The 72,089-nt window shown below is 44.8% G+C and overlaps 1 protein-coding gene across 1 annotated transcript; it reads left to right on the plus strand.

Annotated features, from left to right (window-relative positions):
• The first annotated feature begins 3,146 nt into the window (after nt 1-3,146).
• Nucleotides 3,147-27,839, plus strand: CKB (creatine kinase B). Its single transcript, XM_077467598.1, has 8 exons — nt 3,147-3,273; nt 7,356-7,560; nt 15,203-15,357; nt 18,995-19,127; nt 21,897-22,068; nt 25,098-25,221; nt 25,988-26,177; nt 27,456-27,839. Exons 2-8 carry the CDS (start codon nt 7,368-7,370, stop codon nt 27,632-27,634), a joined length of 1,146 nt encoding a protein of 381 aa, XP_077323724.1. The 5' UTR covers nt 3,147-3,273; nt 7,356-7,367; the 3' UTR covers nt 27,635-27,839.
• Nucleotides 27,840-72,089: the final 44,250 nt, after the last annotated feature.

The following is a 72,089-nucleotide window of genomic DNA, read 5'->3' on the forward strand; positions in this document are numbered from 1 at the left end:
TTAAATGCCACGAAATCGTGTGTATTGTTGCTGACCATGTCCATCCCTTTATAACTACAGTGCCCCCATCTTCTGATGGCTCCTTCCAGCAGGATAATGCCCCATGTCACAAAGCTCCAATCATCTCACCACTGGTTTCTTGAACATGACAATGAGGTCACTGTCCTCCAATGGCCTCCACACTCACCAGATCTCCATCCAATAGAGCACCTTTGGGATGTGGTGGAATGGGAGATTAGCATCATGGATGCGCAGCCAACAAATCTGCAGCAACTGTGTGATGCTATCATGTGTCACTATGGAGCAACATCTCTGAGGAATGTTTCCAACATCTTGTTGAACCTATGCCAAGAAGAATTAAAGCGGAGCTCCCCCCAAAAGGGGAAGCCCCACTTGTTCACACCCCTCCCCCCACCAATTTGGTATTTTTTTTGGGGGGGGGGGAGGGGATACCTGTCAAAACCAGGTACCCACTCCCACTTCCGGGTAAGATCGCCTCACAACGACCACGGCGATCTATGGCCCCCTCCTCCTTCCCCCTTGCTGCCTTCTGGGAAACACACCAGCCCCAGAAGACGGCGGGACCAGAAAGCACAGTGCGACTCGCGCATGCGCAGTAGGAAGCAGGCTGTGAAGCCGGAAGGCTTAACTTGCTGTTCCCCTTAGTGAAGATGCCGACACCTGCACCTGGGGCTGATGGACGGATCAGCTTCGGGTGCTGACATTGCGGGCTCCCTGGACAGGTAAGTGTCTTTCTATTAAAAGTTAGCAGTTACAGTATGTGTAGCTGCTGATTTTTTTTTTTTTTTTTTACAAGCTGGAACTCGGTGGCGGCTGGTGCTATATATATATATAATTTTTTTTTTTTTTTGGGGGGTGGGGGAATGGAAAACAATACCCCCCCCCACGTCGGTCAGATGGATCCCCTGCACCCCCCCCCCTCCATTGGTTGGTCACCAGCCTCGCACTTGCCCCATCTAGGTCACGGGCAGCGCTTCCCCTGGGCGGTGGCTTCACCTGGCTTCTCCTCCTCCTCCAATACGATCGCTTCTCCTCTCAGCCAATCGGGTCTCAGGACCCGCTTCCTGATTGGCTGGGAGAAGAATCAGGAAGACAATAGCGAATATTAATTTGCTATTGTCACTTAACTGGGTGGGCTCAGGGCACAACGCTTTGCGCCCCGAGCCCACCCTTTTTTGAACCCAATTAGAAACTCGGGCTATAATCACATGCATCTAACAAAAAATAAATAAAATAAAATAAAAACCCCATTTAAATCCATGCATCCGCCCTGCATGTAGATTAGGGACGGGGGCATGGATTGGGGGGGGGGGGGGGGGCTACTGCTGGAACTCCTCTAAGACAGTTCTGAAGGCAAAAGGGGGTCCAACCCGGTACTGGCAAGGTGTACCTAATAAAGTGGCCGGTGAGTGTATTTCCACACCTCCCAACTTTTTGAGATGGGAATGAGGGACACCTATCAGCAAAAGTATACAGGCACAGGACACACCCCCTGCCACACCCCCTTAAAGGGGTATTGTACAAAATAATCAAGATTGGTTAAACCCACAAGGGCTTTTTTTTACCACTTCTATTCATTTATATTGGCTTCTGGAATTTACAAATATAGCAATTTAGAAATCAGATGAAAGGTTTAGCACTGGAGAACACTTTTTGATTGATAAAAAGTGCATTTTATATAAAACTATATAGATCAGACCAAAATGAGGGACAAATGCGGAGGAATGAGGGACAGAGGGACATCGCTCCAAATCAGGGACAGTCCCTCGGAATCAGGGACAGTTGGGCGCTATGGTGTTTCAATGACTTCGTCCCGTTATTTTGGGCTGGAGTTCTGCTTTAACTGCTTGCAGACCAGCCGCCGCAGTTTTACTGCGTAAGGTTGGCTCCGCTGCGCAAAATCGCGTTATTGTACGTGATCTTGCGAGGCTTGTATAGCAGGCACGTGCGCGTGTGCCCGCTAAGAGCTCCGTGAGTCCGACCGCAGTTCCCGCGGACTTGATATCCGCGGGGATACCCACAATCATCTCACGGAGAGGAAGAAGGAGGAAATTCTGATGTAAACAAGCATTTCCCTGTTCTGCCTAGTGACAAGGACACTGATCGGCTCTTCCTGTGAACGGGAGCGGTGATCAGTGTCACACACAGCCCCTTCCCCCCCACAGTTAGAATCACTCCCCAGGACACACTTAACCCCTACAGCACCACCTAGTGGTTAACCCCTTCACTGCCAGTCACATTTACACAGTAATCAGTGCATTTTTAATCGCACTGATCGCTGTATAAATGCGAATGGCCCCAGAATAGCGCCAAAAGTGTCCGACGTGTCCGCCATAATGTCGCAGTCCCCATAATAATCGCTGATCGCCGCCATTACTAGTAAAACAAAAATTTTTTAATAAAAATGCCATAAAACTATCCCCTATTCTGTAAACGCTATCACTTTTGTGCAACACAAATAAATAAACGCTTATTGCGATTTTTTTCTTCTTTTTTTTTTTACCAAAAATATGTAGAATACGTATCGGCCTAAACTGAGGGGAAAAAAATGTTTTTTATATTTTTTTGGGGGGGTATTTATTATAGCAAAACGTAAAAAATAATGCGTTTTTTTTTCAAAATTGTCGCTCTATTTTTGTTTATAGTGCAAAAAAATAAAAACCGCAGGGGTGATCAAATACCACCAAAAGAATGCTCTATTTGTGGGGGGGGGGGGACATCAATTTAATTTGGGAGCCGCGTCGCACGACCACGCAATTGTCAGTTAAAGCGGCGCAGCGCTGAATCGCAAAAAGTGGTCTGATCAGGAAGGGGGGTAAAATCTGAAGCTAAAGCGGTTAATATTATAGATTTTTATTTTTTTTGGTGCCATTTTTCGAAGAATTCGGTGACAGGTTCCCTTTAACATGTAAAGCCTGCAGATCCCCTTGGAGGTGTGACAGGTGACAGGTGACAGGTGATTGGTGCGCATTGGTTCTGCGGGGTCGTCCCCCCCCCCCCCCCCAATCAGCGGCACGTCCCGCACAATGCAGCACAGACCGAGCATTGCTCTACGGGATCCGCCCCCTCTCCGCCAGGCCATCCAATCCAATGAATGGAATAATAATAGCAGCCAATGGCAGAGGGGGCAGCGCACACTATATAAAAGCGCTGGCAGCCTCTTCTCACTCACATCCCTCCAGGTCTGGGGAGTTGTTGTGTTTGGGAAGCTGCTTAAGAATCTTTTTTGTTTCCTCCAGTAAAACACATCTGGTGAGTACATCACCCGGAGGGGAGCAGGGTGCACCCTCCATGTATTAGTCTGCATCGAGGGGGGGAGCAGGGTGCACCCTCCATGTATTAGTCTGCATCGAGGGGGGGAGCAGGGTGCACCCTCCATGTATTAGTCTGCATGGAGCAGGGGGGGGGAGCAGAGGGTGCACCCTCCATGTATTAGTCTGCATGGAGGAGGGGGGGGGGGCAGAATGTGCACCCATCATGTATTAGTCTGCATGGAGGAGGGGGGGGAGCAGGGTGCACCCTCCATGTATTAGTCTGCATGGAGGAGGGGGGGGGAGCAGGGTGCACCCTCCATGTATTAGTCTGCATGGGGGAGCAGGGTGCACCCTCCATGTATTAGTCTGCATGGAGGGGGAGGGGAGCAGGGTGCACCCTCCATGTATTAGTCTGCATGGAGGAGGAACCATTTGCAGATTGCATAGAAGCAGCGCTGTGCAGTCATCTGGGGTGGGGGAGGGGGATGACTATAGATGGATGGAGGGTCCTCAGGGACAGCTCATGTCCTTGGGATGTGTCCCTGTCCTGGCTGGGGCGTTGCAGCACAATGGCAGTGCATAGCGATGAGGATGGGACTGCTGGAGGAGGAGGGACAGGGATGTCTGTGCATGGGATGCCTCTGCTCTGCTCTAATGGATTGCCTCCAGCAGGGAAGGGGTTAATGGAGTGTGTTGAAGTTTGGCCGGCTCAGTGCTGCCCCCTGCTGGCCGCCTTCTTCTCATGTCACTGCTGCAGCCTCTGGGATGGGGCCAGCTGGGCATGGGATGACTTATTACTGCTGCAGCATCATCATGTCTACTACTGGGGGGGGAAGAAGAGAGTGCTATTAACCGATCATTAATGTGGTTTACTACACTAGACTGGGCTTATTCAGGTCCTTCTGAAAATGCTAGTTGTCTGGCTGCCGTGAGTCGCTGACCTGGAACAAGCATGCAGATGGCGAGGTCAAAACTCGCTATCTGCAGCAGTCCCCACTGGCTGGAAACGGAAATGCAGAAGCGTGGCAGCCAGGCAGTGGGCATTTTCAGAATGGGGAAAGTGTGTCTTGTTAAGGAGCAGCTTTCCAGTTGGATGTGCACAGACACATACCGGCAATACAGATTTTAGTCTATTGAATGCAGTTTGGGGAAGGATGGACTGGGTGGGTTTCCTGCCCTATGTGATCCCATTTACCAAACTGTTCAGTACCCCATTGAGACAGTTGATGCCCTTTTAGTTCATCCTTCGTTTGCATCTTGATATGACCACACATGTTACAATCTGTGCGGTCTTCTTGCTATTTTGGTGTGTGTTAAAAGTATGTATGTATGTATCCTTCACATTGTATAACTTTGATAAATGATCTAAAGGAGGTTGTATTTTAAGTATGTGAATGTGTGGTAGTAGGCAGACCATAAATGATACAATCTGGTTGTATGATCTCCTTGAGATCTGCCATCAACTATGCAAAGGCCCTGCCTGTTTTCATACAGAATGAGTTGTTGGTTTGTCATGAGAGAGGGAGAGAGATAGTGGGGGGGAAATAATTCTATCTAGAGGTGATTGTATAGAGCACGGTCACCTTCTTTATGCTAGCCATACACTACATAATCTGCTTCTTCATCCTCCTCCTTTTTTAGATCTACCACCGACCTATGTAGTGCAAGGGCCTACCTGATTTCATACAAATGCACTGAATTTGTTTAGGCTTGTTCTTGTATTCCATACATATTTTTTTTGGTTTAAATCTAAATGAGATCCGATTGTATGGCCGGCTTAATCGCTCGCACCCTATAGGGCATTGGGTTGGGATATCAGAGCTGTCCGCTCAGGGAAGTGCAGAGTAATCTGGTTGCGCCGAGGTTCAGCACACGACTTCCTCTTGGACATTAATATTGAATGAGTCCATCCATCTACCTTGACAGCTAATTTGGCTTTTGAAAGATTGGAAGTAATTGATGCAGCTCGTTCTTGATACTGTAAATTCTAAGCATTCTCTTTAGATGCTATAGCCTATTGGGCTGCGATGGAACTACAAGTCACAGCATGCCTTTGCAAAATATATATATAATTTTTTTTTTTTACCACAGACCAGCAATGGCGGCATACTTTTTTTTTATTGACCTTCAAGCTACAAACGTGTAGCAATGGGATTGGCAGGCAGAGTGTACAGTGCAGACTTCCTTAATCAGAAGATGCCGAAGTGCAGTAACTTGTATCAGTGATAGGAAGGAGATGCAGCCTATGTCATTGTCTATAAAGCCTGACATATGCAGAGCTATGAGTTGTTTACATTAAGATATCATTTATGTGTGTGTGTGTATATATATGTGTTTATATATATATATATATAATCTATCTAAAAAAAAAAAATTTAAATGTAGTATTAATATATAACATTATTCTGTGACAGTTGTATGATTTTTGCGGGAATATATTATAATATAAACGCATGACTTTCTGCCTGAAAACAAAAATGCTCAGGTGCTTAAGTAGTTTGAAATTTCCCGAAAAGGGATTCAATGCTTGACCCCCAAACCCCCCCCCCAGGATTGGTACCTGTTCACACCTATGCATGGTGTTACTTAAAGCTCATCGCCCCCAAAAAAGTGCGAGCTTCTTTTGGGGCAGAGTGTGCATTTTGGCCCTAATACGTTTCAATACGTGCATCTGGGGGAAAAAGGTGCCAAAGTCTGTTCGCCCTAGTAACCTGCTTTCCATGAGCTAAAAATAAATGTGCAATGCCTAGTAACTAGTTTTCTATTGGCTTAACAAAAAAAAATACAAAATAAAACCCCACTGAAGTCTTAACAAATGCCAAAAAAAAAAAATGCCTGCACAAAAACCCACCAAAGACGCTCGGCTCGAGTGTGAATGGGGACCTAAGACATGGTTGTAGAGCTGATGCATGCCATATTTCAGATAGTGGGTTGCTCCGCTCTCTGCCATCCTGGGTTGTTCGCCACCAGCCAAGTGGTCTCCAAACTGTGGCCCTTTGCTTGCAATTTTTCTTCCCACCCCCCCACCCTGACCTCAATAATTGAGCACAATTGACCTCCACTGTAGTAGATGTCTTTATATTTTATACCAGCTCTGTATAAGTTGGGGTATCGCTTCTAAGCCCTTGTACACACGGTCGGACATTCCGACAACAAAATCCGTCGGATTTTGTCCGAAACTGGTGTTGCATACACCCGGTCGGGCAAAGTTGTCGGAAAATACGATCGTTCAGAAGGCGATGCCGTTAGTTCCTTTACAACGGGACTACGTTCAGGCTAGTAGCCAATAGCTTTGGTCTTGTAATTTTGATCTGAGCATGCGTGGCACTTTGTCTGTTCGGACTTTTCTACTAACGATCAGGGATCATGTTGTCGGAAATTTTTATAGCCCAGCTCTAAAACTTTGTCGGTCGGATATTCCGACGGAAACAGTCCGCTGGAGCCCACACGCAGTCGGATTATCCAACAACACGGTCTGATCTTACATTTTCCGTCGGAATGTCTGACCGTGTGTACAAGGGCTTAGAGGTGGTTGTTGGCTATTCTATAGCTTTCCATGGTATATATATATATATATATATATATATATATATATATATATATATATATATATATATATATATATATATATATATATATATATATATATATATATATATATATTATAAATTTTTTTTTTTTTTTCTGTGTAAAATTTGTGACCTTGGAGGAACTCAATGTTGGCAGGCCCCGAAAGACTGAGCTTTGCCCATCTACTAAATGAGTTCTGAAACTTGTAATGCCTGTGTTCCTGCATTATACCCTTTATTTTTTTTATTTTTTTTAAATCTCTAAGAATGCACAAGCCTGTCATGTTGCAGGCAAAAATCAGGTACGGTTTATGACCAATCTTGTATCCTTAAGCTTTTCCTGAAGATCATGGGAGATTTGGTTTGCCGGTAGCCATGTTGTGGCCTAGATTTCCTGTTCCAACATCAGCTTGCTCCAAGGTCACCCCCCCCCCCCCCCCCTTTTTTTTTTTTTTTTTTTTTTTTTTTGTCCTATATCTGTTAACACTTTTTTGTTCTGTAATTCCTGCAGTAAAGTGCAATCATGCCTTTCGGCAACTCCCACAACAAACTGAAGCTGAAGTATAGCGTGGATGACGAGTTTCCAGACTTGAGTTGCCACAACAACCATATGGCCAAGGTGCTCACCAAAGAGCTGTACGCAAAGCTGAGGGACAAGGCGACACCAAGTGGATTTACCGTGGATGATGTCATTCAGACCGGGGTTGACAACCCAGGTAAAAAAAAAACGCACAGATTGTTTTATCTTTATCCACTTTGCCATCTGTTCTACCTCATTACTAGAAGTGCTGAGCTGTCAATGTGACTAAAGGCCTTGTGTGGAGGTCTTATTAAAGGCAAAGGCTAGCCGTCTGATGGCTCGAGATGGGAAGATTAATATTTTTAAATCATTTGACTCGTGGTTAAGAGACCACATTGGTCTTCCTCCATACTTCATTTTCTCTATCGGGACCTGCAACAGGATTGGCCATCAAACGGACCGTACCAGAAATCTAGGAAACATATATTCTACAGGGGTTGATGAAGGCAATTTTATGAACGCATCATATGCTAATGCCTATGGTCTTTGTATACCAATATCTTTCACTACAGTGATTTGATATTCAAGTTTGGAGTTTAGTAGAGGTCTGAGTTGGTCTTGGAATTTTTAGTAGAGGGCTGAACAAAACTGATCTTTGGCAGAGACTCCAAATCAACTTTACGCTGCAGCTAGACCCATAGCCAAAAGGGAAGTGAGGACATCTCAGCAAATCAACCACTTAAGCCCCGGACCTATTTGCAGCCAAAGGACCAGGCCCTTTTTTTTTGCAATTTGGCACTGCGTCGTTCAAACTGACAATTGGTCGGGTGACGTGGCTCCCACACAAAATTACTTTGTTTCTAGCGCCAAAAAAAAACAGAGCGACAATTTTGAGAAAAATGCAATATTTTTTGCTATAATAAATATCCCCCAAAATATCTAAACTTTTTTTTTTTTTTTTTTTTTTTTTTTTTTTTTTTATTGTGATGGGGAAATTTTTGACACCTTTTTGGAACCATTGTCATTTATACAGCAATCAGTGCTATTTAAATGCACTGGTTCCTGTGTGAAGGAGTTAACCACTAGGGGGCAGTGTAGGTGTGTGTGTGTGTGTGTTTGTTGTAGGGGGTGTGGCTTGGCATGTGATGTCACTGATCGTCTTTCCCTATAAAAGGGAACAGACGATCGGTGACAGCCACAGGGAAGCACGGGGAGAGGTTTGTTTACACAGACCTCTCCTCGTTCATCTCTGTGACCCGATCATGGGACACCAGCAGCGATCGGGTCCACTGTTCCCATGGTCACAGGACCAGGTCGGGAGTGCGCTGCCGGCAACGCACTCCCGACCCACGGCTGGGTACTTAAAAAGCAACGTACAGGTACGTGCTTGTGCCATTCTGCTGACTTGCATCGGCGTGAGGCGGTCCTTAAGTCGTTAAGGGACTTTCTTGAGGACCCCAGGTCACCAGAACTAGTGTCCCAATTGGAAGATTTCTCCTATTTTCTGGGGACAACCCAAAATTTTGGATTTTCTTTTACATTAAATGATGGGTAAGCAAATCAAATGGAGGGTGCATCTCTCGAATGGGGATGCAGACGGCAATAAAAACTGACCAGTGTTCTAGTCCCTCTGCTCTCTAACCAAAACTTTAGCCTTTAGTTACTTTAATTACCAGTTGTACCCATTGGGAAGATATTTGTGGGGAAATGATAGGTGGCAATATGGTTGTGTATAGTGTAAAAAAAAATTTAAAAACCATAGGTGATTGCATCTACAGATCAACATGGAAACCAGCCAAGCTTGGCTTTCTCATTTGGTGACCTGAAGAAGTCGGACTGTACAAGCAAAACCATTCAGTGGGTTATAATCTTTCCAACCTTTTTTTTTTTTTTTTTTTTTTTTTTTTTTTTTTTTCCCTTTGCTGCTTTTTAAGCTGATACAAAGGTAGTAAACATTAAAAAAAAAAGCAATATGGTGATCATCTACTATATTTTGGTAAAGGGCAAAAAGCACTCTTGGTAAGGGGGAGCAGATTCTAACCTGTACAGGTTGTTTTGATTGTAAAGGTAACCTTGCCTGGCCAGTCATTAAGAGGCTTTCCGCAGAGGAGTTCAGACCTGTGCAACAACCACATGGCTAAAGTCTTAACTTTTGATGTGCTCAAGAGTTTGAGGCAACAGACTGACTTCCAGTGGCTTCACATTGGATGATGTGATCCGAACTGGGGTAGACAATCCTATTAAGAGCGTGCATGGATTGGAAAGATTAACTGTTCTGTTGCTTTCATAGAGTGGATGAAGCCATCATTGTGACTGGAATGAAAATTGGCGCCATCTTTAAAACCTATTAAACTTGTGTGTGACATGCTGTAGTGAAGGGCAGCTTCTTGCAGACCAGAGGAAGGAGTCGTGTATTGTGACCTCCATAATGGTGCAAGACTTCTCCCTAGACTTCTTTGGATCCATAAAATTGGGGGAGGGGAACCTTGATTTAAGAGTCGCACAAACCAGTTTGTGTGGTGGTTTCCCATTTCCAATCCAAAAGTGTGTGGGGGTTAGAACCTCATATTTTTACTGCTATCCAAGGCTCCACTCAAAAGTTTCTCCTTATAGTGCCATTTTATTTCCACCCAGTCAAGGAGTGAGGGGTTATATCCAGCAGGAACATGTGTGGCTTTCCTAGGGGAAGCCTAGAGCCCCATAAGCCCTTTATTTATTTATTTATTTTTTTCTGTACCTGTTGCAGATTTTTCCTTGCTCCTGTTTGAGGTTATCAGGAACTGAGTAGAAACATCCCAATTAAACCTTGTACTGTAATAAAGTGCGTTTAACCCTTAACCACGCTAACTATAAATTGTTTGCTAGACACCACCTACCTTGCTGAACTTCCCCCCCCTTTTTTTTTATTTTTTTTTTTTTTTTTTTTTTTTTCAGCTAGTTGCCTATTGTGCTAGCCAAGGTGCTTCAATATCGATGGCTTGGAAAATTCTGAACACCTATTTAGCCAAAGTTCTGACCTTGTTTCAGGTCATTGACTTGCTAAGTACTGAGGCTGTGGTGATGCCAGGGCAGCTAGTGGTAAATCGGACGAAAGATGGTCAGAGATCGTCTTTGGGAGGTCAGATTAGCCATGGAGCAGAGAAGGGAAGAGGGCGTGTGACTCTTGAGCACCTACCTTCATTCTGGAAGTCCACTGTATAGAAAGGTTTGAACGTGTAAGCAGTCCTTTGCCCTGAGAATTTACCCCATAGGTCAGATCCTTGCCTAGTTTGATTGTATGACCCCTGTCCTTCATAATGCATTACAAAGGTCAGAGGTGTGCACTAACCTACTGCACCCATACAGCTTTCAATGATGTACAGCCCCTGATTGATGTGGGGTACCGCTGCTCTACTTGGGGGTTTTTCTAGGTGTCTCTACATCTACTATTGGCAAGAGTTTACTTCGCACATTGGTTCATATCACAAGATGACTTCTGCCGCTCCATGCAAGCTGTGGAGTTAATTGCTGTGCAGTTTGTAACTTCAGGAGTGTTGGATGACTGTACCAAAAAAGTGGCAATCGCCCACCCCCCCCCCACACCCTATAACTAGCCTTTGCAGTAATGTGCACAAGGAAGGGCAATGCCCATCCATAAACTTAAAAGATTTGCCAGCCTGCAAAACAACCAAATTGACCCTGTCTAACAGTCTTCATCAACTTTTTTTTTTTTTTTTTTTTTTTCTTTTTGGGGGGGGGGGGGGTGTTTAGGTGTGCCTGGAGGGAGCTCACCCTTCTGAGACTCAGTGATGCACGTGACACCAAGCAAGAGCACAACGGTGGCGAAGGTGTCCTGTGCACCCCAAACGAATCAACCAGCAGTTCAAAAAAAATGGCAACTAGCCTTTGCACATGGAAGGCCAATTTACCTGCCAGGCTGAAAATGGTTTGTTGCTCTTCCATGTGCACCTTACTATAAAGGTTGTAGGTTGAATTGGGTATGGGGGGGGGGGCACACTGGATGCCTATGCTGCCATTATTCTCGTGCTGCGAGTTATTATTATTATTATTCAGGATTTATATAGCGCCAACAGTTTGCGCAGCGCTTTACAATATGAGGGCAGACAGTACACTTACAATACGAATCGATACAGGAGGGATCAGAGGGCCCTGCTCGTTAGAGCTTACAATCTAGAAGGGAGGGTCAAGTTGAAACAAAAGGTTTTAACTGTGGGGGGATGAGCTGATGGAGAAAATGAAGATACAGTTAGGTGGGGGTAGGGTAGGCTTCTCTGAAGAGAAGTGTTTTCAGGGATCGTCTAAAAGCTAATAAAGTAGGAGATAAGCGGACAGATTGGGGTAGGGCATTCCATAGGATTGGGGAGGCTTTGGAAAAGTCCTGGAGGCGAGTATGGGAGGAGGTGATGAGGGAGCTAGAGAGCAGGAGGTCTTGAGAGGAACGAAGAGGACGAGTAGGTTGGTATTTAGAGACTAAGCCAGTGATGTAGCTGGGGGCAGAGTTGTGGATGGCTTTGTATGTAATTGTTAGTATTTTGAATTTAATTCTTTGGCTGAGCGGGAGCCAGTGGAGGGATTGACAGAGAGGGGTAGCAGACACCGAGCGATTGGTAAGGTGGATGAGTCTGGCAGCGGCATTCATAATGGATTGAAGAGGTGCTAGACTATGTAGAGGTAAGCCAGTGAGGAGGGAGTTGCAGTAGTCAAGGCGAGAGATGACCAGCGAGTGAATTAAGAGCTTTGTTGTCTCATTGGTTAGAAAGGGGCGTATTTTGGAGATGTTGCGGAGGTTGAGGCGGCAAGATTTGGACAGTGATTGGATGTGTTGCTTGAAGGAGAGTTCAGAGTCCAAGACTACACCTAGAATCTTGGCATGAGGGGATGGGCTTATGGTTGTGCCATCAATTTTGACAGTGAGATCAGGGGAAGGGGCATATGGGGGAGGAAAAATTATAAGTTCGGTTTTGGATAGATTGATTTTGAGGAAGTGGTGTGACATCCAGACTGATATTTCTGATAGTAAATTAGTGATACGTGAGGAGACAGAGGGAGTGAGCTGAGGGGTAGAGAGATAGATTTGGGTGTCGTCAGCATAGAGGTGGTATTGGAAGCCATGGGAGGCTATCAGTTGACCCAGAGAGGAGGTATAGATTGAAAATAGGAGTGGTCCAAGGACAGAACCTTGGGGGACCCCAACAGAGAAAGGAAGAGGAGAGGAGGAAGTAGAGTTGTAAGAAACGCTAAAGGTGCGGTTGGATAAGTAGGAAGAGAACCATTGTAGAGTACGGTCACAGAGACCAAAGGTGTGGAGTTTTTTGAGAAGGAGGGGGTGGTCAACTGTATCAAAGGCAGCAGAGAGGTCCAGGAGGAGGAGTACAGAATAATGTCGATTGGTTTTGGCCGTTAGTAGATCGTTTGTTAGTTTTAGGAGAGCAGTTTCTGTGGAGTGTTGGGGACGAAATCCAGACTGAAGGGGATCAAGAAGGCCATTATCAGCGAGGTGGTCACTCAGTCGGTTGTAGACCAGACGTTCGAGTAGTTTGGATAAAAAGGGGAGCAAGGAGATGGGGCGTAGGTTGTTAAGATTGGATGGGTCCAGTGAGGGTTTTTTAAGTATGGGTTTGACAAGTGCATGTTTTAGAGAGTTGGGGAAGATGCCAGAAGAGAGTGAGAGATTGAAGATGTGAGTTAGAGAGTGTAGCATAGAGTCAGAGGGTGAATGTAGCATTTGCGAGGGAACAGGATCCAGAGGGCAGGTGGTAAGGTGGACATTACCAAGTAGTTTAGCAACTTCGTCTATAGTGGTGGGGTTGAAAGAGGGAAGTAATGATTGTGACTGTGGGCATGAAGTGTAAAGCGTGGGGGGTATTAGAACAGTAGAGATCTCTGCGCGAATTGTATCAATCTTCTGTTTGAAGTGATTAGCAATCTCCTGGGCAGTGAGTGAGTTGGTGGGTGGAGGTGGTGGAGGACGAAGTAGAGAGTTGAAAGTAGAGAAGAGTTGACGGGGGCGGGATGATAGGTTGCTGATGAGAGTGATAAAATAGTTCTGCTTGGCAGAGAGGAGGCTAGAATTGTAGTTTTGGAGGGCAGATTTATATTGGTTGAAATCTCTCTGAGACTTGGTCTTGCGCCACAGGCGCTCATGAGCACGACTACGTTTTTTCAAACTTCTAGTGACATCTGTTTGCCAAGGTTGAAGGGGTCGGGGCTTGATCCTGTGTGTGGTGAGGGGGGCCAGAGAGTCCAGAGAGGCCAGAAGTGAAGTGTTGTAGACAGAAGTGGCTAGGTTGGTGCAGGATAGGGGTGAGATTTTGTCGTGGAGGTTGTCAAGAGCAGAGTAGAGAAGGGAAGGCTTGAGATGACGTAGGTTTCTGCGGGTAACTTTAATGCGGTTGGAGGGAGAGGAGGTGAAGGAGAGGGAGAGAGTGAAACTAATAAGGTGGTGATCAGAGAGAGGGAATGGATAGTTAGAGAGGTTGCATGGAGTGCAAAGGTGAGAGAAAACGAGGTCAAGGAGTTGAGGGTAGGGGTTGCATGCATGCATCCCTGTGCCTTTTTTAGAGGGTTGAGCTCCCAGGCACACATGCCTTTGCTCTATCCACTGCTATATGTGCTCCAGCTTGGGAGCCTCTTAAAATGGTTAAAGCATTGTTAACTCAAAAAAAAAAAAAAAAAAAACAGAATTTTATTTTAAGCATGTTGCACAGTGATTGTGCTGTGATTTGGCACCCTGTGATACCTGGCTGATCCTGCCTAGCTATAGCCTCTCCTCTGCAAACAGACCACAATCATGGCTGCTGAGCCCTTGACATTGTGGTCTGTTTGCATGCCTCCATTATCCGCAGCCTGCTTCTGTCGTCCCCCCCCCCCCCCCCCCCCACTGTGTCAGCACCCACTCCTGCTGCTCTCATATTTCATTAAACATCCCATCTGTGCCCTAATATAGCAGTAAATGTGTCTGTGTTGGCTAAGATGCTTATCTGTATCTACCAGCGCGGCTTCCAGCACTCATCTGCCTCCTTGGGTCTCCTCTTTCCGACTTACAGTTCCAGTGGGCTGAGCGCTCCCACCATCAGCCAGGAGGGAGAGGGAAAGCGGAGTGCCAGGGAGCCACACTATTGGGTAGTAAATTTGCTTAACAGTGTGGCTCCCTGGCACTCCGCTTTCCCTCTCCTCCCTGGCTGATGTTGGGAGTGCACGGCCCAGCCCACTGGAACTGTAAGTTGGAAAGAGGAGATTCAGAGGCATGCTGTGTGGAGGGTATATTATATATATTTTTTTTAATTTTATTTTTTCTGGCACAGGTACATTTTATTGCTTTATTACAATGCAGATTTATAATATTTTTAGATTATAAAAATAATACATTTATATATATATTTTTTTTTTTTTTTTTTAAGACCACCGTTTGCAGAGGAGCCTTGTGGGCACTGCAGCTTATGCATATATCTGAAAAAAATGTGTGCAAATAAAAGTAATGCAACTATTGGAAAACCACAGCGGTCTAACAATTCTTTTCCCAAAGGTTGTAAATGGCAGCTTTACTCTGTGACCCAAATGAAAGTCAATTGTGATCATAATGTGGTGTTTACCAGCTTAATGTTTAAGCCAAACTCTTACTTTGCTCATCCCAGCTGAGGCATTGCTCTGATATTCAATACTGGGACATTTGGCTGTCTTTTTTTTTTTTTTTTTTTTTTTTTTAAATATGGATGTGCATAAAGGGGGGAGTGTCTGCAAAGTTTGGGGATCTCCCTATGTGTTGCTCTCTCTTCTACCCAACTCCTTGGGTTGTTGACAAGTGTTTCTGTTACTTAAGATGTGCTGTGCTTATTCAGGCCACCCTTATATTCTGACCGTGGGAGCTGTCGCTGGGGATGAAGAGTGCTATGATGTGTTCTGCGATCTGTTTGACCCCGTCATTGAAGACCGACATGGTGGTTATAAGCCAGGAGACCAGCACAAGACTGACCTGAAATCTGAACACTTGAAGGTGAGTGTTTTTAATGTTGCTGCTTATAAGCAATCTCTGTATGTGTATAAAAATGTTTTTATTTATTTTTTGCTAATAGTGGCCTTGATACTCATCTGCTGTGCCAGGCAGGTACGTCTAGCAGCAGCTGATTACCTAGTATTAGGGGAGGCTTATTTATTTTGCAGTTTTGAGGCTTTAAATGCAGTTCCAGGATAATGGCTACACGTGACGTGCAAATGTAATGTTTAACCTCCCCAATATTTTTATAATGCTGTTTGGATAGTTTTAGGCATCACACTCCTGCCACACTGAGCAGTGAGGTAGATGAATACCTGCTTTAACTCTGCAGCCTCCAGTGTCCTCTTTCCCCTTCCGGCTAGATGGTGAATTGGTATCTGTCTAAAAGCTAAACTGAAAAATAACCCCCCCCCCCTTCCTTGTGGGGGGGGGGGGGGGATTGTTAATCCTTGGGAAATAGTGATGTGCATTTCGAGTTGGCCTAGATTTCTGTATATTTGAAAATGTACCTATTGGGGCTTATGTGCCTTTTGGCAATTGTGTATGATATCTCTCTGATAAAACATAATTCCAGTTTCCAGCTATATTGCTATCTTTGGCTGTGTAATGACCAGCACTTTTCTGACAACATGCAGACATCCTCATGTTGCAATTGGACCTTGGAGTCCTAATGGCTGAAATTTGATGCGTATCATTAGCTTCTTCCTGAACGTAAGTGCATCACAAGAGAACAAGCACAGCTAGAGATAATCTTGGGGCTCATTACTGCATTTTGCCTTGCCTGTAGCCTTGTTTTTAAAAATCTCCAGTCTTGCCAACTACAGTAGTAATACATTCTAGTGTTTTCTACATAATGGTAATTGTGGGTCTTTCATTGGGTGCAGTGAGACTATAATGTAACACAAACTACTAGCGTCAAGGATATACTGCCAGTAGAGTAGGTGCCTGGAAGTCGTCAGCATGAGCAGTGCAAGTATTCCAGCAGTAAGTGGTAGAATGATGTGTGCTGTTGCAAGGCCTGACTTCTGCTTCCCTCTTGAGATAAAGAGAAGCAAACCAGGTTCCTTCAATGGCTCTTCTGATCATGGTAAATGCGGCGCTGAAAGTATGGGAAGAAGGGGGTATATGTGTTCAAAAATAAACTTTCATCTCTACCCTCAGATCAGTGGTGGATCTCAAAAGTTCTTAGTCCTGACTTAAACTACTCTTGAAAAGTCAACACATCTAGATGACTGCAGCCCTTTATCTGCCTGGTTTAGAGAATCCAGTCTTGCTAAGCTCGACTGCTGTATTTGGAGTGTGGAGACAGGAGAGCAGTGATCTGGCTAAGATGTTCACTTTCCACAGCCTAAGTCCATAATTCTAGCTGGTAACTCGGAACGCATCTTGATACAAGTTCTTTCTTGCACACTGACGCCTCTAAAAGTGCTAATGCATTTTGGCTTGTAACGCATTTGTAAGCCGAAATGCATTAGCACTTTTGGATTCTGTGTTGGTAACCAATAAAGAATCTGTATCGAGAAGCTTTCCGAGTAGCTATTGGGCTTTTACACCAAATCTTTTAGTTGCATAGTAGGTGAGGTTGAAAAAAATCTCATAGGTTGGATTTGTCTATGTCAGTATTACATTTGTATATCCCTGTATGTTGTGGCCATTCAGGTGCTTATCTAATAGTTTCCAAAAACTATCTGCCCTGAGACCACAGCCTGTGGAAGGGAATTACACATACTTGCCGCTCTTACAGTGAAGAACCCTCTATGTAATTAAACATCTTTTCTAACTTTAATGACTGGCCATATGTCTTGTTAAGCTCCCTTCTGCAAAAGCTTTTTTATCCCTATTGTAGGGTCACCAGTATGTTATTTATAAATTGAAATTGTGTCTCTTCTCCAGAGAGAATAAGTTCAATGCTTGCAACCTTTCCTCATAACTAATATCCTGCAGATTCTTTATTGGCTTTGTTGCCCTTCGTACTTGCTGCATTTCCAGTACCACCTTCCCAAGGACTGGTACCCAGAACTGGACAGCGGTGCGGCCAGACCAGAGTATTGTACAGTGGGAGAATTATCGTTTTTTATCTCTGGCGTTTAATCCCCTTATTGCATGCCAATATTTAGTTTGCTTTGTTAGCAGTAATTTGGCATTGCATGCCATTGCTGAGCCAATCTACTAGTACCCTCCATCCTAGATGTAGTTGTGTATGTCCTGTTCAGATGGATTGAACCCATCCTTTAAAAACTGCACTTGTAGTTTAGGACAACTGTCCTAAGCAACCTTGGTTCAGGTGGGATGGTGGATGTGTACAGATATACTACTGCTTTAAAATGTAGGTTCCTTATGTTGCGTGCATCTATATGTACAGTATTAAGTGTGGTGCTAGATAACCCTTTTAGGCTGGGGTCACACCATTGCAAATTGGAGGCGGGTTTCCCACCTCCAATTTGCAATAGCAGATTTTGACCGGCTCTTTCAAGCCAGTTCACATCTCCCCAGCAGGTTTTGGACAAATCCTATTTTTTTTTTTTTTTTTTTTTGCCATTTCAGGTCCTAATTCAGCCCAAAATTTGGTCTGAAACGGAACCAGGATGCAGCGGACCTCCTGCTGCGGCTCATGTATGAACCCAGCCTTAAGCATTTTGGTTGCCTGTTCTAGTGGTACGCTGGTCTATTTTTATAATTTTTTTTTTTTTTTTTTATTCACTGGATGGGCCATGTGCTGCTTTGCCCTGGTATCACAAAATATGATAAATGAGAGATATATGTATTTTATTTTTGTATTTGAGAAAAATGGCTCCTATAGGAAATCTAAACCCAAGAACAATGTAATATTGCCGCTTGCTAGATCTTCGCTGTATTAGAAACATTTCGCCTGGTAATGGGGGTTGGTGACCCACTAATTCTCCTCCTAAGGTGACCATGCTCACTTCTCTGCTGTATCTGTGGAGGAGCTCATGGACAGGACTAGTAGTGAGCAAATTGAATGTGTTTGGGCCATGCTCTTTAGCAGTACAGCCAAAGCTTGTTGGGCTGTGGCTCATAGGAGTGCTGATTGTTCTGCACTCCTGTGACCTGTTTTCAGCAGACAGCGGGCTGAAGCCTGCTGATGTCTCAGAGCTGGGCCAGGCTCAAGCAAGCTCACGACAATGAACCTGGCTTGGCCTCTCGGCAAGCCACTGAGCCTCCTGCTCCTGCCACCTCCACAGCCCTGTGCTGCAGTAAGAGAGGAGGGGGGGCTGAGAACCTAACAATCAGGGTTTGCTTGGCTCTGTGTTTGGACAGATGCAGCATCAGACCTATGTGGCATCCACCTATGGCGAACCTTGGCACCCCAGATGTTTTGGAACTACATTTCCCATGATGCTCGACTACACTGCAGAGTGCATGAGCATCATGGGAAATGTAGTTCCAAAACATCTGGGGTGCCAAGGCTTGCCATCACTGCCCTAGGGTAAGTATAATAAAAAAAAAAAAAAAATATATATATTCCTCTTGACCAGGAATGTTACTGTTGGAGAAAATCTTTTGTTGCCCTTTAAAAAAAGTTCTTCATAAAATGGTTCCCTCCTTGGTCGGCAAACTATACATTTCTAAAGACTGGATTTGGCCATTCACTTTTTTTTTTTTTGCCCACATTTAGGGTGGTGATGACCTGGACCCAAACTACGTCCTTAGTTCCCGTGTTAGAACTGGCAGAAGTATCCGTGGTTTTTGCCTCCCACCTCACTGCAGCCGTGGGGAAAGACGAGCCATTGAAAAACTCTCCATTGAAGGTAATCCTTGTGAATAAATGTTCTGCCTTGATAAAATATACTATACTGAGACCTTTCCATAAGAAATCTATAAAGGAAGCAGGTTAAGGGCATTAGGAAGCTACAAGTCTTAATGTGACAGTAAGTAACAAAGGGCATACTAATGAGCAGTGTTCCCCCCGTAACTTTTTATTGCCTGATGATCCTGCCAGTAGATCTTATTTAGCTGCATGCTTACAGTACAAGTAACTTATTTCCTATCTACCTACTGGAGGTTGCCAGAATTCCAGCAGTGTTCCTAATTCCAGGGCAGCTAATAGTGCATGATGCTGCAGTGCTATAGTATGCCCTGGTACTAGCATTTTACTCGGTCAACATAAGAGCTTCTTGGGATGGACTGGTGCCTCAGGGGTGCCAGGCCATGGCAATTCTAGTAGTAGGCGCTCTTGACCTCCACTTGCTGGGGCTTGGAAGTGGTCCAGATAGCTGATGTCAAAGCTCTTGGCAGATGCAAACTGCCTGTTATAAGATTACTAGCACCATAACATTCATTCTAGTGATGGCAATGAATTGAGGGATTGGTAGTTGCTTTCTGCACTAATCATGCAGCAGTCTACCCAATGACGGCAGCGCTACAGCCATTAAAGCTTCCCTGAACCTGAAAACAAAATACAAAGACGTTTAATAGTATGGAAGAAAGGAGATCGGGCGGGGGAGTCTGATTCAATAAAGCACCTCATCCATGGATTACTATAGAAGGAATGGTATTGGGGGGGGGGGGAATAGGATTATTGCGGTGCCCATTTATCTAGCAAGCAAAGAGATTTGGTTGAATATAAGAATAACAATGGATACAAAATATTTAGAGTACATAATTAAGGAGAACATTCTTAAATACAGTAAAATGGTCAAATAGACCAAAGTACAAAAATACGTAGATTAAAATACACGTCTACTTGGTTGAAAGTTATTTGATGGTCAGAAATGTCCCAACATGTTTTGCCATTAAATAGCTTCTTCAGGGGAACCAATACTCGACCCAAGAAGAGGTGAACAAAAGGAAACCTAACTCTTAAACAAAGTTAATTATTATATGCTGCTGGGCCGTTAAATAAGATTGAATCTAGTACTTAATGCACCCAAGTATATTAAGTAGATGTGTATTTTAATCTATGTATTTTTGTACTTATTTATTTAATGCAAAAAAAAAATATTTTTTTTTTCTCAATTATGTACTCTACACAAATTTTGTATCCATTGTTATTCTTATACTAAACCAAATCTCTTTGCTTGCTAGATAAATGGGCACCACAATAATCCCATCCCCCCCCCCCCCCCCCCCCACAATACTATTCCTTCTAACATTTAATAGTATATTTTGCATACCAAAAGGAAGCAAATGAGAAATGGGGCGTTTTTAAATTTGGTGTTTGCTTTTTCAAGTGTGGATGGTGTTTAAATGTACTGTGAAGTAACAGACTGGAGCACATTTCAGACTTATCTATTGTAAACCCTTTTAGGGAAGGGAACCCCCCCCCCCCCCTCTGGAAGATCCAATGAATACCTGTCTGTATATGGTCATGTTACATAGTCGGTCTTGGCTTATGGCACAAACATTCTTTCCTTTCTCTAATATGGAATAAGATGTGTTCTAACATACAGCCAGATATAGTAACATGAGTGCAACAATCCATATTTGTACTGTCACTTGTATTTCTAAAGTCCTCAAGGGGGGGGGGGGGGGGGAGATCTTTTAACATTTACTGAAGTTGTAATCTTTTTGTGCAGATCATCTTCTAAGGGAAGGATCCCACTAAAAAAATATTAATTTGCAATTTACCCATAATTGATCTTGGTTAATAATAATAAAAAGCTTAGCTTGCTCAGATTTAGCCTTTCAAGGGCAGTGCTTACATTTTTATATAAGGGAGTTTCCATTTTTAAAGTGACCCTAAACTCGGGTTGTAAAACCATCTGTTTAGAGTTGCTGGGCGCAACAGAAGGCAATGCGAAGTCCTTTCTTGCTGCTGTGATCCATCTCTCTGTTGGAGGGTTGGTATGCTAGTTCTCCATGGTCCCCACTGTATGTTGGAGCATAACCACACTTTTATTTTTTTTTTTTTTTTAATCACTCGCTCCCAAAACTGACTATGGGATGTGTTGTGGGTATAGAGCAGTGCATATAACCGTAATGAACATGCAGTGCTCATTCCAAACCGGATCTGAAAAGAATTGTTCTACATAGAGATGGCCTAGGCCAGGGATATGCAATTAGTGGACCTCCAGCTGTTGAACTACAAGTCCCATGAGGCATGTCAAGACTGACAGCCACAGGCATGACATGCAGAGGCATGTTGGGACTTGTAGTTTTGGTCCTCTAATTGCATATCCCTGGCCTAGGCTATAAGAATGCTAAGACCCTGAAACTGAACTGCAGCACAGTGGTCAAGACCATACAGCCATTTAACAGGACAGGTTCCACTCAGAACAGGTCTTGCCATTGTCGACCAAAGAAGTTGCATGCACGTGCTCAGCATTGTATCTAGAGGTTGTCTTTGGGAGATAGACTGCCCCCCCCCCCCCCAAACCTCTGCAGCACTTATGCCTATCAGTGCTCAGTAAGGGGTGTACTCTGGCAGCTAAATATGTCAGCTCGGCACAGTTTACCTATATGTAGCAAGGTGGAGGTTAACAAGCCTTCTGTAAACCAACAGGTCAAGTCCTCTGTGATCTGTAATCTAGTGTTTGGCTGTGGCTGGCGCCTTATATAATGGATATTTCTGTTTCCAGCTCTGGACAGCCTGGATGGAGATCTGAAAGGAAAGTACTATGCTCTCAAGAGCATGACTGATGCAGAGCAGCAGCAACTCATCGATGATCACTTCCTGTTTGACAAGCCGGTATCTCCCCTGCTTCTGGCCTCAGGGATGGCCCGGGACTGGCCTGATGCCAGAGGAATTTGGTAGGTGTCCTGACATTTCCTGTGGAAGTGAGTTGTAATGTCCCTTTTTTGGATGGGGAAGTAGCATCTTGGCGACAAGAATGTAGAGGTCACCAGGGACTAATTGTCATGGCCCATCAGGAATCTAGTAGGGCAGCCAACACTCTGTGTATAGCTTATCCATGAGCCAGTAGCTTTCAGCATAAGGGAAAGTGTGTGTTGCCTAAGTGGTTAAACTGCTCTCATTTGCAGTTCAAAGTTTGTTCCTTTTTTAATCTAAAAGAACCAAATGTTTATCTCAATGTTCTAATTTTTTTCCAGCTGCTTTTTTCCTATATTTTTTGTTTTTACAGCTCTGAGCAGAGACCAGTGTTCTATCTATTGGTGCCCAGGAATGCGCAGAACAGAAGGGGGCTCCAGTTGATTTCCCAATCAACTGGAGTGACATCACCAGAGCGCATGCACACATTGTAGGAGGCTTTTATCGATCACATGTCTGAAGTCTGGCTGAAATTTGCCATTCTGACATTTATTTATTTTTGTCCTGTGTCTCTGTGGATAATATCTCACAGGGTAAGGACTTGCAGTTGGGGGGGCAGTAAAACCCATGTTTTTCAGTGCCCCACAATGGTTTCCTTTTTATCTGGAAAGGGAGTGACCAGGGTATACACATGCCATGGCAGGATTTAAACTGTGCTCAGTGGGCACCAACTGCCGAATGGGGCCTCAGTTTCAGCAGGGTTGTCCGGCTTTTAGGGGGTGACACAGCTGTGAAGAGTTGCGCCACCTGTCAAATGCTCTGAGCCTAGGTTCACACTGTGATATCGCATGCCAAATTGGCATCTATTGCCAGCAATGGCACCATCCAAATCGTTGCAGAACCAATTCCCAAAAGTAGTTTTTGTACTGCTTTTGGTGACTTTGTATGCAAAATTTTTTATTTTTTTTTCCAATGGACATCTGTGCATGCGCAGATGTCTCTGAAGTCAGACTGGCGTGCGTGTATGAAATCATGTGAGTTCAGCTGAACTTGCACAACTTCAATCACACAGCAGTGTGAATCCAGACTGAAGAGCATTACAAATGTAGATCACCCTTCAGAGCACCACAAATGTATACCAGGTCCAACTTTGAGGTTTGCCATTTACGGCTTCCTGCCCAGTCGCTTAACAAGGTCTCTATACCTCAGTAACAGAATTGGCTGTCAATCATGGAATGATCAGGTACCATTCCTGCTGGCCCCCAATCATTATTAAAGACCAGGAGCATGCTTTCAGTAAAGCTCATCCTCTTTTCTGCCACACATATGCCTTATGTGGATGTCAAGAGGTTAAAACAAACTGGATTCTGCCATGCTTGTCTGACTTTTTTTTTTTTTTTTTCTGAATACAAGGCAAGTGGAAAAAATTAAACATTAAATCTTTTGCATCTGGTAAGATGTGGAATATCTTTTTCTTGGCATGATGGTTATTCTATGTTGGCTGTTCTGAATAGTTTCGGTTGTCAGTACTTTGCAGTAAGAGCAGGAAGTGTCACTTCTGGAGTATCTCGAGAAATCTCTGTACAATGCAACAGTTGTTGAAGCCTTTAGTCTTGTTTGCCTTGTGCTGCTTCAATCTCGACTTCTGAGCAGAACACCCACAGTTTGAACTGTAAGACTGCCTGTCTGGTCAAATAAAATCTATACCAATAGAAATGAGTGATCAGGAGCACTGACATCTTGCTACATCATTCTGGGTTTATTAAACCCAACCAGCACCCTAGACTTCTTGTAAAAACTTCAAAGTTCTAAAGCAGGGGTCTCGAACTGGCAGCCCTCCAGCTGTTGCAAAACTACAAGTCCCATCATGCCTCTGCCTGTGGGAGTCGTGCTTGCAACTGTCAGCCTTGCAAAGCCTCATGGGACTTGTAGTTTTGCAACAGCTGGAGGGCTGCCAGTTAGAGACCCCTGCTCTAAAGAATTGCAATACACTTTTGCCAATGCATGTGTAGGAGTCCTTGGGGGTCTAAACATCATACTTTTGAGTCCTCATTGTTCCCAAACCTTTTTCTACAAGAATATGATGTGCTGGTGACCTAATCTATTGATGTAAAAACTATTGTACAAGGCACAGTATGACCCCCGCTCCAGGATTTTAAATGACGGACCAAATGTATAGTAAATATTCATAATGGTTCAAATAACATATTTTGTATCAGGTTCATCATAAAGACATTACAAAAATTGATAGACCTGAAACTTGGCTGCCCTGTACAGAGATTGATGCCTGACATGTTTTGGACGATGGCATCCTTCCAGCACTTATTGTCACCTATAACATTCCTTGAATATAATGGAAACTGGTACAGCAATATAGAAAGTGGGTGTGTGGATAGCTAGATACTATTAAAATTACACTTTTTAAACAATGGTTTACATGCTGAACCCAAGGTTCATAGAAACGGGCCAAAAGGTTCAAAATGATTACAATCTACTGCTGTACACCATGCCAGCTGTTGGGCATTGCTGCATCCACAGATGCTTGATTCAGGTTTGGCATGACTACATATTTTAAAGGCGGGTGCTGTGTGGTTTACATGATTAGCGCTTGAGACTCTAATTGGCTGGGCCCACCCAGTTGTGGCACTAGCAAATTACAATTTGCTATTGTCCTGCTTCTCTTCCCAGCCAATCAGGAAGCTGGTCCTGCGACCCCCCCCCCCCCCCCCAACAGTCATAAGACTCCCAATCGGGTCTCAGGCCTGCTTCCTATCCAGCCTGGAGGGGAAGCAACAGCCCCTGCGCTTTCCTTGGCGAGCTGCAACAGCCACCTCCAGGAGCCCCGAATCCGGCACCTCCCTGTCCTCAGAAGGCCATGGACCCGTCCAGGAGGGAAGTGTGAGTGAGGGAGCCAGGTTTGCTTGCAATTTCCCCCAAAAAATATTGAGCACCTGCCGCCACTGCCAATGATTATTCTGGTGGTCCGTCCTAATGCTTTAAACTGACGTAGGACTGCTTGCAGGTTATGTGTTTCCTGCTTCTAATGAATGCAATGTGTACTTTCTCTAAGGCACAATGACAGCAAGACTTTCCTTGTCTGGATCAATGAGGAGGATCATCTCCGTGTCATCTCCATGCAGAAGGGTGGAAACATGAAGGAAGTCTTCAAAAGGTTCTGTGATGGCCTTACAAGGGTAGGTGATCAGATGCAGTATAATGGTGTCTATTCTATGCATTGTTCTAGTTTATCATAGAAAGATAACAATGCTGCAGGAAGGGGGGGGGGGGGGGGGGGGATTTCACAATTTTGAATATTTATAAAGAGTGATGCAATGTAAGATCATGCAAAGCAAACTTGTATTGGCGGCAACTTCCAGTTAATCAATTCTCCCCTCTAGTGGTCACAAGTAGTAATGCTTCTCCTTTAAATTCATCTCTTCTGAACTTGAAGCACCAGCCTGCACACATTATGCACTGTTTAATGTGTGGTTTGCATTGTGAATGGCAGTACAATGTATTGATAACCTTGCACTGTGTGTTTGGGGTTGTGTGGGGTTTATTTTATTTTTTTTTTTTTTTAAGAATCTGAATTTAAATGTCATAAACCACAGGGTGTTGCAACATTGACATGCTGTGCCTTTGCACAGAATAAAGCATACATGCTGCATTTTTTTTTTACACACTACACCTGTGTGATCTGAACATATTGCAATTGTGCATTTTGCATTGAGCCTACATTTTATCAACAAAGATGCAGGAGAAAGTTCTTTCTACATACTCGTTCTAAACAAATGACTCAAAAGTGTTGAAGCAAGAGGGTTGGGATTTCAACTAGTGTTTTAACACTTTATCAGAATTGGTCATTGTTGTTGGTACCTGGTTCTGCAATTTTTGAGTGTATTGATTAAATCTTGGTATTGGCTTAAAAAGAAAAACTGCCCTTTTCTTCTTCTCTCCCAGATTGAATCTCTATTCAAGGAAAAAGGCTTCCAGTTTATGTGGAATCAGCATCTTGGCTACATTCTCACCTGCCCATCCAACCTTGGAACTGGTCTCCGTGCTGGGGTCCACATCAAGTTGCCAAACCTGAGCAAGCACGCAAAGTTTGAAGAGACCCTGAAGAGGCTCAGACTGCAAAAGAGAGGAACAGGTAAAGACGGCAATTTGTGCAGAGCTTTGGGGGAACCATAGTCTCCTTGGAATACATGCATAGCATTTTCTTGTCATGCCAAAAAATGGCATTCAGGTAGTTCAAGTGGAGGATTCTTGAATGAAGATCATTGGATATGTTGAGCAGTTTCTGGAGGGCGAGGTGTGCACAGGCCAGATTGTAACCGACCTCTTGTCTACATGATAGCTGTTCATGCAAGACTTGACAATTTTTCTTCAAAATGATGCTTTCAGCTGAAGGTCTTATGACCAGAGGAGTTCTGTTCTATGTATGGGAAACACTGGGTTACTTTTATACTGAGATGTGTCAAATGGCTGATTCTGTGAAAGCCTTTAGCCTAAGATGGCTGGAAAATGAAATGAGTGGACTGTCCTATAAGCCAGTGTATACAAGTTGAGCACCTTTCTTGTATGATGGGATGTACAGGACTGAGAACAATCAGCTTTTTCATATCCTAATCTATAAATGGCTGTCTTTTTAGACTGAAGAATAGGATATATATAATATATATATTATATTCTACTGCTGAAGCAGTTAACATTGTAAGCCCTTGTACACACAGTCGGAGATTCCAACGGAATGTGTCCTATCGGACCGTTTTGTCAGATAATCCGACTGTGGTTTCCGTCGGAATATCCGGACCAAGTTTTCCAACTTGTCCATAAAATTTTCCAACAAAATGCTCAGATCGGGCCTACTCCGACGGACAAAGTGCCACGCATGCTCAGATCAAATTCCTAGACCAAAGCTATTTGCTACTAGCCTGAACGTAGTCCCATCGTAACGAAATAACGTCATCACGTTATGTACAATCGGATTTTCCGACAACTTTGTCCGACCGTGTGTATGCAACAGTTTTGGACAAAATCCAACGGATTTGGTTGTCAGAATGTTCAACCGTGTGTACAAGGGTAATACTGCATTACAAGTCCATTGAAATGTGACTAAATACTGGTTGTGTATAACAATACAGGCAGCATGCATGTCTATACTTGCTAGGCACCAATTTTGTATTTGTAATTTTTGCAGTTATCTTTGCGCAATCTACTGGTACTTGGCAGACACAGTGGTCAATTGTGTTGCTAGACCACATAATTGTCATTAAACCCTGCCCAAACTACCAGCATTACTTGCTGTGTTTGATTTCTTTCAGATCTTACAAATGAGCAAATGTGTGGCACATATCTGGACTGTGATTTCTGTATACTGTTTAGTACTAACTCCCTTTTTTTTTTTTTTTTTTTTTTCTTGCACTAGGTGGAGTTGACACTGCAGCAGTTGGGGGAGTCTTTGATTTATCAAACGCCGACCGTCTTGGCTTCTCAGAGGTGGAACTCGTTCAGATGGTGGTTGATGGTGTCAAACTTCTAATAGAAATGGAAAAGCGTCTGGAGAAGGGCCAGTCTATCGATGACCTCATCCCAGCACAGAAATGAATGCACTTTAATGGCCATGCGCTCTAATTTATTGGATAAATAGCCTCACTGAGACCTTTGGGACCCAACTCCTGCTTAGTAAATGTAGAAATGTCTTCCATCTGTTCATGGTTTTTTTTCTTAGTTTTTATTTTTATTTTATTTTTTTCTTGATGGCTGCAATGTTATGAAAAAAATAGAAATAAAACCCTGGTCTTGCCTCGAATTTTTGCATTCTGTGAACTTGCTAAGCTTGACTTTCAGGGTTTGCTGGTTCAAGCCTTCAGTGATGGAAGAGTGAAATCAGTGTGAGGGTTTTCATTTAGATACCCAGCAACTTAGAGGGTGTCAAATACCAGCTACACTATTGACAATTACAACTGGCTGGATTAATATTGAAGCTTCAATTTCTATGAACAGTTTTGCTGATGAAGGCTTTTCCTCAACTTGATCGTCTTGAACCACTGGAGAGCTAGGAGTCTGAGGTGTTGTGTGGGGGGTGTTTTTACCATGGTGAAAGCGGATGACTTTTGGGTGGGACATGCTATGTGTACCTCTAGTACCTTGCCTCCATATGCAACCACTCAACTGGAACAGCTGAGATTTTGGTCAAGATGTCACGTCTTGTTTCTGGCAGATATAAAATCTCTTCAGGTTAAGACAAATGTGCAATACAGTTACTTTTACCAATCTCCTAGTTATATTTGATGTTTTTTAAAATGTGGTCTACATGTCGATTATGCAAATTGGTTACCCTGGGAAACCTGACTTGCAAGGCTATACACCCAACGCCACTCAAAGGGTAGATATTGCTAGTGAGCTGCTACTCCTCCTAGCCCACCAAATGCCACAATTGTAAACCAAGAGTAAGGGGAGCTGTATGCTGAAGTATCCAATCTTTATAACTCGGGGGGGGGGGGGGGGGCTTGATTTTGTAGGTCTTGGCAAGCACAACTATCAATGGAAATGACTGGCACACTGCATGGCAAACTACTAGAAGATTGGTACCGTACTTATTACTAGGACTACCTTTAAACATGGTCCAAAATTCATTACAGGAGTAACTTCCCCCATGCCTGTAAATGTCAACCGTCCTAACTCTAATAGTCTGGACATTTTTTGTTCTGCATTGAAATATGCATGAGAGAATGAATATGCTGGACTTTATTGTGTATCAATGTTAAGAATATTTTTAAACTCGTATGCTGTGGCATGTTATTGCCATCATCCCTGAATAGTAGATGAAATTAATCAAACCTCAAATTTGGTTGGGATTTTTAAGGCAATATAAAGAATGTACTAGTTGTATTTATAATAAAATATATTGTATACAAAGGAAACATTACTACTGTATATACAGTAGTAATGTGTTCTTCTTTTTGTATTTATAATAAAATATATTTTATATTGCCTTAAAAATCCCAACCAAATTTGAGGTTTGATTAATTTTATATCATTTGCATTTATTGGGATGGGATTTGAGTTTTTACGATTCAGAATACTTTGTTAAAGGGACAGCCCTTTCAAAATTTTTTGTTTTTTTTTTTTGTTTACACCCCTGTTCAAAAAAAAAAAAGAAAAAGTGAAATTTTAATTAAAAAAACAAAGCTAAATTTCAGACCTTACAACTGAATTGAAAAACAAAATGATCTTAGGAGGGGAAGTAAAAATAAAGAAAACAATGTGATTGCATAAGTGTGCACACCCTTTTGTACGGGGATGTAGCAGTGGTCAGAATTGAGAAATCGCATTCAAACTCATGTTAAATAGGAGTCGGTACACACCTGCCATCATTTAAAGAGCCTCTGATTAACCCAAAATTAAAGTTACTCTTCTAGTAGGTCCTTGATATTGTCCTAGACGCATCCTACAGCAAAAGCCATGGTCCTTGGTGTTTCCAAAGCATTAGTGATCTCATTGTTAAAAGGTATCAGTCCACGAGAAGGGTACAAAATAATTTCTAAAACATTAGCTCTACTGTGGAAGACCATCATCAAGTGGAGAAAATACAGCACAACAGTGACATTACCAAGAACTGGATGTCCCTCCAAAATTGATGCAAAGACGAGAAGAAAACTGGTCAGGGAGGCTGCCAAGAGGCCTACAGCAACATTAAAGAAGTTAAAGGAATATCTGTAAAGTAAGGCTGAGCCAAACACTGTTCGGTTCACACCAGAACATGCGAACGCTGTTATGGGACATCAACATAAAAAATTCAAGTGCTAATTGTAAAGGCTTATATGCAAGTTATTGTCAAAGTATTTGGGGCGCCAGGGGACATGTATCAATGCAAAAAGTTTTAAAAACTTTTTTTTTCCTTTGGGAGCAGTGATTTTAATAATTAAAGTGAAACAAAAAAAAGAATATTCCTTTTAAATATCATGCCGGGGGGTTGTCTATAGTATGCCTGTAAAGTGGTGCATTTTTTTCCCATGTTTAGAACAGTACCACAGCAAAATTACATTTCTAAAGGGGGGGGGGGGGGGAGAGAGAAGTAATTTTAAAACTGGCTGTAATGAATTGTCATTTAAAAAAAAAAAAAAAGTCATGGGCTCCCCTCAGTCCATTACCAGGATCTTTTGGGTCTGGTATGAATAGTAAGGGGAACCCTGCACCAAATTTAAAAAGGAGTGCCCCCCCAGTACCGTATCAGACCATATGCCCTCAACATGGGGAGGGTGCTTTGGAGTAGCCCCCCCCCCAAAGCACCTTGTCTCCATGTTGATGGAGACAAGGGCCTCATCCCCACAACCCTTGCCTGGTGGTTGTGGGGGTCTGTGGGTGGCTTATCAGACTCTGGAAGCCCCTTTTAACAAGGGGACTCTCAGATTCTGCCCCCCAATTTGAATTGGTAAAGGGTGCATTGTACCCCTACCATTTCACAAGAAGTGTCAAAAATATTTACAAAAAGACGGGAGACACTTCGGGACAAGTCCTTTATTAAAAGATAGAAAAAAAACACGTCCCATCTCATGCCACCAACGAGCCAAAAAAACAGCTCCGCCTCCATGGCTGAGTGACGATGCTTCTCGGTGACAGCTGTTCTATAGCTGAGGGCGGGGCCACCCGGTCACGTAAACGCCACATGATGTCAGAGGAAGGCTGGGTCACCTGTTTACGTCACCAAGTTGCCCGGCCCTTTGGGGGGGGGGGACCCCTACGCCAGGCACTCTGAAGGAAACATGTCCACGTTGGTGTAAGACAGCACTTTTTTTTTTTTTTTTGCCCTTTCACCTATCTATATTTAATATAGGTGTTATCCTTTGTCTTGCCATTTGTGGCTTATGAAATTTTTCCATCAATGAGACTCCTTTGGAAAAATCCTCCTCTGGTGTCAGACTGCACTGCAACATTGTGGCTTCCCTGATCAGAAGTGATCCTTAAAATTAACACTGAGAATTGCCTCTCGCTTATCCTTACTTTGAGACAGTTCGCTTCACCTGTTTCCCCTCCCATCTCCCTTCCCCCTTTTTCTGCCCCTCATCCTCTTTTCTGGGTGATATTCTGGTGGCACACAGGAAGAAGTTGCATCTCACATGACATTCTGCTGGTTTCTTTATGTGGGCATCCTTGTTTTCTCTTTCTTGCCTTTAGCATTAGATCTCCAGTGCTTACAGCATCAAACACAAGATTGTTCGTAATTATATGGAAGTCTTTAAGCTCTTTCCCTGAAGAAGACCCTTACTTCACATGTCAAAATGTGCTGGAAAGCAATTTGTCCCCATCAACATGGGAACAAGGTGTTTTGGGGGGCTACTCCAAAGCATCCTCCCCATGTTGAGGGCATGTGGCCTGGTACAGTTCAGGAGGGGGGGGGGGGGGCGCGCTCTCTCACCCCTGCGGCCTGCCAGGCTGCGTGCTTGGATAAGGGTCTGGTATGGATTTTGTGGGGGGCCCCATGCCATTTTTTTTTCATTGTGGCGCAGGGTTCCCCATTCAGGTCTAATATGGATTTGGGGGACCCCTACACAATTTTATTTTTAATTTGGTGTAGGGTTCCCCTTAATTTCTATACCAGACATGAAGGGCCTGGTATGGATTTGGGGGGGGGGGGGGGCTCACACAATTTATTTTCATTTTTGGTTCGGGGTTCCCCTTAATATTCATACCAAACCCGAAGGGTCTGGTAATGGACTGGGGCGGGGGGGGAACCCATGCTGTTTTTTCTTAAGCTCAGGCTGAACCGTTTGCCCATCCTTACTGGCAAGTACTGGCTGTGTGGTACATCTGACAATCTCCCTTGTTAGAGTGGCAAGACGGAAACCTTTTCTTACCAAGAAAAATATCCAAGCCTAGCTAAATTTTGAATTCTGAAGTCTCCCAAAAGCATGTGGGAAAATGTGTTATGGTCTGATAATTCCAAATATGTTTGGTGCAAAAACACTGCACATGACCAAGAGAACACCATACTCACAGTGAAGCATGGTGGTAGAAGCATCATGCTATGGGGCTGTTTTTCTTTAGCTGGAACAGGGGCCTTAGTCAAGGTAGAGGAAATTATGAACAATTCCAAATACTAGTCAATACTGGCACAAAACCTTCACACTTCTGCGAAAAAGATGAACATAAAGAGGAACTTCATCTTTCAGCAAGACAATGACTCAATGCATACATCTAAATGAACAAAGGAATGGCTTCAACCGAAGAAGATCTGAATCTGATTAAAAATCTGTAGGATGATCTGAAGAGGACTGTCAAGATGTGCCATGCTTTTCAAAATCTGCAGTCATGGGAATCGATATGCCCGCCCGTGTTCTACTCCCCTTGCCAACACATTTTCGCTTTAAGTGGACCAGTGTAACATTGAAATATTTAGGAACCCTCATCCCACCTAATATCAAACATACATTTGAGCTAAACTTCCCCCCAGCTTTGTCCAGGGCTCGTGTCCTAGAAAAATGGAATAGTGGATTGCACTCCTGGTTCCGGAGGTGTAATTTACTAAAGATGTGCATTGAACCCAAATTTCTGTACCTCATTCAGGCTCTCCCTATACACATTCCCCGGTCCTTTTTTAAACTAATTCATGCAATGTTCACCCGCCTCATCTGGGCAAATAACCCCGAATCAGCAGAATATACATCTCCCTGCCCAAAAGACAGGGAGGTCTGGTGCTGCCAGACATCAAACAGTGTTACCTGGCCTCGCACTTAGGCCGCATCTTAGACTGGAGGCGCAATGGGCAGTCCAAAATCTGGGTTGGAATTGAGCAGGCCCAAATGCCTATCCCATTGAAAAGCACGCTCTGGTGCTTTACCTCAGCACCTGGGGATTTGAGAAATCACCCGCTATTGGGTACCACGCTGCGCCAAGGTAAACAATGCTCCTTCCAACTCTCCCTGACCTTAACGCACTCACCACTCTTCCCAGTATTGGGTCACCCGGATTTTTTGCCGGGTCTAGAACCCAATGAGTACGGCAGTTTGAGGGAGGCGGGTCTGGATTGTGCCGCTGCTTTTGTGATCGATGGACGCGGGCCCTCCATGTCGGAATTGACAGATTTGACGGGAGCGTTTCGTCTCCCTTTTTGGAGGGCAGTGCGGTTGCATCACTTTCTCCCCTCACTACCCAACCCTAGAGATTTCACTAGACAACCGACGGAGTTTGAAGCATTATGTCAGGATACTGACCCAGCAGCGAAAGACTTGTCCCGTATGTATTCCCTGCTCAGCACAGCTACGTTGCCACCACATTTATCCTACATCGCCAAATCGGAGAGGGACCTCAATCGCACATTTCTGAGCCACAAAAACAAAAGATCATCAGTTATGCCCTCCAGACATCCATGTGCACTAGAATACAGGAAACAAATTACAAGATCATGCCTCGTTGGTACCTCACACCCTCCAGATTGCATAAGTGCTTTCCCAATTCCTCAGATCGCTGCTGGCGATGCGGGAGGGAGGAGGGTTCACTGCTCCATGTGTTTTGGTCTTGCCCCAGCCTACAGGGATTCTGGGGGGAAGTTCTTCGCATCACTCAGAAGTTTACGGAATATGTGATACCGGGGGATGCGGCCTTCCTCCTTAATTCGCCATCTGCTGAACGCCGCAAAGGCATGCATTCCTTTGCGCTGGAAACAAACTTGCCCCCCAACAGTAGCGGATTGGCTGGGGAGGGTGGAGGAAATGCGTAGGCTGCGTAGGATCTGGTTCTTACAGCTCAACAGGCACACAAAACATATCTAGCAACCTGGTTAAATTGGACAATGTTTATCTATTCGGATGAAGGAACACGAATACTCTGGGTTCACACAAAACTCTGATGATAACGGCGGTATGGATTCCCACGCCCTGGTTGCTGCCCCCCCCCGCTTGTCTGTTTCCCCCTCCCCTCTCTTCTCTGTTTCCCCCTCCCCTCTCTTCTCTTTTCATTCTCCAGTCCTTATCCATCCTTGCTCCCCTCTTCCCCTTTACATCCCTATACTTATCTCCTTTCTAAGTCTGTTAGAAAATGGAAAATGAAGGGAGGAGTACCGGCTAATGCCGAACGAGACCCAACAAATTGGTTACTACCACGACCATGTCGCCTTACTTGGTCCCTATCAGAACAGTATTAGCTGTGGTTTGACCCTTATCTTATTATCTGTTTTATGCCCTGTTGTATATGTGGTCTGTAACATGCTATACATTTTGACTGTTTACTCTGTTTTGCTCTGTCATGCTAGGAATTCTCCCTTTCTTTCTTGGTGTTCAATAAAAATTTTATATTTGAAAAAAAAAAAAAAAGATGTGCCATGCTGATAGACTCATACCCAGACTGAGTTTTGTAAGAAAAAAAATGGTGCTTCAACAAAGGATGGATTCGTTTAACCACTTGCCACCTGCCATATAGCAAAATGACGTCGGCAAAGTGGTGTAGTTATCCTGATCAGACATCATATGACGTTATCAGGATAACGAGCTGACACGCAGCGATCGTTGGTGCGGTGTGTCAGTCTGATGGAGACTCTTTACCACGTGATCAGCTGTGTCCAATCACAGCTGATCATGGTGGAAACAGGAAAAGCGAGTAGAGGAGAGCCAATCGACTGATCCTCTGACGGGGGGGCTGTGCAGCGCAGCCCCGCCCCCCCCCCCCCCCCCGAAGATACCCAACCAGGACCACCAGGGATGCCAATCAGTGCCCATCACTAATGTCTGCCAGTGCCACCTATCAGTGCCCATCAGTGAAGGAGAAAATTTGCTTATTTACAAAGTTTTATAACCGAAACAGATAATTTTTTAAGCTAAAAATCCCAGAGGTGATCAAATACCACCAAAAGAAAGCTCTATTTGTGGGAAGAAAATGATAAAAAATGTTGTTTGGGTACAGTGTAGCACGACCGCGCTATTGTCATTTAAAAAGCGACAGTGCTGAAAGCTGAAAATTGTCTTGGCAGGAAGGGGGGGGGGGGAGTGCCCTTTATTGAAGTGGTTAAGGGTGCGCACACTTATGAAACCATATTATTTTAATTTTTACTTCCCTCCACCTAAAAGATTTCAGTTTTTTGTTTAACCGAGTTGTACAGTTTATGGGTCACGTGGTGGAAAAAGTTCTGAAATAATTTATCTTTGCCTCATTTTTTTACATCACAGAAACCTGACATTTTAACAGGGGGGTGTAGACTATTTATATCCACTGTATCTCTATGTAGCAAGCCCGTCATACCTGCACTGTGTCATAGTTTTGCCCAGAGCAGCCCAGATCTTCCTCCTTTCGGATCCCCCACCAGTGCTCCTGGTCCCTCCCTCCTGCAGAGTGCCCCCAGAGTGCACAGCTTGCTGCGAGGGCACCCAAGCAGGCTTGCTTCCGAGCCACTGCTCTGTGTGTCTGTTCACACACAGAGCTCTGGCTCAGCCCTGCCCCTCTCTCTCCTTGTTGGCTTACTGGCTGTGATTGACAGTAGCATGACACGATAACTCCCACTGCTGTCTTGGCCAATGAGGGTGAGTCCTTGGAATGCTGAGGCTCTCCTGCACTTTATAGAAATGCGATGGCCCTCAGGTAGGGATTGGGGGGGGGGGGCTGTAGAGAAGGTTTTTTCCTTCATACATGAAGGTAATAAACCTTGCACCTTTGGAACCATGTTAAAGCTGAGTTCCACCCAAAAGTGGAACCTCTGCTCATTTGTCTCCCCCCCCCCCCCCCCCGCTGTGCCACATTTAGCACCTTCTGGGAGGGAGCAGATACAGTTACCCTTCCCCTCTTCTGGGAGACCACGGTGCATTACCTCAACAGCTCGACTCCTTCCCTCACCACCGAGCCAGTGGGAGAGCGCAGCGGTGCCTCGCGCATGTGCAATAGGGACCCATCGTGAAGCCATAATGCTTCGCTACTGGGTTCCTTACCGGCAATGGCAGCGGCAGCACCCGACAGCTGATGGAAACATCAGCTGCGGTGCCGACATCTCTGGACTCCAGGACAGGAAAGTGTTCTATTATTAAAAGTCAGCATAGCTCCCAACTGTCCCTGATTTGGAGCAATGTCCCTCTGTCCCTCATTCCTCCTCATTTGTCCCTCATTTTTGTCTGATCTACATACAGTGGTGTGAAAAAGTGTTTGCCCCCTTCCTCATTTCCTGTTCCTTTGCATGTTTGTCACACTTAAGTGTTTCGGAACATCAAACCAATTTAAACAATAGTCAAGGACAACACAAGTAAACACAAAATGCAATTTGTAAATGAAGGTGTTTATTATTAAAGGTGAAAAAAAATCCAAACCATCATGGCCCTGTGGTTGTCCACACCTGAGTTCAATTTCTCTAGCCACACCCAGGCCTGATTATTGCCACACCTGTTCACAATCAAGGCATCACTTAAATAGGAGCTGCTTGACACAGTAAGGTCCACCAGAAGATCCTTAAAAGCTACACATCATGCCGAGACCCAAAGAAATTCAGGAACAATTGAGAAAGAAAGTAATTGAGATCTATCAGTCTGGAAAGGGTTATAAAGCCATTTCCAAAGCTTTGGGAATCCAGCGAACCACAGTGAGAGCCATTATCCACAAATGGCGAAGACATGGAACAGTGGTGAACCTTCCCAGGAGTGGCCGGCCGCCCAAAATTACCCCAAGAGCGCAGCGACGACTCATCCAAGAGGTCACAAAAGACCCCACAACAACGTCCAAGGAACTGCAGGCCTCACTTGCCTCAGTTAAGGTCAGCGTTCATGCCTCCAACATCAGGAAAAGACTGGGCAAAAATGGCCTGCATGGCAGAGTTCCAAGGAGAAAACCACTGCTGAGCAAAAAGAACATCAAAGCTCGTCTCAATTTCTCCACAACACATCTTGATGATCCCCAAGACTTTTGGGACAACATTCTGTGGACCGATGAGACAAAAGTGGAACTCTTTGGAAGGTGTGTGTCCAAGTATATCTGGCGTAGAAGGAACACTGCATTTCATAAAAAGAACATTATACCAACAGTAAAATATGGTGGTGGTAGTGTGATGGTCTGGGGCTGTTTTGCTGCTTCAGGACCTGGAAGACTTGCCGTGATAAAAGGAACTATGAATTCTGCTGTCTACCAAGAGATCCTGAAGGAGAATGTCCGACCATCTGTTCGTGTACTCAAGCTGAAACGAACTTGGGTTCTGCAGCAGGACAATGATCCTAAACACACCAGCAAGTCCACCACCGAATGGCTGAAGAAAAACAAAATGAAGACTTTGGAGTGGCCTAGCCAAAGTCCTGACCTGAATCCTATTGAGATGTTGTGGTATGACCTTAAAAAGACCGTTCATGCTCGAAAACCCTCTAATGTAACTGAATTAGGACAATTCTGCAAAGATGAGTGGGCCAAAATTCCTTCAGGACGCTGTAAAAGCCTCATTGCACGTTATCGCAAACGCTTGGTTGCAGTTGTTGCTGCTAAGGGTGGCCCAACCAGTTATTAGGTTTAGGGGGCAATCACTTTTTCACACAGGGCCATGATGGTTTGGATTTTTTTTCACCTTTAATAATAAACACCTTCATTTACAAATTGCATTTTGTGTTTACATCTTGTGTTGTCCTTGACTATTGTTTAAATTGGTTTGATTTTTCCGAAACACTTAAGTGTGACAAACATGCAAAGGAACAGGAAATGAGGAAGGGGGCAAACACTTTTTCACACCACTGTAGTTGTATATAAAATTCACTTTTTATCTATCAAAAAGTGTTCCCCAGCCCTGAACCTTTCTTCCAAATTCTAAATTGCTGCATTTATACATTTTAAAAGCCAATATAAGGGAATAGCAGTGGTAAAAAAAAAAATCCTTGTGGATTTAATTAACCTTTTTTTTATTATTATTAATTCTCCTTAACCACTACAATACAGGGCACTTTCGCCCCCTTCCTTCCCAGCCCAATTTTCAGCTTTCATCGCTCTCGCACTTTCAATTGCGCGGTCATGCTACACTGTACCCAAATGAAATTTTTATCATTTTGTTCGCACAAATAGAGCTTTATTTTGGTGGTATTTATTCACGACTCCGTTTTTTATTTTTGCGATATAAGTGCAAAAAAAGCGGAAATTTTAAAAAAAAATAATATTTTATTTTTTCTATTTTAAACGAAATCCAATAAAATCAAATTTCGTCATAAATTTAAGCCAAAATGTATTCTGCTACATGTTTTTGGTAAAAAAAAATTCCGTTAAGTGTATAATAATTGGTTTGTGTGATCACGGACATTTGTACGCAAATGATCATGTACATATGTGTGCAGGTGATCACGTACATATGTGTGCAGATAATCATTGGGACATATGTGAGGGACATGTGTGTTTTGGGGACATGTGTGGTGACGTGTATTGTGGTGACATGTGTATTGTGGTGACATGTGTGTTTACACTGTAGGTTTACACTAGACTAGTGATCAGTGAGTAAAAAGCTGTAAAAACAGCTCATACTCACTGATCACCAGCCGGCTGCAGCGATCTGCACTCCTCTCCTCAGCGATGACTTCCGTGTGAGGAGAGGAGAGCCGATTGCCTAGCAACTGGCTGTTTGTTTACATCACATGATGGCCGTGATTGGACACGGCCGTCATGTGATCAGGAGGGCCAATCACAGAGCCCTCCTGCCGATCTGAGATGTGCCCTGTCCGGGTGACACGAGCGCATCGGGATCGCGCTGCTGTGCGGGCACGCGCACGCGCGATCCCCCTCCTTCTGATGGACGTTCAGGAACGTCCAGTCAGAAGGAGGCAGCTCCCACCCGGCCGTATATGTACATTGGCCAGGTGGGAAGTGCTTAAAGTGGTGTTGTCACCCAAAAAAATTAAAAATAGCTTAAAATTCATAAAAAAAATAAAAAAAAAAGTAATTGGAACAAAAAAAATTTTTTTTACTTACCTCAAAATGCCTGTTGCTAGGGGGTCCCTCGTACTCCGCCTTCTTCAATGCCAGGGCTGGTGACATCACTTCCCCTCACGCCGCACAGTCATCTGGGACCTGTCACGTGTCCCAGATGACTATACGGCGTATCACGGCGCCCTGCGCCACTCGCACATGCGCAGTGGGTGCCCAGCTGTGGCCCATAGTAAGAATGCCTGCTCTGCGAGCGGAGCGGGGAACGAGGGGGGGCTTCGTTCCCCCACAACGCTGGACCCTGGGACGGTAAGTGTCCAAATATTAAAAGTCAGCGCTGCTTTTAAAGAAGCGCTGTCTAATTTTACAAGTCATTATGAATTAATTTCTGACCTGTTGCTGCAGGCACGATGAAGCATTTCCTCAGTCTCCTCTCTCCGCAATCTTTGTAGCAAGTCACAAGGCAAGAGTCTTCATCAGGGATAGATCAGTGTCAGACATTCATAAAAACTGAGATTTGCACATGCACCTGTTTTGCTTTATTACATTTTCTTTATTGAGGAGGAGAAAAACAGCTGAAGGTATTGATGTAGCTAGTACTGCGATCTCTATGAGAAGAAATATATACCGTTCAGCCATAACATTATGACCACTGACAAGTGAATAACATTGATTATCTCGTTACATCAGCATCTGAAAATCAGTGGGATATACCAGGCAGCGAGTAAACATACTGTTCATGAACTTGATGTGTATAAAAGCACGGACATCGCAGTTTGTTGTGCATGGGCCTGTAGATCAGTCAGGGTGCCCATGCTGACCTGTGTCCACAGCCAAAAGTGCCTACAACGGGCACATGAGCTTCACAACGGGACCACAGAGTAAAAGAAGAAGGTGGCCTGGTCTGATGAATTGCAATTTCTTTAGAAGAGAAGTGTAGCTCCAGCTCCTGAAGAGCATGCGTTATGTTTTTGAAATTTAATGTTACACCTGAACTGCAGTTTGGTTTGGGTATAATTATTCAAAATTTTGACCTCAGCATCAGTCTGACTGGACTTTAGGGTGTACAGCCTGGCCATAGGGGGCACTGTCTCTTCTGGCAGGCATGGAACCACAGTCTGGTTGGGTGCTTTAAGGTTACTTTCTCTCGGAGCCCGCCCAGTGGGAGTGTCACTCTTGCTGTGCTTTCTGGGAGAGGGTACTTAAGATGCGGACGTCACGTGGTTCGGGGTTCCGGTCCAGAAGTATGTTCTGACTCTATGGTCCTGGTCTTCCTGACCAGCTCCCAGGAAGGCTATGGCCTGGGGTGCGGATCCACCCAACTTTGTCTCGGGGATGGCTAGCCCGAGGCAAGGAAACTAAGGAAAGGATTCGGAGGTGGTCCGGTGCCGTCTCCGGTTGTGGAGAGGCCCAGCAACTTTGTAGCTATCCAGGGGAGGACTCTTCAGAAGAAGGCCATGCAAGGGCTGGCTTCTTAGCAAGAGCCTGGTAAGGCTGAAGGACCTAAGTGAATCCAATCTCATGAGGTATCGCCAAACCAGGTGAAAGATACTGGTACCACACGAGTGTTCTACAAGTTCTAGTTTCCTACATGTTCTACAACAACGTCTGTGGCAAAGACTTATTCCTGATTTGAGCACCTTGTTGGCTGCTAGGCCTTGTGAGAGAGGGATTGTCCAACTTGAGTGACATCCAGCTGTGAATGGCTATTCTCTGGATTTAGTCAAAGTAAGCAAGTCCTTTATTATTGACTTTGACACTAAGAGTACCTAAACTTTTCTCCTAACCCTCTGATCCTATACTAAGAGACTGTTCGTTAACTACGTTTTTGCAAATAAAAATCCCTTTAATTGGATCTGTCTTCAGTCTCTAAAGTTTCTGGGCCACCTACCACGGGAACCCCCTAGACACGCAAATCGAGATGAAAAAAGCCCAATAAAACCAGCAGTTCCTTTGGAAGTCAATGCTACAGAAGTATATATTCCAGATTCATATTTACCTAGGTGGATGTAGCATCAATCCCCCGCTGCCTTTGCACTGCTAACCGAGCGATCGAACACCGCCGAGGGCTTGGTTCTCACAGCCCCCCGAGCAGAGAGCCGCTGACTGTCAGGCAAAATCTCTCCCCGCTCTGCCCCCCCATGTGCTCACTGGAAAGCTGAGCTGTGGAGAGATAGGGAGCCGCCGCCTCAGGCTCTTAGCAGCTCGCTCAGAGGCTGAGACGGGTATCAGTCAGTCCAGGCACCTGGCGGATCCAGACTTTATTGTTGTGATGACGTGGTGCCTGGACTGACTGCAGTGACGTCAGCTGAGAGCGGACTTCAGGCTTCAGGAGTGCAAAACGAATTGCACCCCTGTGCAGGGCCATCTTTAATATTGATTGGACCCTGGGCAAAACTTTTCTTGGGGTCCCTCCCCCCATGAAGTTTTGCACTCCACCTGCTCTGAGACATACAATAAATAGCAGCTAGACTCAAAATCAGTTTACTGAATCAGATCAGGCAATTATTGCGATTGGTTGCCAGAGGTTACAGTGTATCATTACCGCTCCCTGACTGGTTGCTAGAGGTTACAGCACACATTACGGCTCACTGATTAGTTACTAGAGGTTACAGCACATGATTTCTGCTTGTTTATTGGTTGCTAGAGATTACTGTGGAAATGACCTCAGGGGGGCATGATATATATATCAATGCCCAAGCCTCCACTATTTACAAAAGAATGCCGCCGCTATTTACATGTAAACAGAGTCTGCAAGTGAGTCATCTGTACACAATAGGGCAGAGCTTGACAGCATTAGTAGCAGCACTTCACACTGAGATATCGGGATACAGCACAGGACTAAAACCTCAAGGGATGAGGAAATTTAAACCAGAATAGTTGGCAAGTATGAGGCAGCTGCTTTGGGCCCTGCTATTGTTGTGGGGCCCAAAGCAGCTGCCTCATACTTGCCAACTATCCTTTTGCCCTGCCTTAAAAACGGCCCTGCCCCTGTGACCCATAGGAGAAGCCCAGCCAAACAAGCTCAGGCTGGACTTCTCCTTTAATATCATGTAGATGGCCAGGTCCGTGTGCGTCACCTGGGGAAGAGATGGCACCAGAATCAGTATGGGAAGAAGACAAGCCGGCAGAGGCAGTGTGATGCTTTGGGCAATGTTCTACTGGGCAACCTTGGATCCTGTAATTCATGTGGATGTTACTGTGAGATTTACCACCTACCTAAACATTGTTTCTGACCAAGTACACCCCTTGATGGAAACGGTATTCCCTGATGGCAGTGACCTCTTTCAGCAGGATAATGTGCAGACATCCCAAGTCTCCCGCGAGGTGCGGAAGCCTCCCGCATTTCGGGGGCGGCTTCCAGACACCCGCAATTGCTGCCCGATATGTTGGCTGTGGGGCTGATCCTGGATTGTCCCCTAGTTCACAGTTGGGGATGATCAGTGCAGCAGGAGGGACAGCTGTGAACACCGATCTCCTTGTATAGCCATCAGCCGCTTCTCCTTCTCTCCCTCTCTCGCATCGGTCATCCCCAACTGTTCCCTGTTCCCCCCCCCCCCCCTCCAGTCCCCTCTGTGTCCTTCTCCCCCATTCTTCTACAGCCCCCCCCCTCCATGTCCTTCACCCCCCCTTCTTCTCCGGCTACCTGTCCTCCTCCTCCGCCCCCCCTCGTCCCCTGCAACCGACAATTGCTGGTGCCATACAGGTCTCCAGCAGATCTGCCAGTGTATCTGCCATACGGGTAAGCAGATACAATCTGACAGGAAGCATGAATGAACTACCACGTTGATTCATAGCTGCTGGCATGGGGGGCTAGGTTGGGGGGCTAGGTGATAGAGGCGGTCTCCATGGTTGATTTGTCTGGGCAATAGCTGATGTTAGCGCTTCAATTATCACGACACTATGGTTGATATGGATGGTGTCAGGAATATTATTATTATTATAGTTCAACTCATCATAATGCACAATCAGTGGGAGCCCAGAGTGTGTCACTTGCCACTGTCACCTGCCACCAGATGCAGTGTGTCACTTGCTACTAGATGCAGCTTGTCACTTACAGCCGTCGCATGCCACCGGATGCAGCTTGTCACTTACCACATTGCCTTCCACCAGATGCAGCTTGTCACTTACCACTTTGCTTGCCACCAGATGCAGCTTGTCACTTACCATGCTGATGCAGCTTGTCACTTACCACTTTGCCTGCCACCAGATGCAGCTTGTCACTTACCACTTTGCCTGCCACCAGATGCAGCTTGTCACTTACCTCTTTGCCTGCCATCAGATGCAGTTTGTCACCACGTTGCATGCATCCAGATGCAGCTTGTTGATTGCCACCATCACCTGCCACCAGATGCAGCATGTTACTTGCCACCAATAGCTTGCCACCAGATTCAGCGTGTCACTTGCTACCCATAGCCCGCCACCAGATGCAGCTTGTCACTTGCCACCGTCGCCTGTCACCAGATGCAGCGTGTCACTTGCCACCATTGCCTGCCTCCAGATGTAGCTTGTCATTTCCCATGTTGCCTGCCACCAGATTCAGCGTGTCACTTGCCAACGTCACCTGCCACCTGATACAGCTTGACATTTGCCACCAGATGCAGCTTGTCATTTGCCACCATCGCCCGCCACCAGATGCAGCATGTCGCTTGCTACCATCGCTTGCCACCAGATGCAGCTTTTCACTTGCCACCTTCACCTGCCACCTGATGCAGGGTGTCACTTGCCATTGTCGCCTGTCACCAGAGGCAGCTTTTCACTTGCCACTGTCACCTGCCACCAGATGCAGCGTGTCACTTGCCACCATTGCCTGCCACCAGATGCAGCTTGTCATTTGCCATCGTCGCCTGCCACCAGATGCAGCCTGTCACTTGCCACCGTCGCCTGCCACCAAATGCAGCTTGTCATTTGCCATCTTCGCCTGCCACCAGATGCAGCCTGTCACTTGCCACTGTCACCTGCCACCAGATGAAGCTTGACATTTGCCACCATCGCCTGCCACCAGATGCAGCTTGTCACTTGCCACCAAGTGCAGGGTGTCACTCACCACCGTGGCCTGCCACCAGATGAAGCTTGTCATTTGTCACTGTCACCTGCCACCAGGTGCAATGTGTCACTTGCTACTGTCACCTGCCACCAGATGCAGTGTGTCACTTGCCATCATCACCTGCCACCAGATGCAGCCTGTCACTTGCCACCATCGCCTACCACCAGATGCAGCTTGACATTTGCCACCATCGCCTGCCACCAGATGCAGCTTGTCACTTGCCACCATCACCTGCCACCAGATGCAGGGTGTCACTCGCCACTGTGGCCTGCCACCAGATGAAGCTTGTCATTTGTCACTGTCACCTGCCACCAGATGCAGTGTGCCACTTGCCACTGTCACCTGCCACCAGATGCAGTGTGTCACTTGCCACTGTCACCTGTCACCTTTGCCTGCCACCAGATGCAGCTTGTCACTTGCCACCAGATGCAGTGTGTCACTTGCCACTGTCACCTGTCACCTTTGCCTGCCACCAGATGCAGCTTGTCACTTGCCACCCATAGCCTGCAACCAGATGCAGCTTGTCACTTGCCACCCATAGCCTGCAACCAGATGCAGCGTGTCACTTTTATAATTTAAGGTAATTTGTAAGGGGTTTTTTTCTACTCTGAAAGGCTCTTCTCTGAGCCTCCCCCCAGCGCTATGGCATCTGCATGGGGAAACCGGCACAAATGCGCAGTTGCTAGTTTTCATCCTAACCTAGAGTGAGAGCGGAACAGTGGTGATGCGGGGGCGGACAGTGAGAAATTATGTCATCTCGCCCTCCGCACTTCTCACAGTACAGCCTTTGTGGCCCAGCAGCAGACAGGCCACGGACCAACACCGGGGGTTGGGGACCCCCGCTTTAAAGGATCTGCTACTGACAGCTTGGTGCCAGATATCACAGCATACTTTCAGAGGTCTAGAGGTTTCCATGCCTTGATAGGTCAGGGCAGTTTTGGCAGCAAAAGAGGGACCTAAACAATATTAGGAGGATGGTCATGAAGTTGTGTCTGATCAGTGTATTTTTTTTCATGTTAGGTGCATGCTAAGTAATGTGCAAAGTTAACACCTATGCCTCGTACACACGATCGGACTTTCCGACAACTAAACCGTGGAATTTTGTCCGAAGGGTGTTGGCTCAAACTTGTCTTGCGTACACACGGTCACACAAATGTTGGCCAACAATTACGAACATAGTTACGTACTATGTTTTTTTCCAGCTCTTTAGCGCCACCCTTTGGGCTCCTTCTGCTAATTTCGTGTTAGTAGAAGTCTGGTGAGTGTTGATTCACGCTTTTCTTTTTTTATTTAGCGTTTTTTAGTTTGAGCTTTTCATTTTGTGCTCTTCAGTTTCTAAATGCCCGTTTGTCAACCAGACATGTTGCGGAATCGGAGGAGATAACGTGTTATTTATTATTGGCCTTGGAGTTATTGCTTTGACATTATTTTTTTGGTTGAATAATGATTTGACTTGGTAAATTTTCTGTATTTTTGGATGCATAAAATGCACTTTTTGGTTAAGTTCTATTGGCAGATAGCATGTCTATTTTTTTTTTTGTTTTTTTATGCACAAAAAAAAAATTGCATAGAATAATATTTGGCTGTGTGTTTTACTGCTACAAATGACAGTTTGGGAGTAGGCAGTTACATTTTAAAAAATACAATGTAAAATTGACAAGGAACACCAACATAGTTGTATCTTTGTTCTTAAAAACTACGGGATAATGGTGTTGTGGTAACTTGCACAAATAAAAAAAAAAAAAAAAAAAAAACATAATAATATTATTCTTGATATCACTAGAAAAAAAAAAAGCCTTTGAAAATTTGTTTGCAATAACTCCATCAGTATCACCAGCAAAGCAGCTTTATTATTATCCCATTAAAGAAGAAAAGAATTGTGCACTGCATTTGGAGGTTTCAAAATTTGCAGCGTCACGAATGTTCATTCTCCATTACGAATGCTAGTTTACAAGACCGATCGCTTCTGCTTCCGAGCATGCGTGTTTGTACTTTGGACTTTTGTCCGACGGACTTGTGTACACACGATCGGAAAGTCCGACAACACACATTTGTTGGCGGAAAATTTGAGAACATGCTAGCCAACATTTGTTGGCGGAAAGTCTGACAACAATTGTCCGATGGAGCGTACATACGGTCGGACTTACCGCCAACAAGCTCACTTCCAACATGTCCCGTCAGAAAAGTCTGATCGTGTGTACGGGGCTTTAAAAGGAATATATCTGATGCTATGTATATTTTAAAAGTTTATGTAATACAAACCTTCTACCAGTGCCAGTCAAACACTTCAATAAGCAGGTTAATATTTCAGCAAGACTCGCCTGCCTCTGCTTGTACAGTTTGCGTCCTTAGGCTGTAAGTGTCACTGTGACAAACGTGCCGTCGCCATTCAAGGCTTGGAATTTACATTACGCCGAGTGCCATTAAGATTGTGTTCAACGCTAATTCTGATTGAAGTTTACAAAGTCATAATAAAATCCCTCTTTTAAAAACCCACACAGTTAATTACACAACATTTCCTCAGTTACAAACCCTCAGGGCCTGCCAGCTACAGAAAAAAGTACTGTTCACTAAATGAATTTCCATGCTAACGAGCAGAATGTTGTTGCTGTGGAAACTATGGTGATGTTCTCAAGGTCAATCAGCTTTTTGAATATGAATCCGTTCACCTATTAATATTTAACTTCTCTGGGTGACACAGTCAATATACTGTACGTGACATCTAACATGCCAGAGTCACCTAAAAAAGGGGAGACACCGACAATATTATAAAAATTGATGGAGATTCTTAAAGGGGTTGTAAAGGTAAATGTTTTTTCACCTTAATGCATTCTATGCATTAAGGTGAAAAAACATCTGACTGTGCCGACCCCCCCAGCCCCTCCCCGTTTTACTTATCTCACCCCTTTGAAAATCACGCGCTCGTCCCCGACTTCCTCTTCACCACGCAGCCTGGCCGCTGATTGGCTGGAGTGGATGGATGAAAAGCAGCGCAGCCATTGGCTCGCGCTGCTGTCAATCACATCCACTGACGCGGAGCGCCGGGGGGCGGGGCCGTGTGATACAGCGAGCGGCTATAGCCGCCAGCTGTATCACGGGAGCGCGCCCGCAGATGCTTCTCACCATGCGAGGGAGCTCGCATGAACGTGAGAAGCACCTGCGGGAGGAAGCTGAGACAGCCGCCGAGGGACCCCAGAAGAGCAGGTTCGGGGCCACTCTGTGCAAAACGAGCTGCACAGTGGAGGTAAGTATAACATGTTTGTTATTTAAAAAAAAACATTTTTTTTTACTTTACAATCCCTTTAAGCTGGGTATACAGGAGTTCATGGGCGTCCGCAGAACTTTTTTCAGGGGGGGGGGCATCATTTTAGGGTCACCCATGCACCACCCCTTTTCAGCAATGTCATTATCACATTATCATGGTCAGAGACTGCAGACGTAGTACAGTTCGTAGGGTAAGTAATGGATAATGGCCAACAGGCCCTCTCACCAGACCCAGCAAAATTACAGCAGTGGTCCCTCTGGCTGGACGATCGCTTACTGTGGGCAACTCTGGTCAGTAGTGTATGTCTGTACCTTGGTAGTGGCTCAGACTTTCTCTCGCTGGTGGTGCTGGGCAGTGTGGCTCTCTCTCTCTCTCTGGCTTCTGTCCAGCACACTCCTCGTTCTTTGTCCTGTAGCACTCTCTCCTTCTGCTTTTTTCCAGGCTGCAGTCTCTCAATCTCTCTCTTGATTGAGGCTGTAGCCTTCTCCCTGTGGAAAATGGGGATGTCAATCTTTGGGACTACATGTCCCATGATGCTCTCCTCTCCTAGTCTCCTTTGATTTGCCCTCAGTTATGGCCAATAGGGAAGGAATGGAGCGGGCAGGAAGCTGGGCGGGGAACCTGGTGAGAGCCGCAGTCTCTTCTCCCTAACAGGAGAAAGGGGAGGTGAGCGGGAGAAACCTCTTATAGCCTGCATCTCGCCTTTCTCCTGTCGCAGTGCCGCTGAGTTCTCTGCTGAATTAAGCAGGGAAAAAAAGCCTGAAGTCACACTACACTGATGGGGGGGGGGCTTCACAGCACTTTGATGGTGTCACCCCACTGGCGGGTGGCACCCAGGTGCGGGTTGCCCCCACCCCGATAGCGGCTGTGCTGAATTTAAGATCAGATCCTTGATTCCGGGGGGGGGGGGCATTTGACCCCCCCTTGCCCCTACCTGCGGACACCCATGCAGGAGTTGTTTGTTTTAAGAACAGCTGTTCGATTTTCTAAGCATTAGTAGGGTCAAATCAGCAATCGATTTCAAATGACGAGATGTGACGAGAAAATTCCTGACAGGTGACTCTGAAGGAACAGCGCATGTTCCTGTTGTGCATTGGTGCGCAGTCATATTGGAACAGGAAGGGGCCATCCTCAAATTGCACCCAATTGTACTTATAAAGTTGGAAGCATGAAATTTTCCAAAATATCATGGTGTGCTGACGCTTTAAAGAGGAAGTAAAGCCAAACAAACAACAACAAAAAAATACACCCTGCAAGGCAAAGGCATAATGAGCTAGTATGCATAGTATTATGAATAACTTACCTGAGATGGAAGCCCCCAAAGCGACCCTCGTTCTTCTCCTCCGACACCGCCATCTATCCCTGAGTGACTTCTGGTTATCGCGGCTCCGGGGCTGTGATTGACGTCACTCCCAGCATGATCGCCGTTAGCAGCACCATGCTCAGTGCGCCTGTGCGCAGCTGTCTGCAGCACATGCATTGTAGACAGCGGTGCCTGTCTTTTGCAAATATCTCCTAAACCGTGTATATTTAGGAGATATTTCTTGCACCTACAGGTAAGCCTTAATCTAGGCTTATCTGTAGGCAGGGCTGGACTTACCATTGGGCTTGAGTGGGCTCAAGCCCATGGGCCCCGCCAAATAGGGGGCCCTATGGTCCCCGGCGAGATACATAGCCGAGTGTACTCGGCTCCGCTCCGCTCACAGTCATGCCCAGTCCCGCACTATGATGGACATAACACAGGGACTGGTCATGACTGTGAGCCGAACCGAGTACACTTGGCTACTCTCGGCTCCGCTCGGGACTGCAAGAGGACACGAGAGCCGCCGAGATACACAGGACACTGTATCTCCGTGGCACCATTTTTAAACTTCAAGACTGCAATGACAATGCTGCAAATGACAAGGCTGCCAAAGACACTGGGGCAAGGCTGCAAATGACAAGGCTACACTGACAAGTCTGCAAATGACACTGACAAGGCTGCAATGACAATGGACAAGGCTGCAGATGGACACTGATGAGGCTGCATTGATGGGCATTTAAATGTAAGTTCTTTCCTTAAACTTCCCTCCTAAAAGTTTTTTTCCTTAAAATTCCCTCCTAAACTTGGGGTGCGTGTTATACGCCGATAAACACTGTAATTTATAGAAGGTAGGGCCCGAAAGTGACTCAAGCACAGGGGCCCCCACCACCCTAAGTCCTGCCCTGCCTGTAGGTAAAAGTGGTCTGTAAGGGTTTACAACCACTTTAAGCCCTTGTACACACGGCCGGAAATTCCGACGGAAAATGTCCGATAGGACCGTGTTGTCGGATAATCCGACCATGTGTGGGCTCCATCGGACTTTTTCCATCGGAATGTCCGACCAACAAAGTTTGAGAACTGGATATAAAATTGTCCAACAAAATGATCCGATCGGACTTTGTCTGATCGCTTGTAGAGAATTCAGACAAAGTGCCACGCATGCTCAGATCACATTACGAGACCAAAGCTATTGGCTACTAGCCGCAATATAGTCATGTCACAACGAACGAACGTTATCACGTTCCCGAACGATCGGATTTTCCGACAACTTTGTCCGACAAAATCGGGACGGAAAAAATCCAACGGATTTTGTTGTCAGAATGTCCGACCGTGTGTACAAGGGCTTAGAGTTCCCTTCATTGCAACTTAGGGGCCAAGCTCAACCCCTGAAAAGCAACCCCACACCATAATCCCCCCTCCACCAAACGATTTGGACCAGTGCACAAAGCAAGGTCCATAAAGACATGGATGAACGAGTTTGGGGTGGAGGAACTTAACTGGCCTGCATGCAGTCCTGACCTCAACCCAATAGAACACCTTTGGGATGAATAAGCCCACGTACACACGGTCAGAGATTTTGGCAACCAAATCCGTCGGATTTTGCCCGTCGGATTTAGTCCAACGTATTGTGTCCGAAACTGTTGCATACACACGGTTGGGCCAAGTTGGCGAAAAACCCGATCTTTCAGAACGTGATGACGTAATTTTGTTACGATGGGACTACATTCAGGCTAGTAGCCAATAGCTTTCATGTAGGAATTTGATCTGAGCATGCGTGGGACTTGGTCCGATAAAAATGCTCTACACATGATCGGATTAGGTCCGTCCGGCCCAGTTGGTCGGGAAATATTGGAGTGGAGAAAGCGATCAGGGCCTTTGCTCCAACATCAGTGCCTAACCTCACAAAAGCACTTCTGGAAAAATAATCAAGCATTCCCATAGAGGCCTTGTGAACAGCGTTCCCACAATGGTTGAAACTGTTATAGCTGCAAAGGGTGGGCCAACACAATATTGAACCCTACGAACTAATACTGGGATGCCATTAAAGTTAATGTGTGTTAAGGCAGGCATCCCAATACTTTTGCAATATAGTGTATATTGAATATTGTAAAGTGAACAAATGATAACACAATGTAGCGCTGCCAAAACCCTATGGACTAAGACTGGGAAGTCATTAAAGTTCACGTGCGTGTAAAGGCAGGTGTCCCAATACTTTTGGTAATATAGTGTATTTACTGTATCTATAGGTAAGCCTTATTATAGGCTTACCTATATTCAAATCTCAACCATGGGCGTTTATTCCCACTTAAAATGAATGGATTTTTACCAGTGTAAGTGGTTTTTGTTTGGTAAAGTCTATTTGTTCCAAAATCGACCATTAAAAGCAATGCGACTTTGAATTACTTTCAAATGATATCCATTTTTAAACGTAAAGTTATTGGTGGAGGGGCTGGAGCTCCGCTTTAACTATTTCCTACTATATCCAAAGCTGAAGCAAAAGGGTTTTGTCTAAGGTCTGATTTTTTGATCTGATTACACAGTTTTTGGGTTGAAGACACTCAGTAAGATCCTGGAGATAAGACTTCACCTTAGTAGATAGCGTAAGGCCCCAAAATGCAACCAGTGTGTGGTCAGCAGAGGCGCCCATTTAATAAAATGGTACTTCCAAGTGGATTCTTCAGGAGGACCGGTATTTATTGATCAAGAAAACAAGTTAAAACACATTGATGATGTTTTAACCTGTTTTTTTTATGATCAATAAATACCAAGCTTCCTGAAGAATCCACTTGGAAGCATCATTTTACTGAATGGGTGCCTCTTCTGATCCCACACTGATTCCATTTTGTGGCCTTACGCTTTCTCCTAAGGGGCGGATCCAGAGTCTAATCTCGAGAGGGGCACTTCTATAAAATATGTTTTTTTGGGGGCAATTTATATGGGAAATGGCTGGTATTGGCACTTCAATCATTACGGCACCATGGCTGTTATGGTGTCAGGATGATTGAAGTGCATTATTTCTATTAATACATTGTAATATAAAATTAAATGGTTCAACTCACCATAATGCAGAATCAATGGGAGCCCTGAGGGTGTCTTTCGCCATGTCGCCTGCCACCAAACGCGGATTGTCACTTGCCATATCACTTGTCACCAAATGCGGATTGTTACTTGCCACGTCACCTGCCACACATTGCGGATTGCCACGTCACTTGTCACCAAATGCGGATTGTTACTTGCCACGTAGCCTGCCACACATTGCGGATTGCCACGTCACTTGTCAGCAAATGCGGATTGTTACTTGCCACGTAGCCTGCCATGCATTGCGGATTGTCACTTGTCACGTGGGGGGAGGGGGGTGCAGTTACCTGGATAATCCAGGTATCTGCACCCACTTCCGGGACAAGACCGCCGCAGACCACCGCAGATGCCCCGCCCCCCCGTTGTGTTCTGGGAAACACACAGTTCCCAGGACACAGCGGCGACCAGTAGAGATGCGCAGCGCGACTCGCGCATGCGCAGTTGGGAACCCGGGCAGTGAAGCCGCAATGCTTCACTTCCAGATTCCCTGACAGAGGATGGCGGAGGGGGCAGCAGAGAGACGAGCGATTGCTCGTCATCTGCCGCCGACATCGCTGGATCCTGGGACAGGTAAGTGTCAATTTATTAAAAGTCAGCAGCTGCAATATTTGTACCTGCTGGCTTTTAATATATTTTTTAAAAGGTGCAGCTCCTCTTTAATGAGGATTAAGTTCTGATTTAAAAGTGAATACCAAGCAAATGTAAATTAACTAATGAATGCAGCCATGTATTAATGCACTAAACTCTTTCAATCAACATTAACTATTGTAACCTTAATGCTGCTAGCATTAGTAAATAGAAAGGAAGGTATATCAGATTTACAGTTTTTTTTTCTTTTTTTATACACTTTTCTTCACTTGCTTCCTGGTTTCTGGCCTAGGCCAAAATTATGTCAAATATCCCAGGGGTCTTCATTGGCATTTATTTTCTTTCATCAGGAGGAGGGGTTTTCCTCTTGCCGGCATGCCTGGGTTAAGGGCAGGTGGATTCCAGTAAGTAAATGCTACATGAACCATCTGCCCTTACTCAAGATGGTCACGCTAGAAATGCTAGGGAGCGTTTTTCAAAATGATTTCTAGACAAAATAAAGTATGAAGATATGGATGTCGGGTGGACTTAACTTTGAATATTAAAAATGAATTCAACAGCATATTCAGTTTGTGATGCTCAGATATGGCTTTAATACCGTATTTATGGGCGTATAACACGCATTTTTCCCCTTAAAATCAGGGGGAAATCGCGGGTGCATGTTATATGCCGATCCCCATCCGTTGTGAGCCTCTGGGCTCTTCTCGGGGCTTTCGGCCGTCTTTGGCTCTTCTCGGCGGCTTTCAGCTGCCTTTGGCTCTTCTCTGCGGCTTTCGCCCACCTTTCGGCTCTTCTTGTCGGCTTTCGCCTGCCTTCGGCTCTCCTCAGAGGCTTTCGCCCGCCTTCAGCTCTTCTCGGCGGCCTTCGGCCATTCTCTCCAGCTTATATGCAGATACCCAGCTGTTGTGATCCTCTGGGCGGCTTTCAGCCGCCTTCGGCTCTTCTTGACGGCTTTCGGCCACCTTCGGCTCTTCTCGGCGGCTTTCAGCCGCCTTTGACTCTTCTCTGCGGCTTTCGCCCACCTTTCGACTCTTCTCGTCGGCATTTGCCTGCCTTCGGCTCTTCTCTGCGGCTTTCGCCCACCTTTCGGCTCTTCTCTGGTCGGCTTTCGCCTGCCTTCGGCTCTTCCCTGCGGCTTTCGCCCACCTTTCGGCTCCTCTCGTCGGCTTTCGCCTGCTTTCCGCCCTTCTCGGCGGCTTTCGCCCGCCTTCGGCTCTTCTCAGTTTTCAGCCGACAAGAATGGCCGAGGGCAGCTAAAATCTTCCGAGAACGGCTGAAGGCGGCCGAAATCTTCAGAGAACGCCTGAAGGCGGCTGAAAGCCGCCGAGAACTACCGAGCACCGCCGAGATACACAGGACACACGGCTCTGTATCTTGGTGGCGCTATTTTTAAAAGGAAAGGCTGCAAATGACACTGACAAGTGTGCAATGATGGATAAGGCTGCATATGATGGACAAGGCTGCATGACAAGGTTGCATATGATGGACAATGCTGCATGACAAGGATGCAAATGATGCACAAGGCTGCATGACAAGGCTGCAAATGGTGGACAAGGCTGCATGACAAGGCTGCAAATGATGGACAAGGCTGCATGACAAGGCTACAAATTATGGACAAGGCTGCAAATTACACTGACAAGGCTGCATATGGACACTGATAAGGCTGCATGGGCATTTAAATGTAAGTTTTTTTTCCTTAAACTTCCCTCCCAAAAGTTTTCTTCCTTAAAATTCCCTCCTAAACTTGGGGTGTGTGTTATACGCCGATAAATACGGTAATTTGTTGTGTTTTTAAAAATCTAACTAGTATAATTACTGACTTTGTAATTGATTTCATTTTAGTTTCCCTGTACAGCAACACTTGGGCTGGGAAAAGGAGGAACTTTTTCGGGATCCAATCAGGTGTGCTGCATACAAATTTGCTCACAAGGATAAAAGTAAGGGGAAGGATGACATCATCTATCTGCTGCTTTTTATTCCCTTTGCAGTCAGAAGGCTGTGAGTGGAGAAATGACCTCCCTGTATTCCTTACCTCTAAGCAGTGTTATCCACCTGAATATTCTGTGTTGTAGGTTTGTGTAAATATCCTGACTAGATAGTCAGAAATTCAAATCCTTTGACAGGTAGAGGCCAAAATGTATTCTACTACGTGTCTTTGTAAAAATAAAAAAAATCCCAATAAGTGTATTTTAATTGGTTTGTATGAAAGTTATAGCGTCTACAGACTATGGTAGATACAGTTTATTTAAAAATTGATCAGTCCTGATGAACTGACAGCCTCGCATTTCTTGAGGACCTTAAAAAGCCAAGACAGTACAAATACCCCCCAAATTTCCACTTTTTGGAAAATAGACAGTCCATGGTATTTAGTAAGAGAGTCGTGGCGAGTATTTTGAAGTTGTAATTTTTTGTCACAATTTTTTGGAAAATTAAGAAATTAAATTTAAAAAAATCTTTTTTTTCACTATTTTTTTAAAGTAATTTAGCAACATACTGTGGTCAGTATCAGTTACCTATGGACAGAGTGGACGGAGTGGGTCTTGAAGTGAATGAAACACTTGCACATGATCATTACTGTTGCATTCTATGCACTTAATAAGAGCTGTACAGTCTTTAGCATGGGGTTCTGTGGAAGCACAGCATTTGAAGCAAACCCCAATTTTCTTTTAAAACTCTTTGCCTTCTTGTAAGGGTTTCTTTCTGAAGCCAATCCACTTCCTAAATGGGTGTGATTTGTTATGTATGGGACATTGGCGATTTGGGTTCTCGATTTTCTTGTTCTTATCAGTCTTTTCAGAGACTGGAATCGTTTCAGGTAGAATATCAGTCCTTTTCACAGACACTGGACCTCTGCAGTCCCAAGTGGAATGCGTGAACTTGCAGGCCTTGGAGATGGCGGAGCGAGAGGGTGAAAGGATATTTAGCTTAACCGCTTTCATTCTTTAAGAAAATCGGTTTCCATTTTGTGTCTCTCTAACATCCACTTCACAAATAGATATGCTCTAGTTTTGCTAATCTAGTTTTGTTTCTCATGTTACTGTTATCTTCTTTCAGTTGTTTTGTTTCTTGAAAAGATTTTGAGGAATCACTAGTTTCACTTTTGTTGTAGGCTGTACTTGTATATGATTGGATAATCTGTATGACACGTTCAAAGGGTGGTACTTTCTGAAAGCCCCCTTTAAATATTCACACCAAAGAATAAAGATTACATTTGCTCGGAGAGACTTTGCTGTTTTGTGTCATTGTCTTAATGGGCTAATCTCATAGGCCTGTGTGGGAATTGGACATCACACTTTAATAGACATCAAGGAGTTAAAAAAAAACACCTCTAGACAATCTACAGATTGGGGGCTTGGTCTGGAGTCGATTATAATATATGTCTATATGTCTATATGGTGAGTTGAATTGATATATGTATCTTCTCTCACCGTGATACTTATTTAGAAATCGTTTCCTTTAAAGAGACCTGTAATTTATGTAGAAGTTGTTTTCAGACCTCAAAGATAAGTTTAACTGCTCCGAGAAGCAGTAAAAAAAGGCTATTCTGAGTTAACAGTGAGAAAGCCCTGGGAGGGCTTTATGGACTCTGAGAAGTCCATTTAATAAGACTGCTTTAAGAAGCAGCACTTGTTCCATGTAAACAGGGAGAAAGCCCTGGGAGAGCTTTCACGAACTCTGAGAAGTTCATAGGAAAATGATTTATACAGTACTGCAATTATAAAAAAAAAAGTTCGATCTACCACCCTGAAGATTTGTGTGCAATTAAAAGTATCTGTGGGAACACACAAACACACACACAAGAGAGCATTACAGTGACACAAGCTAGAATCAAGAGAGAGACTGGAGATAGTTTTACTGATAAGATGCTTTTGCTAAAATTTAAGTATGCTTATGCTCGAAAAAATCCAGGTATGAATGCTGGATATGTAGCAAGTTATATCCTAGCACAGCCTGAATTCCCCTTTTGGCTGTACTTTTAAATATTTCCTCCTTTCTCAACGAGACGACTCCTGTATTCCTGACTAACATATCCACTCTGTACATAAACAACTTTGTTACTTTTCCAATAGCAGGTAGAAGTCATTCCCCTGATTGGTGTTTTAATTTAGGGAATGAGACACAGACTAACCCCTCTTTCTGCAGCCGGTCAATATTTAATATCTCCATGCACGAATCCAGAGTCTCTGCCAGGGCTAAACCGTACTTTGCATAACTTTTCTTCTTTCTTTAAAAATGTAGGTGAAACATTGCATCAATTTATAATCACGACACAGGACACTCATGAGATTGTCGCTAAGAGACCTTTTGCACTAGGACAAAGTATCTATGTGTGTTGTGGGAAAGTGTGTTATCCCTAGGTGCCCCTTCATGTTAAGACACCTTTCACACCACACCGCCCATTGTGTCAGCGGTAAAACGCCGCCATTTTTAGCTGCGTTTTATCGTCGGATTTGCGGCTCATTTCGGCCACTAGCGGGCCGCTTTTACCCCCGCTAGCGGCCGCGAAAGGGTTAAAACCGCCGTCAATACGCCGCAATAGCGGCGTTTTGCCGCCGGTATTACAGCGCTGCCCCATTGATTTCAATGGGGAGCAGCGGTGGAGGAGCAGTAAACACACCGCTCCTTCACCGCTCCAAAGAAGCTGCTGGCAGGACTTTTTTCTGAAGTCCTGCCAGCGCACCACTGTAGTGTGAAAGCCCTCGGGGCTTTCACACTATACACAATGGTGCAGATTCTTTAGGGTGGATTTCAGGCGCTATTTCTATAGCTATAGCGCCTGCAAAAGGCCCTGGTGTGAAAGGGGTGTAAGGGATGTTGTTACCTTGCATCCTTGGTACCTGTCATAGGAGTGGTAGGGGATGATAAAAGGGGACATCCCTTAGAGGTCAGCTCCAGCAGGAAGCTAGGGACATTGCTAAAACATGGAGCCCATTTGCCAATGCAAGATTTGGGCTTGGAGGTGTATTTTCATGGTTAAAAGACATTGTCCTTGTTATTGTTATGATATTTATCCTTGCTCTGATTCTTTACCTCTGCTTTAAGTGTTACACTTGCATAGTTGCATGCCTTCAATCTCCTGATGATAAGGTTCTATCCTACATGAGATACATGAAGAGTCATCAGGCAATCAATGCCACAATCCCAAAGAAGTATAAAAACACAACACAGAATGTAGAAATCATCTTATATGATCTATGAGGGGATTGAAGGGATATTTAGCTTAACCGCTTTCATTCTTTAAGAAAATCGGTTTCCATTTTGTGTCTCTCCAACATCCACTTCAGATATGCTCTAGTTTTGCTAATCTAGTTTAGTTTCTCATGTTGCTGTTATCTTCTTTCAGTTGTTTCGTTTCTTGGAAAGCACATGATTTTGAGGAATCACTAGTTTCACTTTTGTTGTAGGCTCTACTTGTATATGATTGGATAATCTGTATGACACATTCAAAGGGCGGTACTTTCTGAAAGCCCCCTTTAAATATTCACACCAAAGAATAAAGATTAGATTTGCTCGGAGAGACTTTGCTGTTTTATGTCATTGTCTCAATGGGCTAATCTCACAGGCCTGTGTGGGGATTGGACATCACACTTTAACAGACATCAAGGGGTTAAAAAGCCACCTCTAGACAATCTACATTCCCTTCAGAGGGTTTGACTTCTCAAAGGAGAAAGTTGGATCATTCTTAGTGTCTGCAATTCTCCTAATGAACTCAAAGAAGTAGGAAAATTGAGGAAAGGAAACTTTATTTTCTTCCTTGTAACTTGATCCAAGAGATGCATATTTTCCTGTAACTTGAAGACTATTGGGTTAACCCCAAGTGTGGTACATACAGTAGGTAAATTAGGCCAGGTAGGTGGGTATTGGCTTTAGCAAGTTGAAGGTCACTGAGAAGGTCATTGAACTCTTGAAAGTTTAGACAACCTTTTAAATAAAACACGTCCAATCGCTTCTGAGTTGCCGAAGCTATGCTCAAGTCTCAGGCAGCATTAAGACTTGAGGCAGGGTTGTCAATGTGAACAGCTTTGAGTCTTCTGAGACATTTGGTAGAATAAGGACCTAGCCACATGATAAGCAGATTTAGTTCTTCTGTAGTTGTGACATCTACAACATTGTAGATCACTGATTGCGGTTTTAAAGATGGATTTCCAAACTCTGTCGTTTTCTGGTCTGTCATCGAACTTAATGAGACATGTCTTGGCAAGCTCTTTGGGGATCATGTATTTACCAAACTGGGACATGTCTGTGTTTTCAGACCTTGGATGCACAGTTGCATGTGGAACAATGTCAGTTACATTAGGTGGTGTGCTGAAATTGAGCGACGTTTGGAGGAATGGTGGTGCAAAAGCGTTAATACCTGACATTGGTTTAGAGTTGATTGCCATGTTGGGTCGTGGCTGTGAAGCAGGGTACTTGATAGGAGGTAATTGACTAGCCTCATGGTAAGATGTATTGTCTATTATCTGCATACCAGTGTCTACAGTTTGCTGTGGTGCAAAAGCCTGGTGTACTGAGGGATGAGTAGGAAGATTGTCTTGAGAGGTGGTAGGCATGGTGTACTGACCTTGGTTGATGGATATACAGTAGCTCCTATGCCTGGGAGCTGATGTTTTGGGAGAGAGTGTGAGGAATATGATGCATACGATCCAAGCAGTTTGCTCTAAAACCTTTAATCTTGCCATGGCTGTTGCATGCTCACATTGTTTCTTCAAAGCTTCAATCTCTGCTCTCTTGCGTGCAGCTTCTGTTTCCGTCTCTGCTCTCTTGCGCGCAGCTTCTGTTTCCACCTCTGCTCTCTTGCGTGCAGCTTCTGTTTCCGCCTCTGCTCTCTTGCGTGCAGCTTCTGTTTCCACCTCTGCTCTCTTGCGTGCAGCTTCTGTTTCCGCCTCTGCTCTCTTGCGTGCAGCTTCTGTTTCCACCTCTGCTCTCTTGCGTGCAGCTTCTGTTTCCACCTCTGCTCTCTTGCGTGCAGCTTCTGTTTCGCCTCTGCTCTCTTCCGCGCAATGGAAAAGTACAAAAAAAAAAGATATAAAAAATGTAATTTCAAATTAGAATTTTTATTTTCAACGCCATCATTCCTTGCTGACCAGATATGAAGGTAACCCAGGAATTTGGTATACCTTTAATTATGTCTTACATTTTCAGTTAGCGTGTCACTTTTTGACCTTGAATGTGTCTGTGGCTTATGAGTTAAGATATTAAATTGCAGCAATTTATCAAACTGTAAAATGTTTGCTCAAGCAGCGTTTGTTTGGTTCCTAATCACTCGGCGTCTCCTAGCAGCCTATCTTGAAAATGTTCCACATCATTGAAGAGCCTAGTACAGAGGAATGGTTTGTCACTTTCCAGTAAGACTGGAATAACTTGGCATTGCATCTTGCCGGTGGCATTGAGCCATTTTATACACATGCCATTTATATGTAGAAAAGTTTAGCCAAATCTTTATAGTATAATATTTTTTAGGTAAAAGCATTCAAAGACAGAACATTTAGCATGCTGACTTTACTGAAGATGCAATGGTTGAATAGTACGCATAGCAGGTGGATGGAAAAGCTCTGTGACCTTGTGAGTTAGAAGGCTAAATAAAACAAAAACTAGTACACATTAAGCAGATAATTGTAGTTCCTTAGGGTAGATGCATGGCCTTCCATTAACAAATCTGTTAAAGCACTTAATGATAGGTGAATTTACAATGTTTTTATTATTTCCCCTGCAAAGTGCCACAAATACCTATTGATCATGTCCGCTGACTGCTGTAAAGTTGTTACTTCCATTCAAATTTTACCCTGTGTAGAACCCTGATGAAATAGGTGTGTTGCACCCAAAACATGTTGGCTGTTTTTAAATGGATGTACTCACCAATAATTAAAATTATCTTGGACTTTTTAAAAATAGTATGTAGGGCAGTGTAGAGAGGTCAGTAGTATGTAGGGCAGTGTACAGAGGTCAGTAGTATGTAGGGCGGTGTACGGAGGTCAGTAGTATGTAGGGCAGTGTACGGAAGTCAGTAGTATGTAGGGCAGTGTAGAGAGGTCAGTAGTATGTAGGGCAGTGTACAGAGGTCAGTAGTATGTAGGGCAGTGTACAGAGGTCAGTAGTATGTAGGGCAGTGTACAGAGGTCAGTAGTATGTAGGGCAGTGTACGGAGGTCAGTAGTATGTAGGGCAGCGTACGGAGGTCAGTAGTATGTAGGGCAATGTACAGAGGTCAGTAGTATGTAGGGCAGTGTACAGAGGTCAGTAGTATGTAGGGCAGTGTACGGAGGTCAGTAGTATGTAGGGCAGTGTACGGAGGTCAGTAGTATGTAGGGCAGTGTACAGAGGTCAGTAGTATGTAGGGCAGTGTACGGAGGTCAGTAGTATGTAGGGCAGTGTACGGAGGTCAGTAGTATGTAGGGCAGTGTACAGAGGTCAGTAGTATGTAGGGCAGTGTAGAGAGGTCAGTAGTATGTAGGGCAGTGTACATTGACCAGTAGTTTGTAGTTTAGTTGTAGTGTAGAGAGGTCAGTAGGATGTAGGGCAATGTACAGGGAACAGTAGGGCAGAGAACATGGGGTCAGCAGGGCAGAGGACAGCAGTTGCCTGGACAGAGGATAGGGGGTAAGAAGGGTACAGGAAGGGCCGATGCTACCACTAGGAAAACTAGGTGGCCGCCTAGGGCGCACTGCTGCCTAGGGCACCCCGGCTGCTGGTTTCCCTACTCTCCATCTCCATGCTATGTAAGTTTTTGGTGCTGTATTATACTGTAAATACGTCTGTAATAAATGTTATAAGCTCTACTGGGAGCTGCTGGGATAAAGCGTGCATATCTAGGGGGACGTGCTTGAGTAACATGCAGCAGAGAGCACAAGGAAGCAAACATGCCCTAAATCTATGATCAGTGCTCTCTACTGCAGCCACGTGCTAGCACCAGCTTCTGTCACACTGATGCTTGGGCAAAGGGGGTGGATTCAGGGGCAGAGCCAGGGGGGCGGAAAAATGAGGTTTCACTTGGGGTGTCAAAAATCCTTGTACCAGCCCTGGGTACAGGACAATGTACAGGGGTCAGTGTGATTAAGAGCAGTGGACAGAGGTCATTAGAATGTAGGACAGTGTCCAGGGAGCAGTACAGCAAAGGACTAAGTGTCACCAGGTAATAGGAAATCTAGCCTATTACACCTGTAAAACACTTCTAATATACCTTTTCTGCAGTATATTCTGAGGTTAACCACATACCTTCTGTTCAATTTGCCAAGAGATACCACACGGGGAGATACCACACATGACACAATTTTAGTCAGCGTGATATCCAATGGTTTATTTCCATGACAAAACTTTTATACAAAACAAATTACAATATACTGTACAGTGTTGACAGCATAAGATATCATGTGATATAAAAGGTGGCACCCGCTCATTGTTCAATCCTAATAGGACATAATTCCTTTCTTATGGGTGGATACAATTACCCCTAGAATACCACCCAGTCTGTGTCCATTTTACCAGAAGTCTAAATATATATTCTGATAACCAATATTTGCTTACTAAAGACATTGTGAAATTCTATTCTTATGTGGTTAGCTGGTGCATGACAACACTTCCTCTTTCTTTTGTTAGTTTCCTGAGTTGTCTAGAAAAATAGCATCTCCCGTCTGCCTAATAAACTGTTTCTGCCTTTGTTCCAACAGCGCGTGACAAAATAACTATCAATAATAATGCCTTTGCTTTATCAATATTATTTAGGAGATCAGATATCCTATCACCGGGGGGGGGGGGGGGTCAGAAGAGCACACACTGGGGGGGGGGGGCACACACCAGGGGAGGATCAGGAGGGCACACACCATGGAGGTCAGGAGGGCACATACCAGGGAGGTCAGGAGGGCACATACCAGAGAGGTCAGGAGGGCACACACCAAGAGGGGGAGGTCAGCAGAGCACACACCATGGAGGTCAGGAGGGCACATACCAGGGAGGTCAGGAGGGCACACACCAGGGAGTTCAGGAGGACACAGTACAGGGTCAAGAGGGCACACACTGTGGGGTTAGGAGGGCATACACTGTGGGGTTGGAAAGGCACACAACGGTGGGGTCGGAAGGGCACACACCAGGGGGCCGGGAGGGCATACACTGGGGGGTTGGAAGGGCACACACCGGGGGGCCGGGAGAGCATACACCGGGGGGGTTGGGAGGGCACACTCCAGGGAGTCAGGAGGGCACACACAGGGGGTCAGGAGGGTACACATTAGGGAGTCGGAAGGGCAACCACTGGGGGGGAGGTCAGGAGGGCATACATCAGGGGGGGTCGGTAGGGCACACACCAGGGGGCAGTCACAATGCTTTAATGAGCCCAATTTCTCACTGTGCTGCATAAAAATGATATGCAATCGAATTTGTCAGCTAACAGCACCTCTATGCTAAGCTGCAGTAATGCAGACGTAGCATAGAGGTGCATGTAAACTAATCCACGAAGCACTACTACCTGAGCATACCTCCAGGAACATTCACTAGGCTCCCTCTGCTCAGCTGCTCACATCTCCCTCTTCCAGGCGGAGGGCGATCTAAGGGGTCAGGCACATCCCCATCCCACCCGCTCAAGCAGCATCCTGCAGGAGAGAGGCTGGAAAATTTCCGGGGGAGGTGCAAGGGGCAGAGAGTCCAGTCTCGATGTGTCCGGGAAAGTAATTCCTCATGTTGGGAATGGCTGGGAGTTGTCCCGACCATGGTTCTGATTTGCCACGGCGAGTCAGTAATTTATTCTGGGGGGGGGGGGGGGGCAATTGCCCCGTTGCCCCCCCCCCCCCCCCAGATTCCTCCCCTGCTTTAAGACCCTGATTCTGCTTCTGCCTCTGTACCTTGTTGCTCATCTGCTGCTGTCCTCGGCTTTCCCCGGTGACTACTCTTCTGCTTCTGAATTGGCTTAACACTATCTGCTACAACCACCACTGTGCATGCCTGCCTTAATTTGACTGGGAGTACTGTCAAGCCCTGTCTCCTGAACCTGCAGTCTGCTCGGAGTTGTTCCTTAACTCCAAATTTTTTTTTTTTGGAGCTTGACTGACCTGATGTGTAGCTGGATTTTCCAGCTCTGCATTGCCAGCCCAAAGTTCTGCTGTAAAAATCACCTGGCTGGTTTTGTGTCATTGGTATGTGTAGTTTGTCAGTTACCGTATCTAACAAAAGTGAGTACACCCCTCACATTTTTGTAAATATTTTATTATATTAGAAATGACACTTTGCTACAATGTAAAGTAGTGAGTGCACAGCTTGTTTAACAGTGTAAATTTGCTGTCCCCTCAAAATAACTCAACACACAGCCATTAATGTCTAAACAACAAAAGCGAGTATACCCCTAAGTGAAAATGTTAAAACTGGGCCCAAAATGTCAATATTTTGTGTGGCCACCATTATTTTCCAGCACTGCCTTAACCCTCTTGGGCATGGAGTTCACCAGAGCTTCACAGGTTTCCACTAGAGTCCTCTTCCACTCCTTGACGACATCACTGAGCTGGTGGATGTTGGAGACCTTGCGCTCCTCCACCTTCCATTTGAGGATGCCCCACAGATGCTCAATAGGGTTTAAATCTGGAGACATGCTTAGCCAGTCCATCACCTTTACCCTCAGCTTCTTTAGAAAGGCAGTGGTCATCTTGGAGGTGTATATGTAGGGCAGTGTATAGAAGTCAGTAGTATGTAGGGCAGTGTATAGAGGTCTTTCGTATGTAGGGCAGTGTACAAAGGTCAGTAGTTTGTAGGGCAGTGTACAGAGGTTAGTAGTATGTAGGGCAGTGTACAGAGGTCAATAGTATGTATGGCAGTGTACAGAGGTCAGTAGTATGTATGGCAGTGTACAGAGGTCTGTCGTATGCAGGGCAGTGTACAGAGGCCAGTAGTTTGTAGGGCAGTGTACAGAGATCAGTAGTATGTAAGGCAGTGTACAGAGGTTAGTAGTATGTAGGGCAATGATAGAAGTCAGTAGTATGTATGGCAGTGTACAGAGGTCAGTAGTTTGTAGGGCAGTGTACAGAGGTTAGTAGTATGTAGGGCAGTGTATAGAAGTCAGTAGTATGTATGGCAGTGTACAGAGGTCAGTAGTTTGTAGGGCAGTGTACAGAGGTTAGTTGGGTGGAGGGCAGCGTACAGAGGGCAGCAAGATGTATTGTAGTGTACAGAGGTCAGTAGGATGTAGGGCAGTGTACAAAGGTTAATGGGATGTAGGGAAGTGTACAGATGTCAGTAGTTTGTAGGGCAGTGTAGAGAGGTCAGTAGTATGTAGAGCAGTGTAGAGAGGTCAGTAGTATGTAGAGCAGTGTAGGGAGGTCAGTAGTATGTAGAGCAGTGTATGGAGGTCAGTAGTATGTAGAGCAGTGTAGGGAGGTCAGTAGTATGTAGAGCAGTGTAGGGAGGTCAGTAGTATGTAACGTAGTGTACAGGGATCAGTAGGGCAGAGGACAGCGTTTAGCAAGGTATAGGACAGGACGGGTAGAGGGAACGGTACAGGAGGGCACAGTACAGGGAGGTCAAAGGGGCATGGTTCTGGAGGTCAGGAAGACATGGCACAGGGGGTCAGGCAGGCAGGGTACAGTGGAGTCAGGAGGACACAGTACGGAGTGTCTTGAGGGCATGGTACTGGGGGTCTAGAGGGCATGGTACTGGGGGTCAGGAGGGCATACTACAGGGGGCTTCATGCATAGCACGCAGGGAAGCTGCTGTGGCAGATCTACCTGTCCATCTGTGCTGATCCCTGCTGGTCTCTCTTCCTTCCCACGTGATGTCACTCACAAGCGCCTTGGATGGACTGGAAAGGAGGGCCATTGGGGATCAGCGCAGTATAGCTCAGTTGTAATCAGACAAGAGTCCGAAACTTGGAAGCTGTCAAAGCTGACAGTGAATCATAGGCGACAAAGGCATTGCCCGGCCTATAGACGCAGATATGCAAGGGGCATTCTGCGTGGTGGGGAATGCCCCTGTTACCTTGAGAAATTAAGATATCAATTTGAAGTCACACCTGGGTCATGTTGAAGTAGTTCCTGCAGGTCATCCCCCTGCCTCAGGAACACTTATTTTAAAGTGGTTGTAAACCCTTACAGACCACTTTGACCTACAGGTAAGCCTAGATCAAGGCTTACCTGTAGGTCCAAGAAATATCTCCTTAACCTACACAGTTAAGGAGGTATTTTACAAAAAAAAGGGCACCGTTGTCACGCCGCAAGTGAAGGCGGACATGCCATCAATGATGGCTCCCGTGCACACTTCGATCTCAGGTAAGTTATTCCTAATGAGCTAGTATGCTATGCATACTAGCTCATTATGCCTTTGCCTTGCAGGGTTTATTTTTATTTTTTATTTTGTTTAGGGTTAACTTCCTCTTTAATGAGTGTAAATTTATAGATCAGGTGAGTCTTTAAATGGTATATTAGCAGCCGGCACAGCGAAGTGAGAAACTGTGTGCGTAAAGAAGTGCAGCGCGGGTGTGATATCAATGGAATAAACCACAAACTGATATAACTACATACTCAGTACAATGACCACATATGCATGTAATACAAGTGCTAGTAACTATATATTAAATATATGCTCTATAATGGAAAGGTCATACAATCCCCATATAATCACATAGACGCAAGTGAACAAAACTAGCTGGCAGTAGTGAAAAATAATACTGTGAAGCAAAAAATTTAATATATATGCATTCATGAGTAAATATTAAAGTCCGGAAACAGGCATGTATGATGAAATAGTGACTTGAAATAAATACTTGGTGCAGACACTTTGTCTACGCCTAATGAGTCAGTAAAGCTTGTGGTGTAATACACCCAGGGTAATTTTTCATCGGCACATGCAGCATCCAGTTGGGGATACAGACTCCTATGGTCCATCACAGCACTGCTTCCAAATGGATGCCCACCAGAGGGACGATGACCAGAGGATGGGTCAGAAAGCTTCTCCCAAATGATGTATTTTATAGGAAGAAGAGGGAATAGGCCACATAGTGTGATTCCATTTCAATATAAAGACATTTAATGTATATAAAAAGGGGAACACTCGCATTTGGTGAAGATAAAAAGCGCTTTGTAATAAAAAGTATGGAAAGTGACACAGTGGTATCAGCAGAGCCTGTCCTAACGTGTTTCGTCTAAAGAGACATCATCTTTGGTGCCTGTCCACTGCAGCCACTGCGTATATATATATATATATATATATATATATATACATTATTGTGTACCCCCTAATGAGTAACAGCTCTCCGGCAATTGAATGCAATTTCACTTACTTCCGGTCATAGCCAAAATGGCGGTGAGGCGTGCGGTGCGTGCCTCACTCTGAAATATATTAATGTCGATGGTATGGAATTCACGCCTCATTCTTGAGATATGACGCAGAGGCACGCAGTCCGCGCATTGCCACAGATTACATTACCACTAGATGTACAATGTTTCAGACCTCACTCCAGTGCGACATGCAGCAGAAACGGCCACAACTTGTGTACCGCACTGCTGCCTAGCAGCCACTATCCTCCTGATGGATGGATGTTCACTTCCGGGTGCCGCCAAAATGGGGCGAGAACCAAAACCATCGGCCTCCAATTCCAGTCACCGCCAAAATGGCGAGGAAAAATGTAAACAGAATGAATGTTGCAAGGAAATGCGGTTCAAGCCTCACTTTCAAAGCCATAGATTAAAAGGGCATTAAGCGAAGCATCGCCACATAAATAAAAATTAAGATGTTTAATCAAAATCAGAAACAGGAGGCAGTGTTCTTATCTCTTTTGGGCAGAAACTATTAAAATCATACTGAAGCTACACCTCTGAAGTAGTATTAAGCAGAGGGTAGATGTTGAACCATCTGATTCAAAATATTGGGCCACAAAATTACAACCCGACATTATGTCAAGTGAATGAGCATAACAAATTGGCTACCTTATATCATACAATTAAATTAGGGCTGTGGAAATAAAGATAAATTCCTCGATTAATCATTAATTTTTTTGATTGATCAAAATTTTTTTGATCAATCAAAATACTCACCTCTCCGTCGGCTTCCGTGTCTTCAGGGAGTTCCGTCGGACATCCGGTGACATCGACGTCACCAGACTCCTCCCCCCTTCCCCAAGTGCCTCTGTCTGCTAATGAAGGGAAGGGGGGAGGAGTCTGGTGACGCTGAAGTACTGATTGAACGTACTGCATACAGGGGGGAGGAGCTATGCATGACGTCACCCGCTGCTGCCCTACGGAACTAACAAGTTTGTCGGCTTTACATGCTGTGTTTTTATCATCTTTATGTGAGTAGTTTGTGTTTGAACACAAAAATTCAATCTGATGAGCACTTAGATCTTTTCTTTCTACCCATGACTTGGCGTCCTTACTGAGATCTAAGGAGACGTGAGAGAAGTTTATGGTCCGTGTTAACCCTTTTGATACCCGCTTGCATGACCACCTGTTTGCACAGGGGTCCATGCCATAAGGTGAGAGTGATTAGTTAGACCGGAGGTGGAGGGATTGTCACGCTACTGTGGAAAAAAAAAAGACTTATGTCGGTGCTACAGTTTGAATTTAAAAAATATTTGTGTGAACTGTGAAGTTAAGTCATGGATTGTGGAAACGAACTAGTGTTGGGTGATTGTATATAGTGTATACCACATTTACCACTGACTAATGCAGAGTTGCAATGCAAGGAAATCAGCTAAAAGTAGTTGGATCTGTATGTGCACAATGGGCATCACTGATTGGCATGCATTATTGATTGGCACTGATTGGCATCCATTAGTGTAATATATTATAATACAATGCCGCCTATCAGTTCCCATCTGTGCCGCCTATCAGTGCCTACCCATGCCCACCTGTGCCGCCTACCCAATTCCCACCTGTGCCGCCTACCCATGCCCACCTGTGCCACCTACCCATGGCCACCTGTGACGCCTACCCATGCCCACCTGTGCCGCCTAACCCATGCCCACCTGTGCCACTTATCCATGCCCATCCATGCCAATCCGTGCCAATTTGTGCCACCTATCAGTGCCCATCCGTGTCGCCCATCAGTGCCACCCATCAGTGCCGCCTATCAGTGCCACATATCGGTGTCCATCAATGCCACCTCATCAGTGCCACTTCATTGGTGCCACCTCATCGGTGCCCATCAGTGCCGCCTTATCATTGCCCATCAGTGTAACCCCATCAGTGCCCATCAGTGAAGGAGAAAACTTACTTATTTGCAAAGTTTTGAAACTGAAACAAAAAAAAACATTTTTTTTTTCAAAATTTTCGGTATTTTTTTATTTGTTTAGCAAAAAATAAAAAACGTAGAGGTGATCAAATACCACCAAAAGAAAGCTCTATTTGTGGGAAAAAAATTATACAAATTTCATTTGGGTACAGTGTAGCATGACCGCGCAATTGTCATTCAAAGTGTGACAGCGCTGAAAGCACAAAATTGGTCTGGGCAGGAAGGTGTTTAAGTGCCCGGTATTGAAGTGGTTAAATGACAGTGGTCCCAAAAATGTGTCAAAAATGTCCCACGTGTTCGCCATAATGTCATAATGTCACAATAAAAACCGTTGATCGCCGCTATTACTAGTAAAAAAAAAAAATTATTAATAAAAATGCCATACAACTATCCCCTATTCTGTAAACGCTATAACTTTTTCGCAAACCAATCAATAATCGTTTATTGCAATTTTTTTAACCAAAAATATGTAGAATACGTATCGGCCTAAACTGAGGGGAAAAAATGTTTTTGGGGGATATTTATTATAGCAAAATGTAAAAAAAAAAAATGTGTTTTTTTCAAAATTGTCGCTCTTTTTTTGTTTATAGCACAAAAAATAAAAACCGCAGAGGTGATCAAATACCACCAAAAGAAAGCTCTATTTGTGGCAAAAAAAAGGACATCAATTTTGTTTGGGAGCCACGTCGCACAACCGCGCAATTGTCAGTTAAAGCGACGCAGTGCCGAATTGCAAAAAGTGCTGTGGTCAGGAAGGGGGTAAAATCTTCCGGGGCTGAAGCGGTTAAAATGGCTTTAATATCTCTATGTTGGATTGAATAAGAGGTTAATATTGACCACCTATAAGAATCATCAGACGCTCGTTGGGGTCGGTCTGCCAACAAGGAACTCCTATCTACCCTTAAAGTGTCTCTAAATTGTAGCTCCACATCCACTGGGTCATAACCTGGACATTCTTAGGACGCCAAGGTTCTGGGCCCTATCCACATCATGCAAAGGAAGTGGCTTGTTCTGAGATACTAGAATCAGCAGTCTCCTTGATCTCAATAATGCCCTCTAGTGTCAATATTGCTCATTGCAAGTGATTCAATAATATAATAGTAAAAATTTCCAAAGCACAACATAAAATAAAAACATATAAAAAATATAGAGAGCCCTGAAGAAGGGGGGAGAACCCCGAAATGTGTTGGTTATACACTCAATGGCCACTTAATTAGGTACACCTGTTCAATTGCTTGGTAACACAAATTGCTAATTAGCCAACCAATATTCAATCAACTCAATGCATTTAGGCATCTAGATGTGGTGAAGACAACTTGCTGAAGTTCAAACAGAGCATCAGAATGGGGAAGAAAGGGGATTTACGTGACTTTGATCGTGGAATGACTGTTGATGTAAGACGGGCTGGTCTGAGTATTTCAAAAACTGCTGATCTACTGGGATTTTCTTGCATAACCATCTTTACAGAGAACGGTCCGAAAAAGAGAAAATATCCAGTGATGTGTAGGAAAATGCCTGGTTGAGGTCAGAGAAGGACGGACAGACTGGTTCGAGATGGTAAAACGGCAACAGTAACTCAAATAACCACTCAATACAACCAAGGTATGCAGAATACCATCTCTGAACGCACAATGCATTGAACCTTGAAGCAAATGGGCTACAGCAGCAGAAGACCACACTGAGTGCCACTCCTACCAGCTAAGAACCGGTGAGGCTACAATTCGCACAGGCTCACCAAAATTGGACAATAGAAGATTGGAAAAATGTTGCCTGGTCCGAGGAGTCTCGATTTCAGCTGCAACATTCAGATGGTCGGGTCAGAATTTGGCGTAACAACATAAAAGCATGGATCCATCCTGTCTTATATCAATGGTTCAGGTTGGTGGTGGTGTAATGGTGTGGGGGATATTTTCTTGGCACACTTTGGACCCCTTAGTACCAACTGATCATGGTTTAAATGCCATGGCCTTCCTGAGTATTGTTGCTGACCATGTCCATCCCTTTATGACAACAGTGTCCCCATCTTCTGATGGCTCCTTCCAGCAGGATAATGCACCATGTCACAAAGCTCCAATCATCTCACCACTGGTTTATTGAACATGACAATGAGGTCACTGTCCTCCAATGGCCTCCACACTCACCAGATCTCCATCCAATAGAGCACCTTTGGGATGCAGTGGAAGATTTCCCCACCCAACATACCTGGCCTAATGGCACATTCAACACTCAAAACTTTTCTCAGATGCCCACCTAACCAATTGTCCCTTGGATCCTGTCCCTTGGATCCTGTCCCTTGGATCCTGTCCCCTTACAACTACTAAGGTCACCCTCTTATTCTATCCTATGCTCCCTCACTCACATCTTCAATCTCTCCCTCTCTAACGACACCTTCCCCCCCCCTCTAAAACATGCACAGATCACCCCCATACTTAAAAAACCCTCACTGGACCCCACCTACTTGAACAACTTAAGACCCATCTCATTGCTCCCATTCACCTTTAAACTTCTAGAACGCTTGGTCTACAACCGCCTAATCATTTAAAAAATGTATTTATAAAAAATAATATAACATCTCATATGTGAATATAACAACTACTCTGTACTTTGGTGAACTTAACCCCTTCCCGCCAAGCGTACGCAGATCTGCATACTCGGCTTCCGGGGGGTATACCGGGATGATGCCCGTACCTGCAGGCATCATCCCAGTATCGTTTTTTCCAGCGGGCGATTGGCTATCCAGCCATAATAACCGAAGCGGCTAAAAGCTGCTCAGCTGTTATGCCGGAGGAGTGGGAGGGGACGTCCCCCCTCCCGCGCACCTCCCGCGGCTGTTACCGCTGCTCCCGCTCGATCGGGAGCACCGATTCAACATCCGATGCCTCCGGCTGCTGGGGAGGAACTGGAACGAAGCCGTAATCGGCTTCGTTCCAGAATCCTAATAGTAAACACGGAAGCGACGTCATGACGTCACTTCCCGTTTACTCGGCTGCCAATGGCACCCATTTTTAAAAAATATACAGTATTCAGAATCGCCGTATTCGGCGATCTGAATACATTGAAGTGTAAAGGAGGGGTGGGGGGTCTTTTAGACCCCCGATCCCTCCATAAAGAGTACCTGTCACCACCTATTACTGTCACAAGGGATGTTTACATTCCTTGTGACAGCAATAAAAGTGATCAATTTTTTTTTGCGAGCTCGAGCATACGGAAGTCGCGCCCGCATATGTAAACAGTGTTCAAATCACACGTGTGAGGTATCGCCGCGATAATTCTAGCACTAGACCTCCTCTGTAACGCTAACCTGGTAACCGTAAAAAATTTTTTAAAGCGTCGCCTATTGAGATTTTTAGGTACCGTACTTCGTCGTCAATCCACGAGTGCGTGCAATTATAAAGTGTGACATGTTTGGTATCTATTTACTCGGCGTAACATTATCTTTTACATTATGCAAAAAAAAATTGTTAATTTTACTGTTTCGTTTTTATTTAATTCATGAAAGTGTCACTTTTCCCAAAAAGTTGCGTTTAAAACACTGCTGCGCAAATACCGTGTGACATAAAATATTGCAACAATCGCCGTTTTATTCTCTAGAGTCTCTGCTAAAAATATATATATATAATGTTTGGGGGTTCCAAGTAATTTTCTTTTTGCCACATCAGCGAATTCTCTAGAGAGACATAAATCAAGTAATTTTCTAGCAAAAAATATGGATTTTAACTTGTAAA

This window comes from Lithobates pipiens, unplaced genomic scaffold (genome assembly GCF_037356315.1).
Source record: "Lithobates pipiens isolate NorthernLeopardFrog02 unplaced genomic scaffold, aLitPip1_a1.2 Scaffold_57, whole genome shotgun sequence".
Classification (NCBI taxonomy): Eukaryota; Metazoa; Chordata; class Amphibia; order Anura; family Ranidae; genus Lithobates; species Lithobates pipiens.

Bases quoted from the DNA above. Each gene is read 5' to 3' on its own strand.
- CKB (XM_077467598.1), top strand. From the start codon at position 7,368: ATGCCTTTCGGCAACTCCCACAACAAACTGAAGCTGAAGTATAGCGTG. The intron at 22,069-25,097 runs GTAGGTGTCCTG...ACTTTCTCTAAG, and splicing joins CCTGATGCCAGAGGAATTTG to GCACAATGACAGCAAGACTT. The intron at 26,178-27,455 runs GTAAAGACGGCA...TTCTTGCACTAG, and splicing joins ACTGCAAAAGAGAGGAACAG to GTGGAGTTGACACTGCAGCA.